The 71,937-nt window shown below is 41.2% G+C and overlaps 3 protein-coding genes across 4 annotated transcripts; all 3 read left to right on the forward strand.

Annotated features, from left to right (window-relative positions):
* Positions 1-24,845: 24,845 nt before the first annotated feature.
* On the forward strand, positions 24,846-33,394 carry stc1 (stanniocalcin 1). 2 transcript variants are annotated; one of them, XM_064347360.1, is made up of 4 exons: positions 24,846-25,165; positions 32,165-32,304; positions 32,794-33,005; positions 33,102-33,394. In XM_064347360.1, exons 1-4 carry the CDS (start codon positions 25,051-25,053, stop codon positions 33,385-33,387), a joined length of 753 nt encoding a protein of 250 aa, XP_064203430.1. In that variant the 5' UTR covers positions 24,846-25,050; the 3' UTR covers positions 33,388-33,394. The 2 variants fall into 2 exon arrangements, with proteins under 2 accessions (XP_064203430.1, XP_064203428.1); XM_064347358.1 differs by having other exon boundaries at positions 24,847-25,165; positions 32,162-32,304.
* Positions 33,395-50,415: 17,021 nt separating this feature from the next.
* nkx2.7 (NK2 transcription factor related 7) lies at positions 50,416-52,905 on the forward strand. Its single transcript, XM_064347361.1, has 2 exons — positions 50,416-50,959; positions 52,035-52,905. Exons 1-2 carry the CDS (start codon positions 50,650-50,652, stop codon positions 52,628-52,630), a joined length of 906 nt encoding a protein of 301 aa, XP_064203431.1. The 5' UTR covers positions 50,416-50,649; the 3' UTR covers positions 52,631-52,905.
* An 8,261-nt stretch (positions 52,906-61,166) lies between these two features.
* On the forward strand, positions 61,167-64,509 carry nkx3-1 (NK3 homeobox 1). Its single transcript, XM_064347404.1, has 3 exons — positions 61,167-61,273; positions 63,344-63,617; positions 63,941-64,509. Exons 2-3 carry the CDS (start codon positions 63,368-63,370, stop codon positions 64,375-64,377), a joined length of 687 nt encoding a protein of 228 aa, XP_064203474.1. The 5' UTR covers positions 61,167-61,273; positions 63,344-63,367; the 3' UTR covers positions 64,378-64,509.
* The last annotated feature ends 7,428 nt before the right edge of the window (positions 64,510-71,937 follow it).

Below are 71,937 nucleotides of genomic sequence, written 5' to 3' on the forward strand. Positions count from 1 at the left end.
ACTACGTTTACATTTCAGCTGGCTCACCAGCTTCATATGTGTGTCCATAAGAGGTATCTCACTGAGATACCTCACTGTAGACTAGAGTCTGAATTGAGCAGTCTACCCTCAGTCCTGCTTTGGAGCATAAAAAAGCTGGTCTCCATCACTCTGGAAACAAGCACAATACATTAAATGAGTGTCACAGGCACTCCTTAAAGCCTGAAGATTGTGTATACGAATCGTGTTAGCGCACTTAAATGTAATGCTTAGTTCTGTCAAACGCTTGACAACGGATGAGTTACATTCTGCATACCTGCGGACCCTACTCTGCATACTGATGCTGCTCTGGCTTGTGTCAGTGCGTTCGGTGGTCTTTTTTTTAAATGTATTTATTTATTTTTTTACAGCTGTTCCCAGATATTCAAGGCAGACGAACAGGACGTCATGCAGCTGTAACGTGACAGAACATATTGTTTAGAATTTTTGCAGATGTGAAGAAATAAATCTCGGGCAGAAGAAAAAGAATGCTTACGCAACAAATTGGCACGCCTCGTTCGTTTCGAGAAATTTGCCCGAGACGGTTTTCATGCTCTCTGCGCCCGTGCGCTACGGAGTTTTTACACAACACGACCGGAACCGAATTCTAAAATTTCCACAGCGAGCATGCCTTGTTTAAAAGAAAACAGGGACAGGGAAACAGAGCAAGAGAGAGAGACAGAGAGCGAGAGAGAGAGCGGAGAGAGGGAGAGCGAGAAAAGAGAGACAGTGTGAGAGAGAGAAGAGAGAAAGAGAGGAGAGAGAGACGGAGTGAAAGAGAGGAGAGGTAGAGAGAGATAGAGAGAGACAGAGAGAGAGAGAGAGATAGCGAGAGAGATGAGAGAGATAGAGAGAGAGAGAGAGATAGAGAGAGAGAGATCTTATCCGAGTGCTTAGGGTTCCCCATTCACTCCTGTCAACTCGGATGACTTTGTGGCGAAGGAAGGGAGGATGACATCCACAGACTCTGGGCGCTCTAATCCAGTGGAGGCTTTGTGGGCTTAAGCTAACGCACACCTGCTGCAGGACATTTCACGCCTCTCTGCCGGAGCCTGTGAGAGCAGCTTCGCGCGGGCCTCGGATTCGGTGGGCGCGATTGTTCCACTTCATCAGTGGAAATAGGACACACAGCCCTCACCTGAGGCGCCACAAACAGCTGTGCGCTTGCCGCTTATTTCCCTCCCCACGAGGCACGCCGGGTCTCCCTAAACCATTAAATCATTTTATGATAATCGCCACAAAAAAGGAGGTTTATTTCTGAGCGCCCCCCCCTCCCAGAAATCAGCCACTTTCTCTGAATTCAAAGTGTGGCATCTCTGGAGGGTGAAATGCGATTCTCCTGATTAACAGCAAAGGTAACCCCACCTTGGTGACCAACGCTCATGCCATTCATAAAGGGTGACATTGTTAACACAGACAAAATGAGGCCATTGATCTCTTTGACTCTTCTTACTGTACAGTACCAGAGACGTGAGAAAATGGTTGCTTCTGACTACATCAGAAGCCATACGAAAACCAGGCTTTCCTTAAACAACCGCAGTGACTGTAAAACGCAGCACTAGAGAAATCTTGTAAATTTAAAAGCGAAACATTCAAAAGGCTTTGAAGTGGCATGCTTCACAATAAAGTCATGGACGATCAAGAGGGAGGCGTCTGAATCTTATAAAAGGGAAAAAAGAAAATCAGAGGATACACTACAAGGCTGTTTGTTCATCTTTATCTGCTAAAAAAAAGGCATCCAAGTCATATCTGACAGTTCTTACAGTAGATGCTTGTTGTTTATTCCACGCTACATAGTTTTGGTCTTGCCAGATAGCGTTGTTCTATATTTAACAGCGCTAACCCACATACCCTCATACGGATGAATACAGGCAGCATTACTCTATATAAAATGACTGATGTTTATAGCATGCCTTTCACATACCATGCAAATCAGCACAAATGCTCAAATCTTAGAGGTTTTGCGGCAACTGTTCATTAAAGCGTGACCCGTCATCCGATCCCGCGAGCTAATCACCTCACGCGAGCATAAATAATTTTACCGCAATCAAAAATACAAAGGGTAGCGTAAACGCGCCGCCGAGCAGACCAGACGACCCGTGAGTCATTACGGCGCAGCGGCCTTTAAACGGGGATTTAACCTCTCACCTCGCACCTGGCTTTCCTAAGTGTTCCCAGGAGCTGTTACACGCAGAGGGAGGGGGGCAGCGAGGAGGCAGCGGTGGGCCAGCCATGCTCCCTTTGCGTGGGCACTCCTCCAGCTCCCAGCACGCACACCAGCACATCTTCCTACCCGGGAGGCATTCACATTGATGGATTGGGCTAGGCTTTCAGTGCACCATCATGCTTTCATTAGGCAAGTTTACTCTTTTTTTTTTTTTTTCACTCACACCAATGCCCAGTCAAGACCTTCGTCTGCGTTCGTTCACACTGAACCGCTCGTCTTGAGCGGGCTACACTTGGGGAACGGGGACAGTTAGGGCCGAGGGTGAGCTTGTGCTAATAAAATCTCCGCCTGGACACTGCTCCCCCCCACCACCAGCAACACTATTTCTGATTAGTAAGTCCGAATAATTCTGTTAAGAAGAGAAAGGATAAACATTTTAAAATCCGTGAAATTCTTAAAAGTAAGTAGGTGTAACATCAGAAAAATCTGCATTGAAAGCCTCAATTAAACAATGTTTGATGCTATTCACATCATACTCCACAGAACCCACAGAATCTGTTTTCATTTAAATTATTTAATGTATTTTATGTTAAGTGCTATGAAGGTGAAACAAGGAATGCCGATGACACTGCATGAGAACTCAGCAAGGAGTTGTGCTAAAACCTTGTATCTCAAAAAGTGCAGGAAATAAAATTCATTTAAATGGGCAGTACAATTTAGCCATGCTCACCACAGAGCTGGATGAGAACTCTCAATGCATGCAAAAAACCCACAGTGACAGAACATGGACATTCAACATTTCCGCAATGAAATATTTGGAGACTGACAGCCATGCAGCTATGGCAACAGTGGATCAACCTTGGCCTCCTGATGTTGACCCACTACCGGTCAGTGGAACAGAGCGAAGCAAGGAGAAGAAACAGAACAAAGCCCCTTTACACCAAGCTGATGTTTGCCCGTTATTCAATTGCCATTGGTACATTCACCGTTGCTAATCCAGCAATCCTAAAGCCAACACTGAACAAAGAGCCTGAGACGACATGACATCATAGGCCAAAATAAGAGGGCATTATTCACGTACTCAAGGTAGCTCAAGGTATATTGTGATACGTCACGGCTCAATAAGATTATGATCAAAACAACAGTGAAATGGATAGGAAACCACCAAAAGGCTCTTAATCTAAGATCAGCTCTGCTGATGTAACCTTGAGTTTAACATTAATTTCGTCAAGCAAAAAGAAAATCAGCTGCACAAATGAGCATGCCAAATAAATTTTTAGTCACTGGGAATAGGCTATATAACATCAAAGCACAATGAGGCTCTGACTGTGAGAAACACTGTGCACTGACGTCAACAGAACACTTTGCAAATAAAGGGAACTCATTTATTTCCATAAATAGGCTGCATGGATGATGGACAGGGAAACTTAAATGGCATGCCAGTCCTGGGCTGCTCCACGCCTGTGGGCTGCGTGGCACGTCACTGGATGCCTACTCTGAAGCTATCGAAAAAAAATGGCTGGTTCAAGAACGCCGACTGCAGCCAACACCGAGCCCAACGAGTTTGCCATTGGTGGGCCGCCCGTGGGCAACCATTGGCTTATTAAGCTGGGAACAGCCTGGAAATGAGTGGAAGCACATCTGTTGCTCTCCGCACATCTGCTTCGAACGGTTTGGCCAAATGTTAATCAGACACGTGAGAGTACTCCTCGCAGAACGAGCAGAGGAAGGAGCCTACGAATCGGCTTTAGCGGCCGATGAGGCTGGTTCACGTTTCCTTTAATGTTGCCCGGTGCTCTCTGAGGTCAGGAGCTCCTGTGGTGGCGCTGCCAGCGGAGTTTAACAAGATGCGGGATAGGGGACAGATAGAGCCTGAGTATCAGAGGAGGTGCTGGGAAACGGAATGAAAGGGTGTGTAATCTGCTTGCGTGCTGCTGAATATAAAAACTAGCCAAAACTGGGAAAAAATTTTTTTAAATGAAACTGGAGTCTTGATGCTTATGCGTCTCAAACTTATAGTTACTTGATGGGTTTTAAAACCTGAATAATATTAAAGATATTAAGCCCTTACCCGTTGGCACTGTGGGAAAAAATGCATGAAATGCTCATCTGTGTCATCTGTAGTCATGGCGACCGATACCACTCGCTAGCTCTGCTGACCATATCTGAAGCAAGCATAAGCAGCCAGTTCAAGCCTTTCATTTCATACAGTCAAATGATAAAGAGCTGGAAAATGATGGTAAAAGCTCACGGCCAAGGCAAACAGGGCAGGAAAAGTTGAATCACAAATGACCTGTGTGAAAATGCTATTAATATGCAATTGCAAGGAAAGGGAAGTTGGTTTGTAAGTTATGTGGCACGAGTTCAGTGATGAATGTTAAAAAACACAGTGGAAGGAAAGAGGAAACAGCTGAGACATGACAGCATAATTATCTGATATCCTGCCAAACAAAATTGCAAACCAATTCAGAAAGATTCTGTCTCATTTCACATTGTTTAAAACCAATGTTTGATTGTGGTAGTACCAGAATTCAAAGCCTCCTTCAGTCCTAACTATCCCATATTGTATGTGTTGGACTTTCAGGTGTGTGGCTTTTACTGGCAGCCATAAAATACATGAGGAATACTTGTATGTATGGTATTGGCCTTTCTCGTGTGAATATCTGCTCCGTGTCACCTGTTCGTAGCGCTGTCTGCATGATGGCTGGCAGCTCGTGAGGACGTTGGCTTCTCTTCCCTCGCTGAAATGGGTGTATGGCACAGAGAGCACGGAAAAATCTCACCGCAAACAAGGGCCGAGTTGTGTACAGCCCTGCCCGCGGAGCACCGTCTCGGTAAACATCCAAACATCTGGCTCGCGTTCCCGTCCCGAGGCCCGCTCCAGCTCCCCGACCCCGCTGACATTCCGTGAGCGATGCCGACAGCTTCGTGACGGACCGTTTGCCGTTGACAATTATGCAGAGATGTGCCTGGGGACGTTAATGGCTCCGTGAGACAGTCTGTCACTTTTAAACTCCTGCCACAGTCATATTCAGCAGCTGTGAAGAATACGAGCTTCGCAAGCTGAAAATCTGAGCGTTCAAAGGCCACCCTTTTTTATTTATTTTTTACAGCGGACTTCTTTCACTTTAGTTTTATTGTGAAACATTGTGGAGTAAAATAGTTTACCCACTTGATTTATATAATAAAAGCATGCACATTTCTTTGAAATATGACGATAAATTCACTAAGCCTGTATTAGGAGATCATACTAAATGAAAATAGAGATCAATATAAATCTTACAGGCGGCACGTAGGTGTTTAAAATGTACCAATCTGACCTCAGTGCATGTTGTAATGGTTCTGCGTCAGTTGTAAGGGGGCACAGAAACGTGCAGCTGTTGATTGCCTCCCAGTTTCTGAAAGGCTGTGGGACAGTGGAGGTCTCAGACTTTAAAGTGGGTTTTCTGTCCTTAGCATTGAAAAAGAATGCAGAATACACATGGTTGTGTTTTATTTGTTCTGCGAGCTATGCAACTCACATGGAAAATAAAATTATGTTCTTGACTTTGAGTTACATAAGAAAATGTCTTTTGAAATGAGAACAGGCACCCACATTTAGCAGTGTGTATCGCAGAGCAGAACATAAATACTGCATAAAAGTATTCAAGACTGCGACAAAGACAAGGGGATTAACTTGTAAGCATGCACGTATCTGCAAATGGAAGGTTGCACATTCTGCCTTGATTCCAGTTCATTGATAGGTTACATCCGTCTGATTACACCTGAGGCTTGGACCCTCAATGTACTACCAATGGAAAACATCTGATCAAACAGAAGTGTATAACATGAAGCAGAGCTGCATTGTTGTAGCCTCTTATGATTGCACCGACTGCAGCAATCAACTCGCTGATTCACTGTGGCTGGTGTAACTACACAGGAAGGAAGCTGCCGTTTTCATTAGAAACAAAACACAAGCCAAGAGACTGACACAGGACACACACAGGCGTTTGGAGAACAAGAGCTTCTTTGGATCATTACAAATACACGCATGATTTGCTTTCTTTTCATTCTGTCGACAGTGTTTCATTCAAATTGAAAAGCCATGAATTTTTATAAGATTAAATGATAAAGACCTGTCGTAACCGATTTAAATGACTATGCGCTCGGATGTGAACCATCCCAATTTTCCATGCCAGATGGCACAAACTGTGTTCTCATTTGTAAACCTCTACAGAGATGTGTTTAGAAAACATCAACTGGGTTTTAGGGTTCAGTGGAAACATAGCCAAGGAAGTCTATGAATACAGTGCATAATGTTTTAAGAGTGGAAAATACCATGAAGATACCATTCGTGCTGAAGATTCCAGCTAAGACCAGCTGGGATTCTACGATGGTTTAAACTGTGTTTTCGACACTTCTAGCTGGTCATAGCCAGTCTGTGGCTGGTCAAAGCTGGCCAGTAGCCGGTCAAAGCTGGTTATGCTGGTAGAGAAAGCTGGTGGCCAAACCAGTGGACTAGGTGACTAGAGGCTGCTAAACCAGATAGAAGTGTTGAAAAAAACAGCTTAGACTATCTTGACCAGTTTAAGCTGGTTCTTGCTGGAATTTTCAGCAGGGACAGCTTGAGTGTATTATGTGGAGAAGCTTTATTGATCACCGTTTTTTGAAAGTCCACCATGAAGTCAACCATGCTTCAAAAATATCAAGATTGTCTCCTATAAATACACTTCTGACTTCTGTCACTCCTCTCTAAGTAACACCCATCATCCAGGTCCCCTTTTCTACCCCACCAACACCAACAGCTTATCTGGAAAATGTATGGAAGGGCAAATGCTAACTAATGGTAGCTAATTTTCTGTTCACAAAGAGCTGGTTAACAGTCTTCTGAAGGGCAAAATACTAAAGAAGGTGACAATTGTTTGGCTGTAATTTCAATTATTGTAATATTTTTTCCTGACTTCTAAAAATTAGTGTGGACCTTATCATTGTTGTGTCTGATTTGATTATCATTGTGTGAACATTATCAAGAAACAAAACAGAAATCATCCTTCAGTAACTGTTACAAGGGACCGATTTTCTGCAAATATGTTCCTCAAGCATACATCTGGAGGGAACAACTGACATAATAATTGCATGTCTTGTATCACACTTTAATCCTGGTGTTATGCTACGTACATTTTTTTCTGTTACTCCTTATAATGCAAAATAGGGCAAAAACTCTTCCTGCCAGTTTTTAGGGAACAGTAACATCTGTCACTGCACCGGGTCCCATAAATGACTTTTAAAAGTAGTCAAATTGAAGATATTCTTTGCATTGTTTTACAGTATAAGAATCTTGGCTCCTCCTATTTCCATTCCTAAGAAGTAACAGGCGTACAGAAGATACCAGCAGAAATGAGGGGGGGGTGGGGGTATGCGCTCCACAGGCTCTTTAAAAAAATGTGCTTGATGAGGACAGGGGCTTTCTGCTTTTTTTTTGGGGGGGGGGGGGGGGGAGTGGAAGCTATTTTTAAACACCCTTGGGGCCTTTTTTTTTTTTTTACCTTTAAATTATAACTCCACTCCGTCCATATCAGATGAAATCAAGAACTCTATTAGCATGCAAATTGGAAAAAGGGGGCAATGTTTCTTTTGGATTAACCGGCTGGTTCTGTCTGTGACAGACTAATATCCCTTATCAACATGCTGCGTGAAACAGCCAGCGTGAGCACGGGCCCACGGGCGTCTCAGCCCGGCTTTGCCGCTTGTTTGAGCTCAGAACTCACCGAGACGTGAAGCGCTGTGGCTCCGATCCCGAAACACAGTAGATGCAGGTAATGCATGCGGTTGAGTTCTGACACAGCATTATTCATTAATCCGGGAAGAAGCTCTATAACTTCATGTGGGAGACGGGTCCAGGCTGACTCTGAGCTCTGCTTCTCTGATGAAGAGGGGTAATGAAGACCGCTGGGGGCTTTGCTCGGGTGCAGATCCATGCAGGAAAGCGGCCAGCTGCAGTGTTTCCTTATTTCTTGCAGGCGAGCTCTGTAGCTAACGGCACAGGGGCTGCTGAACACTGATGCTGGGCTATGGTGAAAGGATGCACGCAGAACCGTAAGGACCCAAGCTTAATAAACTCAATGTCTCAATGAAATATTCACTTCTTATTTAGTGAGAATTCCTAGAACCCTCATTTACCAAAGCGAATACTTTCAGAGGTTTATCCATGAACACTCTTTACATTGGAAGATAAAATGATATCAGCTTCAAATAGTAAGTTTCACAAAATCGGGCCATCAGAGCTGACTTAATCAAAACAGACTCACTCTGTGTGCCTCCGGCCAAATATGGTATTGCAGTATACAATATTTCAGAGAGCTCTCAGCTTCCAGATTTTTTCTTTTTTTTTTTAAACAAGAATTTGCCACCCAAAACACACCACGGGGGTTGTTTTCATGGCTTCCCACTTGTCTGGGCACAAGTCAGGCTGCTTGCTGCGCCTTTGGTTCCCAGCACGCCCCCCCCCCCCCCCGCCACAGTTGTGGGGAGTGACTGGGTTGTGGTGGCGCGGTGTTGGCTCTGGCAGGCTGACATTTCCACAGGGAAGCAGAGACACTGACAGCAGACTGGGAAGACTCTAAACTGTGCACATGACTGCACACTCAAAGGAAGAGGGATCACAAGCGTTGCTCCAAACTGCCTGTGTCGCCCAGTCTCTTCTTCTCCAGGAAGAGAAACTGACTAGTACTGTCACTGTCCCCCTCCCCCATAAGCCACCCCCCCCCCACCCCCCCCACGTGTATAAATATATAAATAAGTAAAATCCCAGAGCTTTGGGCTACCGAGCTCTTTAGAGACATTTAAAGTAGAGTAATTGAAAACACTTGTCTGTGTGAACGGATGTGGGCTCAGCTCCAACATGTATTCCTGAAATTCCTGGGCTGGAGACGGACCCAGATGGGCCAGAACTGAAACCAGATGGTCGAGGAAGCGGGGTAGGTACAGTACAGCCTGTTCACACTCTCTGTCCCAGTTCAAGCCATCGAGGGTGACGGGGACCCAATCTGAAAGGCACACAAACTGGGTCAGCGTCTGATCGTTCATTGAGTTTAAGTGTTCTATAACCTTCTCGCTATTACGCCCAAGACTTGGGTCAGGAGGTGAGTATTACAGCATGTGTTGATAGTCTAATTTTCCCTCGTGATAACACATTGCGATGTTGCAGTGTTGCTAAACACACTGAAAGTCAGTGGAATAAATTCAAGGAAATATTCCTAGAATTAAAAACATTGATATTACAAAGCTTCCAGACTTTTTGAACAAGCACGTATGACTCTTCCTGCTGGGTTCCTGTCATTGCAAAAAAAAAAAAAAACATAAAACAGTTGTGTCTTTAAATCTTGAAATGCCCTTCAAAGGCAGTGAGGGAGACACACAGGTGCAAAAAACAAAAGCTTAAATATATGAGCACGAGACCCACACACCATTTCATAAAAGACATAACTCCACTGAGACTCCATTCAACAAGGATTATCAAAAGCAGACATTGTTATAGTTCACGTTCAGGCTATAAAAGTGCAAGAACAAAACAATCCAGTTCTTTTCACCAGTTCAGACCGTGTCCAGTTAGCTGTGTCTTAGTTATCTGGTTAGAATCTTACAGTACTTTTTTTTTTTTTTATTATGAAATTTTACACCTCAACACAGAAGCCAGCAAAACATGCTTCATCGTGAAACTGGCCCATGAAAGCACAAGGCTATTCAGTGAAATGGTAGCTGCAAATGGCAAGTTTAAATAGGCACCTGGTGAGAATGAGAGACTCCTAATTAATACCACATAAGAACAAGAACACATTAACATGTGCACTGATAATATCCTACTGCATGCTCGGGGCCCCAGTGCTTAAGCATCCATTAAAACCAGAAAATGTTTTCATTAAGCAGATCATCCGCACCATTAAACATCAGAAATAAACATGATAAACATGCAGCATTCATTTAATTGTACAGTACACGCACTGCTAATTAGTTAAATAGCACTTCTAACTTTAAAGATTAGAGTAGGATTTAGGAGCCCCGATAAACAACCATGTAGCTTGTGTGTGCGTTGGCTGCGGACACAGTACAACAAACCTCAATATTCACATGACGGGATGGCACTCCAGCTAACCCCATGAATAACATCTCTTGAGAGGTCTCTAGAGCCTCTCTTCAGGAATTTGTTCTGGTTTAACAGTTTAATACACTTCAAATGCAAGGCACTGTCCATCTGCAGCGGGGCAGCTCACGCGATGAAGCAGAGCTTATTTTTGCCGTTTAGGCCCCTAATGTGGTTTAACACAAAAAACCCCAAGATGTTTCTAATAAGCTTTAGCTGTCGGAGTAAATGAAAGCAGCAGAGAGCCACGCAAGGATGCTCGAAATAGTGGGAAAAGAGAACATCCCGTGTGAAGCCTTCCAGCTCACAGACACAGACCAGCCCTGAGGGGAGGGGGGGCGGGGGGCGGGGAGGGCAACAGCTAAAACACCAGCAGCTAGTCGTGTAGACAACCATGCCGGACGCTGGCTATTCTTAGACCTCCCCCTCACCTCCCCCCCTTTTACTTTGGCACCTGGTCGAGGTCACGTGTTTGGACCTCAAAATGGGATAATCGATTCAGCGCTAACCCAATAATGGGATAATCTAAACAGGAAACACAATAGTATGTTAAATAAACCGCAGCACTTACGCTCAAATTTTTCTTAAAAACAGAAACGCTCCACATGTCACCATTCCCTAACAGGCTTTTTCCCCTCACTCAAAGGTTTGTGGTTACCTGTGTGTGGGCAGAGAACAGTGGGGAGGCAAGCTGAACACGTGAAAATGACATTAATCCAATTTCTGGCCAGAAACATTTATCAAAGAGGATCTTTCTTTTACCAAGAGCTTAGGCTAAATGGTTCAAACATTTCCTCAAATAGAGCCAACTACTCTTTATTCACCTTGACCACATGAACGCACTGTACTGAAGCAGATGTGGTTCCCAGTCAGGCTTACCCTGAATGGAAGAGTAAGGTCAGGTTATTTATTAAAAATCTGACTCCAAATGAAAATGCACTGTACGCCTTCACAGTAGACAGTAGGAGTGTGAGGGAGTATGTAAGCCTTGGAAGTACCAAAGACATCTTTGACATGTATTTCATGGTATATATTTTACAAAAGGGCTGATATGAAGAAAAATTCAGAATTAAAGACCATCACGTACCCATTTTAGAGCTAATTTCATAGCAGTGTACCATCCTTTCCACTGAAACTAGCAATACCACAATTTAATGGAAATTTGAGCTTGGCAGCAGCAGCTACCCATCCACAAGTTGTGACCAAAGAATGACTTTCACATAATCAAGTATTCCCACAAGATCCTTCCTTGAAAGCCATTTAACTCCCTGTAGAAAAAAGAAAAAAAAGCAATAAAAGCTTGGCAACCTCTCTTGGCAACTAAAGTTCAGACTTAACCTTAAAGTAATAGGTAGTTACAAAAATACCTTTAAAGGCAAAATCAAATTTCAGCTTCTAAATTATGATGGGAGCATACTCACTTCAGAAATGCTTTGCATACCACAGTTTACAAGCTGCCTAAAGAAAACATGTAAAATTCATTATATTGAATTTTTTTTTTTGAATAAGGAAAAAAGACTTGTAAAATGTAAACTGCCCAAACACCCATTAACACCTTTCAAAGCCAATGCACGGTATCCCAAATCACTGAATACAACTCGGTGGTTTTCTTGACTGACTTTGAAGACCGGCCCAGTTTTCGAAATTACCAGACCGTTTTCGGTCAGAGGAAAGTTCATGTGACCTTTCTGCGCAGCTGCACATTTGTGGTTGGCTCAAAATCACTGGGGAAAACCAGCACTCCGTTAGCCCCTCTTAGCCCCAGTTTAGGCTGCCTGTGCCCACCGCACTCTCTCTCTCTCTGGCACAGGCCAGGGGATGCAACATATTACAGTGCTCTCCAAGAAACGCATCCGGGGCTGTGGCTTTTTCCAATAGCCAATTCAAACCCTTCGAGCACAGTAAAAGCTGTCCCTTGGACAATAAGGGAATGCAGCCGGGCAATGCAATTCATGCATGGACTACTTGAATGGATGGCATGGGCAGCTGCACATGGAACTCCCCTTAAAACAATAAGGGGGCGGAGCCAGCCGGATGGAATGAAGGTATGATGGCTTTGGTACCACACAGTTCTGGTGCTGGGTTTGGCAACTGGGGAGACTTGCGGCACTCGCCCAACACATATGGTTTTCAGATCAAGGTGCAGCTCTAAGAGGCCCGATGGTTCAGATTCAGCCAATGGGCTTCCCAGAGGACAGAATCCCAAATTACGCAATGCTGAGGTTTTCCTTGAACTGATAAATGGAACACAATTTGTTTGGCATAGTTCTTGCTAAAGGCATGCTCAGTACATATGAACTGCAGACACAAACATAAATTTACCCATACTACAAAGACATACAAACAAGCTTTATAACGACATTTACGAGATGCAAAAGACTTGTGTGAAAGTGATAACAACCAGCATCTATTCCTAGAATTGCATTTGCCACGAGAAAGCTAACATCTTGCAGAAGACAATTAAAATTGAAATGTTTTATGCAAGAGGTCATCACTGCAGAATACTGTCCGCATGAGATGCGCGTTTGCAATGTAGCAAAAGACATAAGATGTACAGTACATTCCTGACCGTCACGGACACGGCTAACACTGCCTCATCATAGATAAGGGCATCTGCATTTACATTTCAATATGTAAATGTAAATGCAACACTGAACTGGAACACGGTGAAACAAAATTTCATATGCAAAGTGAAACAGTAAGATTATTAAGTGGGAGAGTTTGTAATGGCAAAAGAAAGATAATTTCCAATTAAGCTGTTTCACTCAAAACATGGCTAAGGAGGCTATTGAGTTGTGTCTCTGGCAGAAGCAACTGACCTTGAATCTGCAATTTGCAGCCCTCAGTCTGGTATCATGACCTCACTGGTGAGGCAGTGTTTCAGGCAGCAGGTATCCCAGTGTGCACTGCTGATCTCTAACTGCTCTGCTCAAAGGGTCCTGTAGTCTTTCTGCACAAGAAGTGCAGTCCACAAACTCGTTACGAGGTCCCCTTAAGAAGTCTGGACTCCATTGTGCTGTTTTTTCAAATAATGGGTGACTCACATCTGGAGTTTTATGACTGGTTAATAATTATAGGTAAAAAGAATACACAAAGTTTGAAGGCAATGATTGCAGATTGTTTGAAATTCATTTACAATTAGTTCACTATTAGTGCTGATGTAATATCACATCGACAAAGCATATTGTGCTGCATTCTCTCAAACTGGATGCCTGTGCTTCTTTGTAATAACATTCATTAATGGTGAATGACAGTTTACAATGATTTAATGATAGATAATTCAAGTAATAATCATCAATGAAGCATTTATAACAGCATTGTATTTTAAAGTGCAAATGATAACATTACACAGAAGGGCCATAGTGGTCTTGGTTTACAATGAGTAAGCACATACGAAATACCGGAAACTGAATACTTTTTATTATAGTTTAAAGGGCACAAATGCTGTCAATCAGATAGTTATTATGGCTTCCTGAAAAATAACAATATAAAATACACAAAGACTACAATATAAAAGGATCATAAAGATCATAAGGTAATAAAGGATGTGGGAGTATGGTAATTACTGCCTTCGCTTCAACAAAACTCTCTCCAAATAAAATTCTATCATTGCGAGTTTCCAGTGAAACTAAAAAAGGCAGGCAGAAATTCTTCAGAAAGTGCACAGTCACATAGTAATCAGCACACTACTGGCATAGGACCACTATCTATAAAGCATTTCCTCTAACAAGAGAAGGCTCTCATGAGTTTGGTGACTTCTGCTTACAAGATATGCTTGCATGGTAATACGTTTCTACTTAATTCTTGCTTCCAGGTTTCTAACAGACACTGCTGAATGGAGCCTGCAAGAATATGAAAGAACCATTCTGTGTCTTCAGGTCTCCATTTGCATTTCCAATTTTCACAAGCATTTCAATTGTTACCAGTCCCTTGCCTGCAAATTGTCACTCGAGGCACTTTCAAAGTAGCTCCTTCGTCCAGGTCACTGAGAGTTGAGAGATGGAAGCATTTTAAAGTAGTGGTTTCCGAGTAGTGACTGGACACAAATGTTATGTTTAATCCAAATAGCTCAAAAAAAAGTGCTAGGCTGTGCCACAGTGTTTTTTATGTTTGGTGAGGTGAAAAAAAATGAATGAAAATGTCAATTCAAAGACATATTACTTTTGTGCTATTAAAAGTTATTTTTTCATGCTGTAGCAGACCAAAAATGTGGTAGTGATGTTTTTTTTCAACATTGAATGAAGGTGCGAACGTCTGCGATATACATTATCATAAATATAAGCAATACTTCATTGCATACAAATTGAGGTGCATACTGTTACTCTCCCTTTATCATTAGTCATTATTTATGCTGGCTGTTTGAAAAGAAGAACTCATTAATTAATTTAATACTTCTACTGTATTCAAAGAATTGGAATAATGGCTTCAGCCTTTTCCCTCATAATACAATTTAATATAATTACAAAATGGCTGGCTTTTTTCAATGCTTTTAAAGGCAACTGTACAACATGGAGTAAAGTAACAAAGAGCACTCCTAGGAGTGAGTTTCACCACATCTGAAATCCTAATGTAGTCCCTGACAGACTAATATTGAAAGAAAGCAGGTATCTGCATACTGTGGAATATGTAGTTCTGTGAAAATGGATGCAAGTCAAATGTCTTTAGCTGCTGCCTTCAGCATCAAACATATTGCATAGCCTACTGGATACTGATCCCGCTAATTGACTCTCCTCACCCCTATTTATATATGTGAAAAAGACCCACATTTTCCTGTATCCGTAAAAAAGGTGCTTCTTGCATCTGTAACTTGGACTCTCTTCTCTGTCACCGCACCGCACATCTACTCGACATCAGACTCCTTTAAGAGATTTCAACATTTTTTTTAAAAGTGCCTGTACCTTTCGATTTCCAATTCCAGTCACTCTGTGAGTTAGACATCCATTACCACTCCCGGCTAATCTTTATTACCTTAGAAAGCATGAATGATAGCTTTTCAGCGGAAACCTTTCCTTTTATTTCTTCCTAGAAAGTTGTCTGCACTCTCTGACGCTTTGCATCAGGCAGTTTCAAACTGATCAGACTGATTTTCCTTTCACTCCTTGCCATGTTGAAAGGGATTTCCAGCTTCTGCCCTCTTTAAGAGAACTGTGGGTCGTGCTAATGATAGAACCGAGCTCAACCACCTTCATATAGCACATAGAAGTGCAAGAGTAGGGTTCAGGGTTCAGTTCCCTCAGTGAGAAGGCCTATTAGGCAGGGCAGTGCCACTAGGGCCTGGGAAACAACGGCAGTGGCTTGGTTTGGTTGTTCAGTCATATTCACCACTGCCAGGCTGAGTGGTGTTGCTGGGCCGACCTCAGCAGACGTCCCAATGCAATGTCGTTTTTGCGCTTAAGATGATGTGACCAATCATCAATATCTGCCACTTAACATGGCAACAGAACCGTCCAAACCTGTTTCACCCTTCATGAATGGTTTTTATAATGGAAAAGGCTGCTCTCCTGCTCTGCGGAGTGATTACTGCCTTTTCCCCTTTACTGATGCTGACAGAAATCTACTTGCGGCTGTGTCATGGTACAATATCATAGCGTTATCATTTTTTTTGTAAAAGATCTTCTTTGCAAAAGATCTTTCCGAAAACAAGTCTTCATATCTTACACTACATTATTGTTCAAGATAATCTTAAAGCGAAACCTGCGGTACAGTCTGGAGGGCGGCCAACTCTCAAGACATACAGAATACAAGTTCCACCACAGGGCCTGGGGTTCAACCCTCCACCATTGAGCCTTCTGTGCTGTGATCCCCCATTTATCTGTTACTCTTTCTGCTTTCTACCTGCCCAAATTTTTAAAAAATGAAAGGAGGTCGGACTGTATTTTTTAAAATAATCTTAATTAAATTGAAAAAACAGTTTCTTCAAATGATATTTTCCTCATCTGCATTTTATCTATGAGAAAAGCCTTGAATAAAAAACAAACGCATAAATTGCAAGTCGCATGAGATTAAAAGTCTAATCTCCTGCGACTTAATTAAAATGTTTCTACTAGGAAAATTACATTTTGCAGTGAAACCAGTCCAGAAATATAAATAACAGTGTTAACAAGAGTGAAGGGGAAATGCAGATGTAACAGACTTCAAGAAAGTAGCACAATCGGGAATAATTAAATGACTTCTCCTCACAACATAAAGCAACGCGGCCATGATTTGTGGCTGTATGGCTACGAGCCACGATCCATCTGATGCCAGGGGCACAAGATTTACAAACAGAGAAGAGGGATCGTTTATTAAAGCAATTTTGGAAAATTGTAAACACCTGTTGGCTTGATAACACAAGTTAGGCTCTTTACATTTCTACAAATGACCCATTGTTAGTTAATAATTATTTCTTAGTAATCCCCAGCATCCAGGTTGATGGTTTGTCTCAGCACTACAGACACTGTATGTATTGGCTAGGCTATTGTCTCAAAATTCAACTACTTGTAAACCCTAACACTTTGTGAATAGTGAATCCCGTACAATAATAAAGATTCACATAGCAAAAGGAACACTGTAGAGCTCTAACATGTGTCCTACCATTAGAATATATGAATGAATGAATGAATGAATGAATGAATGAATGAATGAATGAATGAATGAATGAATGAATGAATGAATGAATGAATGAATAGTGATTAGAATGTGGTTAGTATGCTCAATGTAAGTGATGTTGCATATATTCACTGGTCTGGTAATGTTGTTAGCCAGCTTTGGTAATACTTCCCATATAAAACAGGTGAATGTACTTACGTTTTACATTGCAGGTCATTCAGGACATTGTTGAAATAATGTGATGCAATCATAATACTGAAATCCTAAACCAAAATACAGAATGTTCTACACAGTAAAAACGTTCAGTGTTAAATCAGCTCGTAGAGTACATGTGTTCAGACTCTGGTCCCTATTGGAATCATATGTACTTGGTTAGATTTGAATGAACACTAGACATTTTACTGTGTATATACATCTATAAGGCCATCCTTCTCAACACAACTGAATTCCTGTAAATGTCACCTTTACTTTCGTGATGTGGTGGCCGCAGTTGAACTCAGAAAGATGGCTTTCAGGCTCTCCTCGCCTTACAGCTGGGCCCGTCTATATTGCTGAGTTTAAACACGTAATTCATGGCGCACTGACTGCAAGACGATTGTTGACTTCATGTTTTATGTCAGGTCCCCCTTGTAAAAAAAAAATAAAAAAAAGATTTCATTCTCGATGGGGCTTTCCTGGTAAAAAGAAAAGATAAATAAACAAATAAAACATCTAATCTCACAGGGCCGCTTGAATGAATAGATCCACTCCTCCCGGAAATGTCAGAGCTCAATGAAATAAACTGCACTGATTCACTCTGACTCACGTCTCCGTAGCATTTGCACATGACAAAAAGGGCACTGCTCCCTCATTGAGCGTCTGCTTTCATATCGAGAGCATCGGGGCAGCACAATCAATAGGCGGCCATTTGCAATCCCAGTCCTCCCTTCTTTACGATATTTCTGTGGCTTAATTGAGTTTTTTTCTCATTGTCTGACTTCACCTGCGGCCTCCGTGACATCAGAGCTGTTCTATACGAAGTCAAAGGGTCCGCTGGGGTAAAAAAAAAGAAAAGAAAAAAGAAAAGACAAAACAACACTGAGAATGACTCAAGCCCTGAAAGGGAGGATTAGCTTCACAACAATTCCAACGCTGATGGCTGTGAGCGCAAGCTGAGATTTATGGGGCGACAGCCAATCCAAACAGGCCCAACACTCAGCATCCTGTATGGAAGCATTTTACAAAACAACACAGGACAATAGGATGTTATTTTATGAATTCCTTTAAGGGCAGTTACACTTTCTGTATTACAGTATAGAGCCTTTACCGCAGAGCACAGAGGATGTAAGGGGCTGAAAGTTTTTCGCACCCTCCCTAGGAAGTGTGAGAGTTGCTCAGATACAGCTGCACTGTACTGCAGTGCCATTATCTCCCCTCTCCTCTCCTCTCCTCTCCCCGTATCCACGCTGAAAACGGCTTTCAATCATCTGCCTGTTAATAGCATTGGTGTGTGTTATCTGATGGGGGGCAGCCCGCCGCTGAGCGCCATGCTATCTCACTCCCAGCATCTAGCGGCTCCCCTCCAAGGTGCCCAGACCCATGGCTCCACAGCACAGTGCACACCCCGCTGATAGGGAGTCTTCCATTTAGGCGGCTGATCATCGGAAGGGTTTCTTTAGCACACACACACATGCATACACACACGCATACAGACACGCACACGCACATACACACACGCGCAAGCATACAGACACACGCACGCATACACACACACGCGCACACACACACGAAAACACACTTCATATTCCATTTGCAGTGTGATGCACATATTCCTCACTTCCTGCTCTTTATTTGCAGTTTTAAAGGGGCATCAGACTTTAAATCAGACCCTCTCTGCAATAATAGCCTGATCATCTCCGGGGGGGAGGGGGGGGGCATTCTTAACTTTCCAGTGTCACCAGCTCTATTAAAATGTTCAGACACGTTACCTTGCTGGGGCAACAGTCTTGCAGGTCGTTGAAACGCCGGCAACACCACGGAAGGGACAGGCGAGGACAAACGCAGGACTCCAGGGAAGGAGCAGAAAGGTCGCCCCGTAAGAGTGAGCCCTGTGCATTTGCACGCGCGACTTCGCCAGTGTCATGTCACTGTCTGTTAGAGGCATGCAGAGCGAGCCGGCAGCACGGGCACCCTGACTGAGGCTGGCCTCACAGTCCAGCGACATCCTCAACTAAAAATACGCACCTGCTCGGGGACAGACTCCAGCGCAAGCCTTCCTGCTCACACACTGGTGAACCCCTCATAATCAAACCCGAAATACACTGAAATATTTGGAAAACACTACAATTATTTACAACAGGAGAGTGGGCTGAACTAATAATGTAAATGCTGTCATTGGCATGTATGTATAAAGTTAATTTAACACCAAATCCTTACCAAGAATACACAGTACTAACTAATCAAATGTTTATTTTGCTTCTTTTTTTTTTTTTTTGTTTGGACTGGATGTTCCTTGTCAAGGAAAACAGCCCAGTGATTCCATCCCCCTGGTTAATGGAGATGAATTCATTGGCCCAAGAATTCAATTTCAGTAACGGAGCCGCCCAAAACTGAAACTGATGCATTAACATTGGCCAACATTCTTTATGGTCATAGATAGACTATAGGTCTACTTTAACTCAGCACGTTCCTGACATACATCTAGGTTTATCAATGCTCCTAAGTCAACAGCAGAGATTTACTGTTCCTGGTACTCTGATTCATTCTTGGCCAGAGCACCACAGGGTGATGGAAAGTAAAAAAGCAAAGATTCAGCAAAGAATGAGACAGAAATTTTATTGCAGTGTTTCTTGGGTTTTGGCTGGTCATGTTATCCCAGAGAGTGTGTTTTTCCAGGGAGTTGTGTTGAGAAATGTTGAGAATTTTGTATGCTTCCTATTGTAAGGTCCCTCTAAATTATGGAACGGCCTCCTTGGTGAAGCATGTCTGCAACTACTTGTGTCTCCCCCTCCATTCACCTCTCACCTGTTCTTTGTCTATGTGTATCCAACCCAGTCCCTCTAGTGGACATGGACAGACTTACAGTTTACTCGCATTGCTCAAACTTGAGACAATGGAAGGCCACCCAGCATTATAAGTGAAGTATGTATACCAAGACTGCGATCCAGTGGGTCATTTAAATATTTATGTGCACAGGGGCTGCCTCCTCTGCAAACCAAAAGCAGGGTCATTGTTATGGTCTGTCGCTGGTTACACTTGTATAAATATTGAATAGTACAAATAAAGTTGGAAATACCATAGCTTAGTCATAGAATAATGTTTAGTGTCTTTGTTGGATGTTTTCATGAGTGCATGCAGGTGTTTTTCTGTGTGTGTGTGTTTGTGTGGAGGCGTGTGTGTGTGTCTGTGTGTGTGTGCATGCGCATACATGCTTGTGTGTGTATACATGCATGCTTGTGTGTGTACATGCATGTGCTTGTTTGTGTTTATGTGGGTGTGTGTGTACACATACATGTGTGCATGTGCTTGTTTGTGTTTATGTGGGTGTTTGTATTTGTGTGGGTGTGTGCGTGTACACATGCGTGTGCTTGTGTGTGTTTGTGTGTCAGCGTGCAGGCACATACATGCATGTGTGTGGTCTTTTCCACACAGACCCAAACTCCTCAGATGGTAAAACTGTTCAGAAGGTAATTGTTCTCAATTACCTTCCTGACTTTTAGCTTCTCACAGCAAGTATTTGTTTAATGTTGTTTTGAACATTACATTAACTGCTAGACAGCAGCTGAGGCAAGTACCTGTACTAGACCATTAACCATCTGAGAAAGAACAATGGGTAAATGACCTCATGATGTAAGAGGCAGCCAGACTGCATGCACACTGATGCAAACTATGCAAAGCTTCCACGTGCTGCCGTACTAGTTGAGCAAATACTCGGTCATTGTAGCAGATTTGCCCTGTCTTTGAACCTTGTCCACTTCCCTCCCACAATGGAGCATACTGTACAGTACATGTGCGATAAAAATAAGAACAAAAAACAAGTTTTGGAAATATACGAAATAATCTACCCGCCAAGCAAAAGTATTCATAACTATCTAACCTGCCCTGTATTCAGACAACTGAAAGACTTCTGACGTGGGTTAGTAGTTCATGAGGACCTTAGACTGAAATATCACATACAGTCCACTGGCATGTTGTTACACTGTGAGACAGTCAACAACTGCTCTGGAACAGTTAACAGTAAAATGTTAGATTTTGTAAAATGGCACGTTTGACATATGTTAAGGTGTAAAATACAACAATTCTCTTACATTTTCAGTTATGCTGAGGGTCAAGGCAGTTTATCAGTTTCAAAAGTACACCTCAATAGTAATAACTTACTTTGCTGTGTATAGCACTTCAGTAATATGAGAAAACTAAAGAGGCTGAATCACCATAAGGTATCCTTATCTTGAGACAAGACAGTGGCTTTGTAATAGATGAACTTACTAAGTACTGATCAAAAGCACTTTTGGAAACATAAAACTCAGTGTAACAACATGAGCCAACAGCTACCTCAGCATCTCTTCCTGACAGAAGACCACCCCTGGCAGATCAACCAGTCGTCGCCACAGTCGTAACTGTAACTGGACTGCCATACTGGCCTTGCCCCAATGAAGGCTAGTTGCCAAGCAGAGCTTTGGAACCTTTCCAGCTCATAATGATGCTCTCGGATTAAACAAAAAAGAAAGCATTTGAAATGTTTTTTTCTTTGAAATAGGCTACTAAGAAGAAAAACAAGACTAGTCCAAAATATAATGCAGAGTAAATATGTATGGTTCGTTTCTTTAGCTTAAATGGGACGAGAAGCGCTTGTGTGCATGCGTGTGTATATGCGCACAGATGCATGTGTCTGTAGTCCCATGTGGAAGGGATGGGGAAGGGGACCGTATGCCCTGAAAGAATTTTCCAGTAAACAGTGGCTACATAAAAGACAAAAAAGCTATTAAATTGGTTAAGTGCTTCAATTTCTTAAGCAGAACAAGATGTTGTAGTGTTTCTTTTCACCCTCATCGAAGCTAGTTCTGTGTCCTTGGCTTTTCAGGGTTGTGCATGGTTTAAAAAAAAAAAAAAAAGGTTTAGCTCCTGCTAATTTGATTTCTTAGACATGAAAGCACAGTATCACCAGAGCTACTAAAACTGATGAGGGGGTATGTTAATAGATATTTTCGTTTGTTTGATTGTTTGTTCTGTTTTGTGTTCGCAACATTTCCTTGACCTGAGCCATCCAGGGCACTTGCACAAGCACAAACACATGCCTGCACGCACGCACGCATGCACACACATACGCACGCGCTCACACACACAGACATCCAGAATTGTGGTTTCTGTCCAATGTTCCATTGGACTGCATCCATGCAATTTGTCTTTTTTAGCAACAGAAATAAATAACTGGGCGAAATTTGCTCTGATTTTATGAGTTCTGAAAATTCTAGCCCTTCTTTCACTGTTCCATGACTGAACAATACTTCAGCAAGGTTAAGTGATTAATTGCTCAATGCACAGTGATAAGCTATGGGAAATCACTTCAAAGCAGAAGTGAAGTCAGATTTTGTAATAGGATGTTATGGTTACAATCACAAAGGTTGGGGTTCAATCCTGTCAGACTTGCACTGCACTCCCAATGGACAAAGAATTCAAGTAACTGCTTCTTTTCCATGATGAGCTAAGAACTTAGTAAATTTTAGAACAAACTGCACTACAACTGAGTACAACCCTAAAGCTTAGGTATGTTCAGATGGGGAGGGGGGGCGGGGTGCATTGTTGAAGCGGGTTAGGTCGTGAGTTTCACATTTAAAATACTATGGAAATGCATGGCAATTACCTATGTGAGACGCCAATAAATTCCAATCATGTCAATTCAGTAAATATTAAAAATAATAAAATAAAATACGATGTATTTTCAAAATATGTATTTTCGACACACTCCAGAGTTTACAACTCCTACATACTTAATGTTCGAATTGCAATAACAGTTTCAATACAGTTGTGTTTTCCTAGTGTTTCGGTGCATCAAAGGGAATTATACGAATTTTCCATCAAACGGGATGTTCATTCATGTCTCTATGAGACGGTTATTACTGCTTCCATTCTGTGTGAAAATTTTAGATCAGCCAGAGGCTACCGTAGCTTTATAAGGGAATATGAACGGTTTCAAGGAAAACACACAGCAGTCGTATGAATGGGACACAATACGTGTAAATGCGCAAAAGTGGTGCCGCCTATGTTGTAATATGCAGTAATACAGAGCCAGGCTAGATAGACATATGGCAAATAAACATATACATCCAACCAGAGCACGAATGTATATTACTTTAACGTGCCCAGAACTGCAGATTGAGTTTAAATGTGTTTGAATAGATAAACGGAATTGACACACTGCGTGTGAACATGACATAGAAACATATCTCTTCAATCCTCAGCAGTCCTGCACCACTGCACGTGCCAGCGTTTCTCGTTGTAGACTGGTTAGTTCCCATCGCCGTTTGATTCTGCCCTAAGAACTTTGAAACGGTTGAGAATTAAATCAACAGTGATGGCTTTCCAAACGCCGAACGATTTAAGTCAATAACTAAGTAGTTTATCTCGATGTAAACCACAGTTCGTCTAGCCTATTACAACAACAAAGGTCTCGTTAATAAGTAGCATACGGTTCCGCTAAATGCCAATGCGATAAAGCTCAAGCGATTTGAATAATTTCAGATGGTATTTTTCTAAGACATTTTAAGTACGAAAGAGCTCAGTGCATTTGACTATTGACACTGGCTTGTAAATCGCACACCGATTGTGAGCTACCTTGAAACCAAAGCCCTGTACGCAATTTAAACGGAAATTAAGAAAATACATAGCACTGCTGTCAACGTAGATAAGGACGACAAAACTATCGCATGACACTTCTGTTCTAGTTCTCAATAGGTTAAGTCTCCTGACAGTGCTTAGCCAACGATCAGGATCACGTTCGCAGCACGCGAACTGTTTAAAGAAACACCGGTATACAGCGAATTGGAGCTCAAAAGACGAGAGCGACAATATAGGCTCAAAAATAACGTAGAAGAATCTAAATTGAGAATTTGCTCGCAATAGTAGCCTTGACGTTTTTTTGTAGTTTCCTTGTCATTTAACCAGAACCAAACGTGGGCTGAATTATAGAATCTATTCTTGGACACGAAGAGCTATCTGTATTTTAACCGTTTACAAGTCGACACTGTAATGGTAATCAGAGCGCACGTCAAGCTGTAACATATTACAAATCAATGTAACTCTGATGACTAAGAAATACCATGAGAATCTAACCCTATTTATAATTACTTATGGCAGTAGCCCACTTTTCGTTCTTAAAACCTACGGTAACACAGAATCGGTTGAGACATGACATTCAGAAATGCATTTGGTATAATGTGTAGGTGTGCATACAATACGACAATTTCCTAATATCCTTCTATTTCATCGATTAACCCCACCCCCTGTCGCCAATAAATCAATAATGTTCATGTAGCTGAAAAAATGAATAGACAAAATACATATTTCTGTGTATAAACTATTAGTGAGGTTGTAGGCTAGGTTTCTTGAGATACCCATAAATCCCTCTCCTGTGCGAAGACATTACTTCAAAATACAATATAATACTGCTGATATACTTCCCCGAACATAGTTTATAAAAGATAGCAAAACTTCATACATGTAATTTTACACGCCTGTTTATTAAGGGAATGCTCGAAAGGACCAGTGAAGAGTTGCATTGTTAGACGCGTAAAGATCATGGCTAAAGATAGCCACAAAAAAGTTTCTGAAAGTCACTTTAATTTAGTGGAAAATATTCAATCAATTAAAAGCGGTCACCGGCACTGAGAATGGCTCTGAGATGCTGTGATTTGATTGGACTAACCCGCAGGCTCGTGATGTGTAGCACATTATCATTGATACAGAATGCCTATATAAACTGGAACCTGCGCTCCTTCCAACATGCACACGAAAAAATATATTACTATACAGTATCACAGAAAAGCCCAGAAGAAGCCTTCACAGTGCATAGCCTACCTATAAAATCAGACAATATTAGACTAAACAGATCACATTTTCACCCGGAGTAGAAATCGTACAGAGACTTTATTCCTTTTCTGCAGATTCTTAACATATATAAACAATGCTTCAGAAGACTGGACTTCTCACGCTGCTCGCGCTCATTGCGTCTGCCTACGAACTGGATCAGAACGAGTCCTTCTCTCCCAGGAGAACACGCGTCGCTGCGAACAGCCCTTGTAAGTAACAGACTTTATCGTACAGTATGCTTTCTTTTCCCTAACTGATGGAAGGTTAATGGTTGCATTCTAAAGTTTTACCGTGATTTCTACACTATGTGCACCAATGTACCCCTATAGGTTACGACAATCTACATGATTTTACATGTTTTAAGCTGTTAAAACATACGTTTTCAAAAGTGTGAAAGTTATTATAAGACACTCCACTGTAAAGCCAGTTGAGTCGCTGCAGGAAGCGCAAAACTCTTAAATGAGTCAGCAGTTGATATATTAGCTCCTTATTTGTCACTTAAATATGTCAAGCGTGTGATAAAGAGGTAAAGGTTGTAAATAGCTAAAGGGAATGTATATTTGGTATATATTTAATAGGCAATATATATTTGAAATAAATATTGGTTTAAACCAGGAGTTTAGCCTGCTGATATATTAATATCAACCGGATTCGGTCATTGGATGATGGCCAGTTTAAGCCTCTAGTGAGTTTTCCATGTGATGGTTTGATATTTCGTGGATTATGTGCCAATTTGTTACATTTTTGCAGGAAGATATTTGATCACCATTGGTATTTATAATTTACGCTTTACATTCGCCTATTTATTGCACTATAGTCAAAATCTACATGGAGTGGGAAAGGAATATATCTCTTTAGTTGCCATAGTAGCAAACATGCGTAATATAGAGCCTTAAATTAAAACAGAAAAACCGAAACAGCAGATGCATGCATGAATGCCCCCCTATGGACAGGGAAGATCGTCTCGATCCGTTTATAACACGCTACCAGAAATTTGGATTGCAAAAGCTCGTGGATTTTAATTATATTTTCATATTTTATGGGCCGTTTTCTAATGCAGTACGGAGCGAAATGTGTGCGCGTGTGTGTATGTGTGTGTGTAAAGCAGGGTGAGGTCCAGCACACTGCGGCTTGTCAGTGTCGCCACTCTGCTGCGCGTCTCAGATGAAAGCGCGCGCAAGGCCAAGCGTGGAAGCAGTCTGTTGCCAGCTCCCTCTGAGAGAAGTCTGAGCCAAGCGCCGTAAATCGAGTCAGAGTTTTTTTTTTAATGGAAGGATGGGAGGGCATATAAATAACGATGAAAATGTTCATCTGAACTATTCTGACTGGATCCTAGAACATCAGAATGCACGAGCAGGAAGCAGAGTGGGCTACACGGAATCAAATCTAGAGCTGGAATTATGTTATGTGCACAGGGGTTGTAAAATTCTTCTCTTAAATACTTGTGTGTTTGCACAGTGCAATTATGCAACCACAAGTATACTCGCTATTTATTTGTAACAGCATGTCTAAAATTATGACTTACCTTTTCAAAGACAAATGCATGTAGTATTACTAATCAACTCCATGATTCTCCATGATTAGTGTACAACCTTAAATGTCATATTTAATAATGAACAACACATATTAACACCAAAGATGTGTTTAACACCTGAATATATTGCGATTTTCTTTTACCAAGTCTAATTTATTGCACAGTAATTCAATAAAAATATGTAGAAAAAATAGTCACTTGCATCATTTTAAATGACACAGTCGTAGAATCAAAAGGCTTTTCCACTTCATACTTTTCCTGGGGGAGGTTGGGGGGAGGGGGGGGGGGGGGGTGGTTGGTTCAGTGCTTAGTTACAAAGAGACAGCATCTCTATGGGCCTCGGAACTAAAACAGTATTTTCTTGCTGATAAATCTGTAAAGGACAAGGGCTGCAGCATATATCCTTCCATCCTCTGCCAATACAGAATCACTTAAGTGAAGTTTGTGACATTGACTGCAAGAGTTCTACACTGCAACTGTTATGGGTGAACAAAGAAATACATGAACAATTGTTTTGCAGCTATTTGGAACCTTCATAACGATTCTGGAACAGTTCTGTGCTTGTTTATGGATGAGCAGTTCCCTGCATTAATTCTATAACATTGCAGCTATTACCATCATGAAAAATACTACATATCTACAACAATACTACAAAAATACTGAATTTAATTGAATACAAGCCATGAAATTGGACTATTAGCATGCCAAATTCATATTTAATAGGAGTAATGGCAGTTAATATGCAACAACACATACATTTTTGGCTTGCTTGTTAGACATGCAGGATTTCGAACACATTTTAGGTATTTCCAGAGGGCAGTGTGATGTGGACATGCTTTTGGACTTGCTGAACAGAGGATTATCAGCTCATACTGCACAGAGCAGTGCTGGTCAAGAGGAACGTACTGAATTACTTTAAGTAATAAAGAGTGCTGCAAGTTGCCTTACATAGTGTCTGCTAACAAATTGCACACTAAGAATTCATATTGTACAAATGAATTGGGGAAGTAAAATTATTTTTAGGCAGATATTACTGTTGCAGATTTATTTCCAAGATACATATGGTTGCATAAAATGTGACCGCACCGAGAACACAAGAAGTTGCATTGTCTATTGATTCCGCAGAGAGCTTATGTTTGTCCTGACCCCAAACCTGTCATGCTAGTCAGCACATATCAGAACATGACCAGTCATACTGGCAGTAAGTGAGCCAGGTTTTATTTAGGTTTCATTAAACATAATGTCTCCTTATATCGCTGGCCTGCTTTCAGGTGCTACACAATGGAAGTCTATGAAGCGAACAAACTTATCTTGTAAGGCCCTGCCAGAGATCGTCTGCCGGAATCCAAATGATTCTTGTGCTCTTGTGTAAAACAAGCCTTACCTGTGTGGTCTCCTTAAGCCACGGTGGCAATTACACAAGGTCAGGAGAGGGGGAGCCAGCGCAGAGGTTCTCTGGTTGCGTCATGGCCAATCTGTGCCGTTTGGCGAGGGCAGAAGCGTGGCAACCCTCACCAGGCCAGGAACCGCTCTGACACACTTTTCAGGCTTCTGCTACATTACACTGATTTAGTGCATATACCCGCCAGGGTTGCATTGCTTTCTCAAAAAGACATCAACTTTACACTAGAGCTGCTGCTGCATTACTCTGATAGACATGCACATTACACTAGGGCAGCTGTTGCATTACTCTCAGATGGACATCCACATTACACTAGAGCTGCTGCTGCATTACTCTGATAGACATGCACATTACACTAGGGCAGCTGTTGCATTACTCTCAGATGGACATCCACATTACACTAAGGCTGCTGTTGCATTACTCTGATAGACATGCACATTACACTAGAGCTGCTGCTGCATTACTCTGATAGACATGCACATTACACTAGGGCAGCTGTTGCATTACTCTCAGATGGACATCCACATTACACTAGGGCTGCTGTTGCATTACTCTGATAGACATGCACATTACACTAGGGCTGCTGTTGCATTACTCTGATAGACATGCACATTACACTAGGGCTGCTGTTGCATTACTCTCAGATAGACATCCACATTATACTAGAGCTGCTGTTGCATTACTCTCAAATAGACATGCACATTACACTAGGGCTACTGTTGCATTACTCTCAGATAGACATCCACATTATACTAGAGCTGCTGTTGCATTACTCTCAGATAGACATGCACATTACACTAGGGCTACTGTTGCATTACTCTGATAGACATCCACATTACACTAGGGCTGCTGTTGCATTACTCTGATAGACATCCACATTACACTAGGGCAGCTGTTGCATTACTCTGATAGACATCCACATTACACTAGGGCAGCTGTTGCATTATTCTGATAGAGATCCACATTACACTAGGGCTGCTGTTGCATTACTCTCAGATAGACATCCACATTATACTAGAGCTGCTGTTGCATTACTCTCAAATAGACATGCACATTACACTAGGGCTACTGTTGCATTACTCTCAGATAGACATCCACATTACACTAGGGCTACTGTTGCATTACTCTGATAGACATCCACATTACACTAGGGCAGCTGTTGCATTACTCTGATAGACATCCACATTACACTAGGGCTGCTGTTGCATTACTCTGATAGACATCCACATGACACTAGGGCTGCTGCTGTATTACTCTGATAGTCATCCACACTAGAGCTGCTGTAGCATTACTCTGATAGACATGCACATTACACTAGGGCAGCTGTTGCATTACTCTCAGATGGACATCCACATTACACTAGGGCTGCTGTTGCATTACTCTGATAGACATGCACATTACACTAGAGCTGCTGCTGCATTACTCTGATAGACATGCACATTACACTAGGGCAGCTGTTGCATTACTCTCAGATGGACATCCACATTACACTAGGGCTGTTGCTGCATTACTCTGATAGACATGCACATTACACTAGGGCTGCTGTTGCATTACTCTCAGGTGGACATCCACATTACACTAGGGCTGCTGTTGCATTACTCTGATAGACATGCACATTACACTAGAGCTGCTGCTGCATTACTCTGATAGACATGCACATTACACTAGGGCAGCTGTTGCATTACACTCAGATGGACATCCACATTACACTAGGGCTGCTGTTGCATTACTCTGATAGACATGCACATTACACTAGAGCTGCTGCTGCATTACTCTGATAGACATGCACATTACACTAGGGCTGCTGTTGCATTACTCTGATAGACATCCACATTACACTAAGGCTGCTGTTGCATTACTCTGATGGACATCCACAGTACACTAGGGCTGTTGTTTCATTACTCTCAGGTAGACATTTACCACATCTTGAAAGTAATGTGAATTATACTTTTAATTGTCAGTAATAATCAGATGATGACTACTGTCTTTTCACCTGCTCTCTTCATTCTCCAACGCTCTGAAAAAATCAGTTATTCTACAGATCATATCTGCAAAGCTGACAGTGGTTGTGTTAATGCAAGATTAAGTGTTTTTTTGACACAGAAAAAAAGAGCCAAAATGCTGGGGAAAAGTTAACAACCTTTTATAATCACAGATATACAGAGGTATTTTTTTTTTTATTGCAAAGGGTGGTGACCCAGACTTGAACCACAAAATAATTACTTGTGTTTCTTTGAGCCAATTGTCTTTCGGTGGCTGGTAATTGTGTTTCTTTACTGGTCATAATATTTACCCAGCTGTTGGTAGCATTACGAGTTTGAAAGAGAAAGAGCTTTATTTGAATGAAATGTCGAAAACAAGATGTTATGCTCTACACTATATGACTAAAAGTATCTGGACACCCCTTGGTCTGGGGCTGTTTTTTGCGGTTTGGGCCAGGCCCCTTTGTTCCAGTGCAGGCAAATCCTAATGCAATGACATTCTAGATGATACTGTGCTTCCAACTTTGTGGCAAACTTTGGGGAAGGCTGTTTCCTGTTTCAGCATAGCAATGCCCCCGGTCACGCAGCGAGGTCCATATAGAAATGGTTGTGTCGAGATCGGTGTGGAAGAACTTGATTGGCCTGCACAGAGCCCTGCCCTCAACCACATCCAACACCTTTGGGATCAATTGGAGAGCCAGGTCTAATCGCCCAATCAGTGCCCGACCTCACTAATGCATTTATGGCTGAATGGAAGCAAATCTCTGCAGCAAAGCTCCAACATCGAGTCTAAAGCCTTCCCAGAAAAGTGGAGGTTGTTATAGCAGCAAAGGGTGGACCAACTCCATATTAATGCCTATAATATTGGATGAGATGTTTGATGCCTGGTGTCCACATACTTTTGGCCATGTAGTGTCGCTAGCTTACTCAACTTGAGTCAAATAAAACAGTAATCAGAACACCAAAGCACTGTTTGTACCCCATTTCATTCTGCTAATCCCAATGTTTTACTCCGCTTCTGTTACAAGTGTCATCATAAAATAATGAACATCATACATTTATTGTGTTGTTATTGTGAGTTGGCATATTAGGCTATGGCAAAAATAGTTATTTTTCGCAGAATGTAAGTGCATTAGTGTGAAAGCAGATTTTGAAATGTCCTGCGTCCCAAAGATGCGGCATTCCATGGGCTAGCCCGACCACTGGCCGAAAACTTTGCCTACTTCATGGGTAGCCTTTCCTGGGCCATTGTGCCGATTACGATACAGTGCCACATCGGAGTAATGCCATCATTTTAGTTACAAATGATAGAAATCTACAGTGCACAACGCTTGTATTTATAATGTTTTTTCATGCCGACACTGGTCAGAATTTTGTGCAGACGGCACAAAATTTGATCAAGGCGACCGCCTCAGAAGTCTCTATGCAGGAAAAACCCAGAGCCCTTGAGAACATTTACTGGGCTGACCACAAGCTGAACTTCAGTGTGTTGTTTTAGTCTCTGCCCTCCTTTAGGACAACAGGAATGTTCATTGCTGGATTTGGGGTTTTTATAAAAAAAGACCTTTTTATGTACTGCCAGAAAAGTACATAGGCTATAGCATGTGCAGCATACATCAGCCTGAGTTCTGAATTACAGCAGTAACATTGCCTCCGTGGAAGTATCTGGAACTGCATGCTGTGTACAGTTGGACTACAGTGTTTTTGTGATTACAGATGATTGATTGATTGATTGATACAGCCTGTTGGTATGCTGTGCAGAGGCTCTGACCTGTTGTGTGGGTTGCTATCATCTTGTCACATGTAAAGGAAGCAGTCTGATCGCCTGCCAGAGCTGACAGTCAGTAAAGCCCTGAGCCGCACGGTACTCTCATACTCTGAAGATCAGTTTTGTCAGAGTATCCACAGGGCACGCGGTCCCAGCTTGATGAAATTATGTGACTTGATGTATTTTGTTGAGTAAATCACAACTCATTCAGTAAAATGGAAGCGCAGGAATACTCATAAATCGCTTTTCAAGTGGATAGTGATATCACCTAACATGGTGGCCCATCCTTTATACAGGGCCTGACGGAAAAATGATTTGACCGACCACTGTCAAAAAATAATTGTGGGTTTGGCAGCCTGACAAGAAAGCTCAAGCTGGCTGGATGCACTACACAGTTCATCGAAACACTTGAGGGCCAGTGTCGCGCTTGTGTCGGTTGTTGGTTCGCTGTCCTGCGGAATCCATGGTGTGTTAGGGCGTGACGCTTCTGTGACGACCTCCCCTCTTCCCTGTGTGCAGCAGACGTGGCACGCTGTCTCAACAGCGCCCTGCAGGTGGGCTGCGGTGCCTTCGCCTGTCTGGAGAACTCCACCTGCGACACGGACGGCATGCACGATATCTGCAAGGCCTTCCTCTACAGCGCTGCTAAATTCGACACTCAGGTACGGCCTCCCTCTCAGGCGCCCCAGCGAACGTTTCTGAGGTGAAAAGTTGGATAAAAGCAATTGAAGTGCCGCCTAGGCGTTCAGGTGTGAACCTGGCAGTATTTGGTTGAAAAGTCAAAGTCTTCTAGCTGACTCGGATGTAGGCAGGCTACATCTGGGTAAAATCTGAGCTATATTGGGGTTAACCTAGTCGTAGCTTATGCCAAAACATCTCAACCTAGGTTTCCACCTCTACCCATGTGAAAAAACAGTATGCTGAAGAATACCTGAATGATACGATTTTATACTTAAGAATACTTTAAGTATAACTAAATTTCATATCAAGTATGCTTAGCATGTGACTGTTTGTCACATGGGCAGATTCCAGCTTTTGCTGACTGGGCTGAGTGCCTCCTCTGACCCAAGCGTGTGTTAAGGTTGAGAATCGATGCTGGGGCAGGAGGAGCAGGGCTCTGACACTGGCTCTTTTTTGGGTGTCTGGCACAGGGCAAGGCCTTCGTCAAAGAGAGCCTGAAGTGCATAGCCAACGGCATCACCTCCAAGGTCTTCCTCACCATCCGCCGCTGCTCCACCTTCCAGAGGATGATCTCCGAGGTGCAGGAGGAGTGCTACAGCAAGCTGGACATCTGCACCGTGGCCCGATCCAACCCCGAGGCCATTGGGGAGGTGGCCCAGCTGCCCAGCCACTTCCCTAACAGGTGAGGACCCGTCTCCCCCCCACCCCCTGGCCCTTCCCCCCCCCTTGCCTGACCCCAGCCCGGCCCCACCCATGACCGCGTCCCGTGCTCCCGCAGGTTCTACGGCAAGCTGCTGCAGAGCCTGATGGAGTGCGACGAGGAGACGGTGGACCTGGTGAGGGCCAGCCTGGTGTCCAGACTGGGGCCGGAGATGGCCATGCTGTTCCAGCTGCTGCAGAGCAAGGCCTGCCCCCCGCCGTCCGCCGCCGTGCCTGTTGGGATAGAGGCGCGCGGGGGCTGGAGGTGGCCCGCCAGTTCCCACATGCTCAAGACCCAGCCCAACCTCCGCAACAGGGACTCCAGCCTCTACGCCAAGAAGCGCGCCACTGGTGACAGCTCATAATTACCACAGGGGAAAAAAAAAACAACAACACAGAAACTACGTCCACTGTAACTCCTGCAAAATAAGCAAACAAACCGAAACTAAACTAAAAATAAACACTCCCGTGAGTGTGTGAGGGCAGTTCACATATGTGCCCTGAAGTAAAAACTGCTTGTATGTCAGGTATATTTGACAGCTTCCTTATATGAATACATCTATTGAACACATGGACCCTAAAGGGCAGTTTACTCTGTGTTTAACTGACGTATTCGTAAGTGAACCTGTGTAAGCTACATTTAACCACAAATAAGGGAAAGACACGCCAATCTGAAGCAATGCTGTTTTTACTTAAAGGTATCATAATTGAAATAGATCACTTATATAATATACTTAATATTTTGTATGTATTTTCATTACAGCAAAGTAAAAAAAAAAAAAAATACTCTAGCGGATGAATGGGTGATGTAAGACAGATGACCTGTGCTGTAAAATAATGAGCGTAATATTTATTTATGAGCATTCTCTTAAGTACCTAATGACTTCAGTTGTTTGTCTCAGAATATGCAGGTTCCATTTGCCTCCATGTGTTACAGCTATAACAGAACCCCCGGATTATCACCCATACAGTTCTATGCCACAGGTAGGGGCTGTTTAAAACGTTAGGGGTGGGGGGGTGGGGCTTAATAAGCTGTACGCAGGACTTAACTACAGAAACACCAAAAACCGAAGACTGACCCCACTGCCATATGAAACAGCTGTGAAACATGGTATCTGGCATCCACAATGCAATGCCAGAGAACAGGTGATTATATAGAAGCGTAATATCCCTGGCTAAAAGTTCACTATAAAACCTACAGTGCAAAAAAAAAAAACAGGGTGGACTATGAAATGTGTTGTCAAATTCTGCCAAAAAAAGAAGAATCTATATTCACTTATATGTGCAATGTGTAGCTGTAGTATAACTAATGAGCAAAACATTTCCTGAAGCAGATGTAAGCCACCTCTATGGAATGATGCACAACACACTCCCTGACGAATATGACATAGAGAGGTGGCTCCGAATACACTGACTTGCAGTGTTGATTATAAGGAGAATGACATTACTATTTAAAAGCCTTGTGGTATATTATTAATATTTATTTTCCTACTATATTATTTAATTTTTTTATTTTATTAAGTTGCCGTGGTTATTCGTTTTCGTATGCTAGTTTTAGGTTATAGATATAGATTTTAAAGTATGGTTGGTGTTGAATCTTAAAGCGTTGCCATCCTCCCAGGTGTGTCTTCTGAGGTGACTGAATAGGTTTCATGTTATGACTCTGTGCTGGTCATGGGGGAACACGTTGGCTATTCTAGTCAGGTGACCTTCTTCGCTAGTGTTATATGGGACCATATCCAAAACAACTTATCAAGGGTTGCAACTTGCGTGTGTGGGTCAAGAGGACTAAAATGTGTGTAGGTTTATTACCTTAAAAATCCCAATTGTGTTCGTTGGGGACTTTGTGTACATTTTCCAACTCAGCTCAGTGCATACAGATAAAATGATAATGTGACTTACCCATCGTACTGTACAAGTGACTCTGACAATTCTTTCTGGAATAGTGAACTGCAAAGTGTTTGGTGGATTTATTTTATACACTATGCAATATACAGTGTTTGTGAAGAGCCTGCTCAATCATAAACGTTTGCCTTGGTGAATTTTAGGTAATCATTTCCAACAGGTTTTGCAAAGTTGACCTAAACAGAAGAAATATAACTGTGAGCGGTGAGCATTTGTTAATTTTTGCTTGACTAAGGTTAACATTCAACTAGGTTCATAGTGTACGAGGCAAGCATGACTTTAAAGACGACAACTTTCTGTTCTACGATACCAAATGGTGTGCAAAGTGTAAATAACACACAACACTATGCAATAATCTTTGAAAATGAGGCTCCACCGTAAAAAAAGAAATCCTTAAAAATAGTTTTGCTCTGTATCAGGTCTGTACCAGCTGATGCAAGTGCTAATACAGTAGCAGTTTCTTTGCTCCCATGTACACAGTGAAGAACACAGACAATGCAGTCTGTTTCTAAGGTTCCCAAAGTTATTTTACTTTTTCTTTGCGAAGACATAGGGATTTTTTTTTGTTGTTGTTGTACTTGTTTTCCTCTTTCTTCATCAGGTAAAATCCTTGCTTCAAATAGCCAAGAAATGTAAGCATTATAAAGAAAAGTGTATATAAAAGCAGAAATATAGAAAATAACTGCGTAGCACAAAGTTTATTCAAGTAAAGATATGCTTCAATTCAAAATGCACTTTGCATCTCGTATGACCACTATATAAGGGCATTTAAACTTTCAGCACTTGTTAATCTCAACCAGGAAGAGAAACAGCAGAAAACCTGTTTTATGTTATCACCGGATATCAGCATATCTCAATAGGTTGGGGCTCCTATATAGCTTATTTACTACACAGTAAAATGTCCAGTGCTAATTCAACTCTAACAGAGTACGTACGAGTCCAACATGGACCATATGTACTCTGTAAGAGTTGGTTTAACACTGAACATTTCACTGTGCATGGTTTGGGTTAATAGGTGTTTCTGAAATGCCTTGAAATGCCTAGAAAATACCTGAACTCAACAGTTGCTGCTAAACCAACGTGTTCACCGCACTGTGCGATGCTGTCAGACTCTGCTTTGACATCCAGCGCCACAGTGGGGACAATTTCTTCATTTCATTATTCAGCTCATTGTATTTTTATGCAGAAGCCAATACATCCATTCAAAAATGTTTTATCAGGGAAATATTTTGATTGAGGCTAAGGCGGGGAAAAATAGCAACCTAACAGGGCAGATCTTTGATGGGTGTAAATGACTCTGTTTCTGGGTAGTTTCTTGCATAACGCCCATTGCCACCTGCTGGTGAACTTATGTTACGATTTCCTTTGGTGTCTCAGTCTCACCTCACACTTTCTGCATATGAATCAAAGACCTGATAGACTTAGTAAACTTCTGAGAATGTATCTTAAATCAAATGTCTGTACTAGAGAGAGGGTGCCCAAACCTAGGTAGTTTATGACAAGCGGCCTCTTGGCTTTAATGGGAATAGAAAAGTGTCCTGATCTGAACTCAAGGGTATCTTGTCAGAGTCGGTGTGACTTATTGAAGCACTTGCTGCAACTAATAACAGATACCAGTGAGACCCTTAAAAAGTTGCCTTTCACAACAAATCAGCCCAACCTAGTTCAATTTTAAAGGTTGGAAATCGATCGGTTTCCTACGAAGCCCGGGGATTTCATTGCAGAGTGGACACCGTGCAGTAAGCATTTGGGCACTATTGTAGCGTCAGCATCTGCATTACAACTCAGTCCACGCCCAGGAGAATCAGTGGGGAAAAAACGCAATGGTACTCCATGGGTTTGGAACCAATTTATCCCTTGTGAGCGGTTATATTCTGAAGTCATATTAAGGATTGGGCTCCCTGCGTTGTGGATATCTATGGTACTCCTTTCTTTCCTATCAAGACTTGAAATGATTCCCCCCGCATTCAGTAGATGTTATGTTTTTCCAGATGATACACTTCTTTCTGATTTACACTACATGACTTTAATCAAAACCATTGTTTTATGTTTGCCAATCGGTGGTTGGCATCAAAATCAAATCAACTGGCCAATCAATCCTTAAGATTCTTTTTTTGTTGTTGAAGTACATATGTTAAGCATGATTGAACCTTGTGATTTATTTGCACTTTAATATATATATAAATATATATGATTTCTTCTTTGTGCCATTCATTTGCAGCTGTGTATTTAAAATGTTGAAATATACAAATACATAAACTGTGTGTCTTTTGTTCAGCTGATTAAAAGAATAAATTATGATCACATCTGGCATATGGCATCATATTCATTTTGTCTGCTTTCATCACTTCAGTTAGCCTCTCCCTAAACCCTCACACCATAGTCCATGGCTGTCTCAGTGCCTCACCACTGTGTATCACACATGACTTAATATGAAACGGAAGCTACCACACGTTTTGATATAGCTATGACTAAGAATATTGTTGCATTTTCGGGAATGTATGTCACAGTCATGTGCACATCGACTGTAATTTCTGCTGAAAACAAGTTCACTCCACCAGTTCTGACTGCAGCGATGACATCAAAATGCAAGAACTGCATTCTATGGTAGAATATGCATCTATGTGAACTAATACATGGTTGTATGCTACGTATGAAAGTACTGGAACCTGTTCAGAATCACTTGATGACACAGTAATGCTAATTCTACATCTAAATCTAGTCTTGCCAAAATATCTTCTCGCACTCGAGGTAAACCTACGTGGACGGAGCGGTCATGCTGGGTACCTGCCAATCAACTTAGCTTCTTTAGCTGCAGGCTCGGTGTGACGAATTTGCCAGGACACATTAAGCAGACAGCGGGAAAGAGAGAGCCCATCCCCATGGGAACTGAACTTTCTTAAACTTGAAGTGCAAACGAGCTGAAACTGCAAAGTGAGTCTTTCATTTCAGAGCCCCGGGAGGAAAAAGAAAGAGAGGGGGTAGAGAGAGAGAGAGAGAGAGAAAAAAGGAAGAAAAAAAACCCTAACACGACAGGCAGAGCTTCTGCTATCTCAGTCAGAGGGAGATATAATTTCATGCCAATTTGGAGGAGTCCTGTGGGGCTTTCTGATCCATGGCAGTCGGTATCAGGGATACAGTAGGTGATGCAGCTGCTCCATACAGATTTCAACATGTTCTCTGTTAAAGAGACACTCACACCAAAGTCTCAGCCCGAGCCCTTCACCACACATCCAAGACGGCAGTGAAAGCAGATCATGGATTAATGTACCTGGGGTGTCAACCGTTTCCTGGCTCACAAGTGGTGCTGTCACATTTCTGAAATTTCTGATATGCGTTTGATTAGCGCATAAATAATTTAGGCTTACTATATATTCATATATTCCTCTACAGCTAGAACAAGAAAGGAGGACACGTGTTTATGATCTGTGTTTCAAGGGACTTACCACCCACATAAAAATCAATGAGCTATCTGGCACGGGGCAAAATTAATTTGATTCCCTTGTACTTCTTTTTTTTTTTTTTACAGCAACTTTTGAAAAGTCAGCCTGTGCTGTCATAGTTACGGAGGTGCATGATTAAATACTGCCATCCAGCACAGGATGTGTCAGGCCAGGACAGGAAATAGAACAGGCTATTCATTGGGGAGATCCATAACACCAGATCACAGTCCTTTATAGAATGCATCCAGTCAGCTTCGAGCATGCTTGACTGCACAGTCCATCAGTACTACTGAACATAATACTGCCACAGCACTGCATACAACAGCATGTGACACATGGCAACAGACAATGTCAGTTCGATGTGGGAGATGGAAGATCATGATCGGTTATAGGACACAACAAAAAAAGGTTTGATAAGGATACTGGATCACTGACTACGTGAACTGGACACCATGGTATGGCCAAAATCACTATTTGCACATCATTCACGCCAAAAAGGGCTACAATAAATAAATAACGGTCACAAATACGCTTTTACTACGATATCCATCTGAAAAATTTCAAAATATTAACATGCAAGTCTAATGTCGATATCTAATGTGCATGACAGTACAGAAGTGTAGTACAATAATGGATTAAAATTTAAGTAAGCATAATTAAAAGGGCTGAGTGCCACGTGCATGTCTTTGAGTAGGCAGAACGAAATACATATCTATGCCTGGAGCATAACCAGAACCCAAAATTTATTCGATCACATTTGTAATAACGTGAAAGAATATTTTACATCAAGATCAAGGGCACATCTGACCAATATTCAACTAAACAAAACTTATTCCGCTATCAGAACAAAATGTTCTAGTCAAAGCTCGGGTCTTGCGCTGCAAGCGCCTGAAGATTAAATCCTCTTAAACGACAGCATCTAATAACTCCAGAAGCTCAATTTAGCTGGATGCCGCTCTTTGCTATAACTGTACACCATCAGCAGTGTGGGAAATCAATTCTGGTTTTACATTAGCAGCACACAATAAAATCCATATCATAATGAAACCACAGATTCAATCTAACTGAAATGGCCAAAATGCTAAATGTGTGGCTGTACTAAAAGAAAGTTAACACTTTCTTAAAGTTGTACCTAACAATACTTTTGGATCTGGCATAAGCGTGAAAATGATTTGATCGATCAGTTGTGTGGCCAAGAGGTTTTTTTAAGTAACACTGCTTCTGGAAGAAGAAAAAATACAATTACCAGCCATCTTGAGTTTCAGTGTATTCGTTGTTGTTTGCCTGGTTGAACTGTTTACAAAGGACAACAAACACTGGACAAAAAAAAAAAAGAAAAACGTTGGGTTCCAGTGCAATATTAAATTCAACAAAAATCTTAATGTGATGGAAAAATGTCAACTACAGCTCAATGCATCAGTGAAAACCACAGCTCCATAAAAATTCAATTCAATTTCTGCCAACAAAAAAATATCTAAAACGGGCTTCCACCCTTTGAAACTGAAGTTATGTCCTGACTGCTGATTGCGGTGTTTAAAGATCCAATAACATTTACTGCAACAAGTCAAGGGGCTCCCAAATGTCTTGGCAAAATTCCCAACCAGGCTCTTGCAGCCTGGTCCCCTAATTATCACCCATTCTAACTGGCTGAATAATCTCCCATTTCACCACCTCAAATGATGTATCACAAGAATTCTGGCATAAAATGGCTGCTGTACACCACCCAGGTGGGTGCTACACATTGGTGGTTGAGGCAGGTTTCCCCGATCACCGTAAACCATTTTAAGATTACACAATGAAATGGGGAATATAATGACAAACTGGACTAAGACCCAGAAAATTTCTCCTACTCATTACATTTTGAATATCAACATTATCCCGAGTCTACAAATTTGCACAGCAACGTTGAAAGGTGCCCTACATTATACAACTAAAAAGATAAATATGAACTCAGAGCCTACCAAAAGTATTGATAATAACTGAATACCTCAATTGTATTTGTCTTTTACCCAATATGAAGATATGTATTCTTAATTAATGACTTGTATTAATGAGTTGCGTGAGAAGCACTAGATAAACTGGCACACTAATATATTTTCACTAATGGCGAAGCACAGAATATAAGGCGTAACGTGCAATCATACATCAGTCCACAGGAGGGCAGTGTGTAGATGCACATGGAGATGGGAGAACTTCTGACTCTACACACGACCAAGTCATGTGGCAGTTCAGTGGCAAGTCACTCCATAACCTTCTCATTCTACTTCAGCTCAATTCATAATTTAAAGTTTCTCACAGAAATGTAATCTACTATAATCTGCTATAATAATAATAATAATAATAATAAATTCCCTTTCAGACACGTCTCTTATATTGATATCTTCTAATACCAGGGATGTCCAATCTTTCTCTGAAAATGATAAATCGATTCTGATCTTTGTTTTAGCCCAGCACTAAGACACCTGATTCAATGGGTTAATTAATCATGGTCTTCAAACAAGACCTTGAAAATTTGATAATTAGGCTTGTGAGTGCTGGGATAAAACAACAACAACAATAATAATAATAATAATAATAATAATAATGATAATAATAAAAACTTTCACGCATACCAGCCCTTTAAAAGTCTGGAACATTCAGTGACCAAAGTAAAGGGTGGAAGTTTGGCACATTTACATATTTCTCTCAATAATTTGTAGCTCTCTGTGAGATAGTGACCCCTGTACATATAATTCTTATGCTATTGGCTTCAGAGCTCTTAACAAAGATTGCAAAGTCACATTCAATTTTAATTTGCATAAACGTTCTGACCATGACTGAATAAATCCTATTGTTTTCTCATTCCTGCCACCGGAGGGGAGTGTTTGATCAGTCTTGCTTTGTGGCAGGGGTGTCAGACTAAATTGCCAGGGGGCTGCAGTGTCAGCAGTTTTTTGTGCTATATTTTCAATCAGTGGCCAGTTAAGGCCTTGAGAACAAGGCATGTGGATTCTTTAGCCAATCAATGACTTAAATTAATCACTGGTGCTAAGAACACCCAGAAAACTGCAGCTGCCCAGACAGTGTTGATATCAAGACTGAGGGAAACATTTGCTTTAACTCACATAGAAAGAGTAAAATAGCAGACACTACTGACAGCATAGATGGAAAAACAAGATTGTTAGAATATAGATTAGAATAGAGCAGTAGCAGAGTTTATTGTTTGCACAGTATGACAAAACATGGGAAAGGCATTGGTCCCTAGATGGGAGAGCCATGAAAATGTTTGTTGGGACATGTCTACTGTATCTCATGTTTCATTAAGGCTAATGTTCTGCACAACAACGGTATTAGAATAATACAGAATTCAACAGACAATCTGCAAATAAGCTTGAGGATAAATAGAAACGTTTTCTGTCTCGTAGAAGGCTGTGCGGTTTGCAGTGCTCTGTGGGAATTGGTGTTTATTGCCACTGAGGCGGAGATATCTTTCAAGCTGTATTAAAAGTTTGTGGAACTCTCCGCAAAGAATTTGTGTCCTAAACCATCAATCCATTTAAGCGCAAGGCCCATGTCTGTTCCAATAAAGACTATAAACACAGCATGAATGTCTGCTCCAGTATTAGTGTAAACAAGGAAAGGCCAGTGCTGGTATCAGGCTGAATTAATTCCCTTTCAACATCAGCATTCTTTTACACAGTATGTGCCCTTTTCAATGGCATGTGCCATAGCTTTGATCTGATAGCCATTCAAACTACTGGATATTTACTGAAACCGCACAGCTTAAGTACCTCCACATGGGACTTGAACCTTCAGCAATCTGGCTCTAAAATTCAGTCCCTTAACCATCATTTGGCACGGACACCCATGCAACCCCTTGCATCAGCAGGGGTGACAGCAGGAAACATTAGACCACGCAGCAGCCGAACTCCGCATTCCAAAACCGGGGATAAATAAAACAAGACAGACGGAGACATCTAGTGGTTGAAGATAGTGTGTTTTTGGACATGTGTTTCACACCTTAAAAGCTTTAAAGAATTATAAGAACAAAACACTTTGTGATTGTATCAAATTTCTCTCCACAGCCCCATACATGGCCTGCACTTGCTTCGAAAAACGTTACTGGGAATTAACCAGTATATTATAAATGTACATTAGCACAGAGAGTATATTGTTTATAGCATAAATGTGTTTATATATATTGTACAGGTTGCCATTCAACACTTCATCATCATTTCTTGAAAGACTTGTCACACGATAAGAGACGCTCACACATTTAGAGGCTAACGCAATTTGTCGAACGTTGTGCTTGTCAAACCCAACGTGGAAATGACACAAAACTGTAAATAATGAGGAAGCTACCTGAGGTCTAGTGTCACAGTAGGGTAGAGTTTTTATAAGAGGAAGAAGCACACGACACTGACAGCCCTGGACAGGGTGCTAGCCATGCCTCTTTCAAATTCAGGCCATTAAGACCAGCGATGAAGGTGACAGTGCAGACAAAGACAGGCTGTTTCCGTGACAAGGAGCAGACGCCTGACCCCTCCCCGCTCACTCAAGTACAAAATACCCTCTTCCGAGGGGCCACAGAAACAAATTAATTCTCTAAAACCGTGATATGTATTTACATTTAACCAGCTTGAAACCAGTTCATAGGAATTGTTTCCACAGATATATTCCTTCCTGGTCTTTCATTCGCTAGTTGTGTCTTAGCTATTATTTGTCACGGTGAAGTGGCCTCTGCTAATTAGTGAACAAATAAAAAAATGAAGGGGACTTGATGTGTGGTTTCCTGCTTTTTCTGGAACAAAGGCAGTCCTTTGTGGCCTATCAAGGGACATACACAAAGCATGTATGAAACCTGAGGCTTCAAATATAGAGGTATTCTTTTATTAAGCACATGCTCGTGCACACACACTGTGTGTGTGTGTGTGTGTGAGAGAGAGAGAGAGATTTTATCACTTCAAGGTTGTTTGGAGGGTATATGAAATATTAATTTTTTTAATATTTAGTTTTCTCTAACAAATTAGTTGCCAATTGCCAATTTAGTTTTCTTGGAAAATCTCTGTATAATGACTGGAGATATGCTGGTATAAATATGCATATAATGACTGGTAACCTGTACCACTTTTTGAATACCCTCTCAGAAACAGCAATGCATTTACAAAAGTGAAAGCAAACAAACAAGTAAGTTGAAGTATTACACCATGAATGCAGCATATATTGCATTCAAAAAACATTATGCTTGCATCGTATTGCTGCCTGCTAAATATATAAGATATTGAAAAAGGCTCAAGAAGTGTAATGTATGATAATCAGAGCTAAAGCTTTTTCACACTGTAAAAATGTTATCTGTGGAGAATTACAAGCTCAGTTTCTTGCCTCATCCTAAAAATAGCACAAAATAGCAGTAGAATTTCCCCATCACAGCTTTTGGGAATCAGTTATTCATTTCTCTCTCGATGGAAGACTGCCACCTATTGCCAGACTATTTCCAGTGGGAGGCCTGTTTTAGAATATAATAACTTCATTTTTCCCATGGGAGAACTTCAGAGTTTTTCATCCAAATGCACCATTCAGGCAAAAAATTTGCATCTTCTACTGCTAAGCACAGTATAACGGACATAAATGTGTGTGCCTGTGTGTGTATGCATATGTGTGTACATGTATCTGTGCAAATCTATTTGTGTCTGTGTGTGCGTCTGTGTGTGTATATACACACACACTCACGTGCCTGTGTGAGCGCATATGTATGCCTTTGTGTGTGTGTGTGTGTGTGTGATTGATTGACTCCCATAGTGACCCGCCTGACTCTGCTCCGTGCTCCCTGTCTAAAAAGCTTCCTGCGTAGGGCAGCCGTGGAAGAGGAGACAGGAGGCGGATGAGGACTCTTAACGCCGGGCCTGCCAACACCTGCAGCCTGTGTGTCACTGCAGCGTCTCCATGGCATCGCTCATCCATGGGCTCGTTCAGTCAAAGAGCTGAACCCAAAACCACCAGCCGTTTCCAGAGTTCCACTGTCCTGCTTCGTACCACTACTTTGCCACAAGCTGAAAAGTTGTGTGTGATTTGCCCTGGGTTAAATGTATTACATTTGTATCTCAGATAAGGTGTTCTGTAATACTGTATGTATCCGAGATTATGTCAAAGGCGTTTTTCTTTCTTTTTCTGTGGTCCGCAATAACAAATAATAACACTCTAATGCACGATTCTCAAAAGAAAATTAAACAGCGTCTGTACAAAAGCAGATTCCCCTCACACTCATAACACTCACCAAAGAACTACATTTTATTACTGTATGTTCAGGAATAATCAAGGAAATGGGCATTTAAGATAAATTTGACAACTGATACTGCAAGCAGAAGAGACACTCATATTTCCCCCAAAAACTTCACTCTGAGTGATAACACTGAAAGACCCTGTGTGAGCTCCAAACCAGTCAGCAAACAACCGGATTAGTGACTTCTCTGTCTGCACTGAGTGATGCAATGCCAGTGAATGGATTGGTGACACCTGAATGGAATGCATTGACAGTAGAGCTCAAACTTTCCCCAGGGAACACTCTGAGGGTCCTTGTATTCTCATTGTATTCCCTGGCATATGTGTGTGCGTGTGTGTGTATGTATGTATGTGCGAGTGTGTGCATGCAAGTGCATGCGTGAGTGTGTCTGAAGGGGTGGGGTAGGGGGCTAGCCTGTTTTTGTCATTACCTCTCTGTATTTATAAAACTATCTTCTAAAATCAATTTAAACAATGGAGTATACTTCAACGGTCCTACGGCTAGTAGACAAAAACAACACAAGTGGAATTTTATTAATGGATGAGTACATGCCCCTTGAATATAATTACGTTCTACAAGAGATCATTTCAAAATGGCATTCAATCTCTGGGGATCAAAGGATTCCTTCGCACTGCTCCACCATGCCATACCTCACCATTCAGTCCTCTCAAACCGCATAAGGCTGGGACAGGTACGAGCCCCGCCCACGGCACCCATCCCAGATGAAAACTTTTCTTGCCGAGTGCGTTTCACCAGTTCTGTATGAGATTACATTGGGCAGAAAGGCCTTCCATTTGAAGAGTTGCCCTTCCTCAACAGATGCCGATCTCAAATAACATTTTGATGAAGAGAGAGGGCTCCTGGCATTGCTCAGTAGAGCTGGAGCCCGGCTCCCCTTTCCACAGCTATCAGCCTCCCATTTTGCTATATGATTAATTATGGTATTCTGTGGCAAAATGTACTTAAACGGCTTCTTCTGTTACGATGAGGGAACAAATGGCGGGATTAAGAAAGGCGGCTCCCCTGTCAGAGCTCAACCTCTGGGTGGGTTTTGTGACGGCTCTGCCCTCCGAGCATTCCAGCGACGCGCACAGGAGGCACAATTAAGTCATTAAGTCATCAAACCGGACACTCCAAAATCCCTCAGGTTTCCTCCTGTCTGCTTCAGAGCCTTTCCAGCGCTCGCTTCTTTTGAAATATGTGATACAGGATTGCATCACAGCTGACAATAAAACAACTTCACACGTGATTCGGTTTATTATGATGTGGAGGTTGGTGTCATGGCAACTCCACTGGGTGTTAAACTATGGCAATGCATTAGGTTGTATGGCACCCACTTCACGCATAGCTCACGGTTCAGTAAATAAACAGAACTAATAAAAACTGTTATAATTGTTTGACAGTTTACATCAGGTTCTTGAATTTTCTAAAGTTTTGACACAGTAATAAGGTAAATATAAGCAGCGGCAAGAGCGGTTTTGAAAACAATATAAAAGTGATCATTACAACTGAAATGTAAACAGAGCTCTGCAACAAATATAGCCTATAGCATAGATAAATTCTTAGATACTACAAGGATCAGAAAGCTTTAACAGTATTAATGTGCTGTATGCAAAAAACAGAAAACCATATGTAACCAATGAAATACATTATTTGCTAAATGTTTAGCTTTTACAATTTGGTAAAATTCCGGGCAGCCCAATAAAAGATTTGCACAAAAAAACAAATTTCAAACACACATTAACATTTGTATCTTCCTCTGTGATAAATACCTATAATATGTACAGTAACTGAATTCAGGAAAACAGAACCATAAATGGAAAATTACAAGTGAAATGTGAAATTCCACATTTTCACACAAGACTGACTTCTTCAAATGTGAACAACAATTTTCACATGTGAAAACAAAACACGTGACTTGAAATAGCATAGGTAACTTTTTCCGCTCTCATTTTATACGTGGGATCATTTTTTTATAGTTCACATGTGTACTTTTCACACGTTGGGTTTTCACGTGGTTTTTGAATACGTGATTTTTTTCGAAAGAGCAGTGTTTTCCAATAAGAGCTATTGGACTGAAAAATGACCGTGGAATAAAAAGTTATTTGAATCTTACGCATTTTCAATTTAAGTCTTTGTTAAATACACCTTATACTGTACTGTGACATGAACCGCATTTCAAACAGACTTTCTGTTAGCCTACATATGAAATTAATGTATAATGTGTATCCTGTAGACTAAATGAATAAATTCAAACCGTAACTTGACAGGAGCCTGCAATCGTGCGCGAGATGCCGTCCATATAAACCTTTTGCTCATAAAAAGTAAATAAAAAATATAATAACCCTACTGACAAAGGGGAATTATTGAAAAAGAATGCATGAAACAAAATGCAGACTTACTCTCGTCAATATGATGCCATTATTTCTAACTTAGCAACATTTAAGTCTGTATGCGAAATAAAAGCGATGGCCTGAGAACAACAAATTATTTTAAAACAAAAAGTAGAAAAATTAAACGGCTTAATAGGAAGCTATTTACATTGACTATGCCGAATTATTAAAACACTGAAATACAGATTGTAGTCTTCCTTTAAAAATTAAATTTCCAAAAACCATTTGGTTTCTCTTTAACGCAATGTTAAATGTTTCAACTGTAAATTACTAAGTAATCGCCAAAAAAGCATTGCTTATTTTTTACTTTTTGGATTTTCATATTTTCATACGAATACATAAATTAATATGGAGGAATAATCTAAATGTACCAGCGATGCAATGCTGTAAGCCTTTTATGAAAAACTGAATCAAGCTACATATTTTCGTAAGATTGTCTCCTTAATATGTACAATACACGCTTGTTTAAGACAGTAGGCCTATATGCTATTATACAGAGAAAGCGAGTTGATTAAATGCATGCTCTTAACTTTTTCTTTAGTCAAATTCGTTCAAGAAATCCCAAAAAACCATAACCCCTGATGTTCTTATCAAGAGCAAGTTACAATTAAAGCACAAAGAAAAGGCCTAAATTCGTAAATCGTTACACCACTAAAAGCATAAAATAATGAGTATATTGCAACAACGCCTGATATGTTTCATATCTAAGCTATTATTAGACCTAGTGTCATTTCAGTGTTGTTCCCTCATGCATATAACAGCTAAATGTTCTCTTTGCTTTTTAATGCCTAAGTGTGAACATTATTCCTTCGTTAATATAGACGCCCATGAATCATAATAACTGCATACCGTAAACTGCTCTTCCTCAATAAATAAATAAATTGTGACGAAAGCCAAGCTTGTCTGTGTTCCTCTAAAAAAAACACCTGTTCATATTAGACGGCTGTGGGCTCAGCATTGGCCTGAGGACTTGGAACTACTAACAGACTTGCCAGTGGCTAGTAGCACCGCACTCTCGCATCCATTCCTGGTGCTGCATAATCCAGTTGAGACAGAGCTCATTAGGAGAGATAAAGACCTCCTTCCCCGGCTCTTCCTGCTCGTCTCGGCCTCAGCCAAGCATTGCAGCCTGGCGCCTCAGCCTCTTGACTTCCACAACATCAGGTGTAATGTTACTGTTTGTTGTGGCCTGCGTGCACTAATAGGCCATTGGACGTCAACAACAGCGCAAAATTGGCAACATACACCTTGTATTGGTAGCTCACCTATCCCCGGCGAGCTGTATACTAAATTAACACACAGACTCCATAAACAAGCAAGAAGTGGTGATAGTTTTCAGAGACGTTACACGTTTTCATCTACACCTCCAAGGGATGTTTGTCTTTTGCTAAAAGCTTTGCACACTCATATAAGACTAATTATGGACCTCCCCACTCTAAAAAAAAAAAAAGAATATAAATTTAATGAAATAAATTCTCTTGGTATTTTAAAATGGTATACATACTGCAGTACAACCGAAAACGGCACGTGAAAAAATCTTTGTGGATGTCTGGGTCGTAACTTCAGGTCATATTAACATTTTCGCATTCGAGACCTTTAGGCTTCAAATGAAATATCCAGCTGACCAAAAAGTCATATGATGCGTAGTTATAAAAATAAATAATTTATGAAATGGCATCGCTGGTACAATATATCATGTACATGTATATATTTTTAATCTGACAATTCACACCAGTTCTGAGATAGGCCTACATGTTTCTGTGGGTAGAAAAAAAGTCAGTTTTACAGCCTTGATGTTATAAGTACATATATATCCTTTTCCAATTTTATCACATTGCAAATTAGTGCAAATTAGGCCTAGTGATTAATTAAGTCTAGAATAAAGAATAGGCTAATATTATTATTATTATTATTATTATTATTATTATTATTAATAATAAAGAGCTATCACAGGTTGTCCACATAACAGGTCAGTTACATCGAAGACAGAATTGTAGTCGAATAACACTATATGAACAAAACAAATATTTCAACTTTTTTTTAGTTGAGTGGTCTTCTACTTGCCCACTATAATCGAGACGTTTAAACATATAGAAGAGATCTTAGAAAAAAATTATTTGAACTGGAATTACAGCAAACTACAGCACAAAAATGCGTGCGTATGTATTGGGAGGGGTGGGTGCATGTATGTAATCTACTGTTAAAAAACAATTCCAACAAATAAAATGGTCAGTGCGCAATTCGGCAATGTCACTGTGCGTCATTTATTCGTTGCGATGGGTGAAGTGGTACCAAAACGATATTCACAAAAATTAAACGAAATAAAATAAAATAAAATTCACAAAATAAATAAATAAATGTTATCCATTTTTGAGAATGCTTAAACATACTAAACTGGTTAGAATATAGACAAAATAAATTACGCACGAACCGAACAAGGGTGAAAATGCAACTAATAATCTGTTTAGATTAGGCTAAATTACACCACTTGATAAATGTATAAAAAGAAATCCAGGCAGTAAACCGTTGTTAAAAGTGGCGGCTGGTAAGATTAATTCACGGGTGCCAACATAGGAATCTTGTGGTTCGGTCTACCCTGCGAGCCGTCCACTCCGTTCTATCCAGAGACATTCTACGTCCTTGGTTCTTATATTATTAATTTCTCTCCTTTCGTTTGGCTCTGTTAGAAACAGTCTCACTCTGCTATCTTGGTCCCCTGTCAGATATAAGGGCCATCGATAAGCAAAACAAACACTGATCAAACAAGCTCTAAAGAAACCCTGTATAAGCTAACAGTGTTTGAGGGGGCCCATCGGAAATTGTCATGTGAAACCGTTTGGAAAATGTCCAGAACTCCAAAGAGGGATAAAACAGTCAATTAGTGAGGGAATGCAATGGTAAATGGACTGCATTTATGGCCTAGATCCAACCTAATATTCGACAGATAAGGATTTTTTTGTCATTTATACTACAGAAAAATGCAATACATTTAAAACTTGTAATTGAGTACTCCATATCTCTACGTCAGTTTGTCCGTGTTATTAAAAAGGGCCCACTCTATTAGTGAAAGTCCGCCTTCACATTTTCCACTGGGGAAAACTCTCTTATTGTTCAACGCCTGGGGTTATAGGTTGAGTAAATTAAGCGGGAAATCTGCGTACATTTATTCAGAGGAGTAAGTAGCCTACGACAATCAAGGCATTTGTACCTTATAATTCTTCAAGGCAGACAAATGGGAATTTGATCATTCAAAAGCTCATTCTCTGCCTCCAAGTCTAAATTGAGTGATGGGTGTGGTTAACAGACATATGAGGAGAGGAGTGTGCACAACACCACGTGATCAACTCTTGGCTAATGGGTGTTCGAGGAAGTGCTCATTGAGCGCTGAAAGGTAGATCCTTGATATCATTAAAAGCCATTAGACAAGTTAACCTCCTCTGTGGACGTCTCAGGATTTCTCCTGCAGCTTTCACCCGTCAGATGAACAATTCCTTCAGCCGATTACTTGGCAAGCGAATGAACTTTTTGATGATTCATTAATACGTCACTGTCATTATATTTGACAACACTTTACTGTACTTTGGATTTTATTTTTATTTCGCTGAATTTCTCCACTGGTTATCCGTAATGCTTCCTAGCCCTGTAACGTCCACACCCTTCTCGGTTAAGGACATTCTGAAGTTGGAGCAGCAGCAGTCTCATCATGTTTTCCACCAACACGCAATTTTCTTCCAAGATCAAGATGCAGGACCCATACAGCCACCACAGTGTCTGCATTCGGCGCTCGGAAGCTTCGACATGCTGTACAGCCCGGAGAAGCAGTGTTGCGCAGAAGGAGGGCAGATAAAATGCCACATAAACACTGAGGACTTTGACATTCTGAGAGGTTCCTGTGGGTCTCCTACAGAGGAAGAGACGGATCCAAGCGAAGACGCAGGTAAGCGCCACACATGACTGACTATAAAAGAGAAAGTTGGCAGTGGGTCGTCACTATAATTATATGAATCTCCCGCTGAAGTTGTGAATGATCAAATATAGGCCTACTTAGGCATAAACTACTGACCGTCTAAAGAGAAGCACGTTTTTCATCATTGCCTACACGGTCTTTTACGAATCAATCCACCATAGATAATTGCTGAATTCGACAGGGTAAACTTATTTTAACTTGTAACCATTTTGCTTTAAACACATGCAACAAGTTAAATTCGTCTTGCTACATGCCTGTGCAGTGATTATGGTCAACAAAATCGCGGACAACGTAGTTAAACTCATTTAACCAACAAGTCATGATAATTAAGTCAGGGTTATGCAAGTTTTAGCAACAGGCTACAGAAATAAATTGGTTACACGTTTATACACACCGAAAAGTAGGCCTAACGGAACCGTGACAGTATTGAAACATGTATATCTGTCTGTCATTATGAAAAGTAATTTAATATGTAAATTATAGACTAATTAAATTATAGTCGGCTATTCGTGCACATCAGTTTTGGGAATATGACCCATTGGAAAGCGGTCTTTGTACCAGTGGGAAAGCAATGTAGGGACTGTGCTCAGACTGAAAGAAAACTTCAGCCTAATTTAACTACTTCCCACACAGCACACTATTCAGTGTAAAATCAGCTGTATCCAGTGTTAAATCTGATAGAGTAGCCTGCATAATCTATCCTTATCGAACGCACGTAACTGATTTAACAGTCATAATTTTAATGAACTGACTCCAAAAAACGGCAAATCATAAGCATTCGTAAACTGACATTGTTCAAATGTTGGTGACCGTTTAGACATCACCGTGTTTTATTACATTAAAATATTGACCGGTGTTCAATTGTAATTTCTTTGACGCATAATGTGAGCATGCACAACGGCCAAAATATTCAATAGATAGACTAAGGCCTAATTAATCGTCAGTTTAGAATAAAGACACTGGCTTGAACTATCATTAACCACATTTAAAGAGATACTGTCTGGTGTGTGTGCTATGCCCTAAACTTGATATTCTCCTATTGCAGGCACCTGTGGTCATGAGGATACGCTAGGCTGTAGCGTCCAAAAGGAGGATGTCTGCTCTGAGAGAACTACACAGAGGCAGCGCAGGAAACCGCGGGTCCTTTTTTCACAGGCCCAAGTGTTCGAGCTGGAGCGGCGCTTCAAACAGCAGCGGTATCTCTCCGCGCCCGAGCGCGACCACCTCGCCAGCCTTCTGAAACTCACCTCCACCCAGGTGAAAATATGGTTTCAGAACCGGCGGTATAAGTGCAAGCGACAGAGACAGGACAAGTCCCTGGAACTGGCCGGACACCCGCCTCCACCGCGAAGGGTAGCGGTGCCTGTTTTGGTGCGTGATGGGAAACCCTGCCTGGCGGGACCCCAGGCTTATCCGGGTCCATACAATGTCACGGTTGGCAGTTACCCTTACAACACCTACTACAGCGGCTATGGTAATAACCCATACAATTGTAACTACACAAGCGTGCCCCCCGTGCCCAATGGCACGCAAACCACCAGCCACATAGTAAACATGAACCTCGCCGTGGGCAGCGCAGAGGGACCCTTGAGCCAACAGGGACATTTTCAGGCCACACTGCAGGGAATTAGAGCATGGTGAGAGCCAAAACAACCGGGTACTGTCAGGAAAAGGAATGGCATTAAAAGATTACACCTGAGACCCCAAGAACAAGAAACGCCATACGTCTTAACTGTGTTGAACGTGTTTTTGTTTGTTCCGAGCAGAATCACTGACTGTAAATTTAACAAAACTATATGTCACAAAAATGCACATGCATACTTTATATTGTTTGTAAAATATGTCCACTATTTTCATATAATTTGTGCTTTTATACTTTTGTATGTAGGAAGTGCTATAATAAATATCTAAACTGATTTATGGCTTTGTTTATTTTATTCAGAAGACCATGGTTTTGCATGGGAATGTGCGGTCAAGTGATTCGAGAGAAGAACACAGAAGATCAGATCTATCGCGGCCTACACTTTTATTATTAAATAAAATTAAATTAAAATTCACGACCTCCTCACTGCGAAAATCCATGTTAACATAATTTGGATACGATGAACAAACATCACTTTTATAGATATTTATAATCTATTGAAAAATATCCTGCGTTTGGTATGGAGAATGGTCCCTTGAATTCGAAACTTACATGGCTTGGCTAAATGTTAAATGCTGCAGTTCGCTAGATGTGCAATACACACTTACCAGACAGAATAAAAAAATCTGTGGGTGCCAAGTTCAACAGACCTCATGCTAGTATACAGTGGTAAAAAATAGAACACACATACAAAGTTGTACCAATGCAGATTTTATCTAGACTACTAATGGAAGAAAGCGTCTGTAAAATGTCATGTGTAACCCGCTTACTTCTCATTTGACTCATTATTATTATTATTATTTTATTATTATTATTATTATTATTATTATTATTATTATTATATTTTTGGTTATAAGCTTTTCTCTCTATGCACGATTCAGTTCATGAAAACAAATACAAATAGCGATATTTTAATAACAATGTTGCTTGTAGTCCTAATTGTAAAGAACAAATTATAAAGAACAAATAGTTGGTCCTGAATAGTATTTTCGTCAGTCTTTCCATTCAAATATAATTTATTCTCTCTAGAATTCAACCTTCTTTTTTCTCATTTGATGTTGCCAAAATCTTTCACCAGAAATTAATTAGGCTACTTCACAGTGCCATTCGATATTATTATTATTATTATTATTATTATTCGGTTTTTTTTTCTTGGCCGTCGTCTTTTGTTTGTTGCCTGATTTGTAAAATACACAAAATCACAATACAAATCACAGATACAGAATGTATATGCGTCACATTAAAAAGCAATAAATTCTATTTTACTCACTCAGTAGCTTTTGAAAAAAATCGTCTAGGCACGAGGAGGTAAAACTGACCAATACTACCGGTTCCTAAAACCTTGCCGCAATCTTAAGTCTATCAAATGGGGAGGTCATTACTGTGCCATGGACAAAACAAAAAAACAATAGCGAGGATCGCGATAAGGCCGAAGAACCTGCCCTGTCCTGGACCGCAGGTAAAGGTAAATAAACTCGCAGACAATCTGGCTCTACCATTCTTGCTGGCTTTCAATCAAACAAGGAAACAGTTTCCAATCCAATCAATCTGCGGTTGATCTCGAGGCCAGATACAAGCACTTTGCGTTTGGTTGTCCAAAGGTTCGGCCTATTTCTGTAGGGAGCTGTTCTTCATTTCTGCACACTTTATTCATGTAGAATTCCTACAATTGTATGTCAATCTAATAAAGCGAATCAAAAATGACATTGCGCGCAAGACAGAAAATTAATCAGAAAGCCAACTTTGAAAACAGTTAATATACCATTTCACCGTGCCAAAATGTTATATACAGTTTTTCACATAATGTAAACAGCCGATTCATTGAATATCAATTAACCAACACACCACTTATAAAAATAAGCTATGTAGTGTGTTCAGCATTTCAGATTTAAAGTATCTATTGCCGACTATATTAGCAGCTGTGCCGGATATTTATTTAAAGTTAACTTCTGTTAGCATTAAGACACCATTTAACTGTCGCTCTCGCGTGCTGATAGATAATAAATGCCACAAGCAGGAAACATGTCAAGAGGTGCCGGATTAGCAGTGATTGTCAACTAATGTGGATAACGCAAACGACTGTTAATCATTTTTATCTGCGCATTATCTCGTCAATGTAAACTTTAATACAAAACCATCTTGATTCAATTCTGAACCAAACGATAAAGATGCTATATGCAGGGCAAGATAATTTCCTGAAAGGTAAATAGTGAAAGCTATTATAATAACCACATCATTAATTTAAAAAGGGAATTTGTTGGTTGGTGTATTGCAGCCTGAAAATATTGACTGTTTATTACATCAGCATACTTAATGTCTTATTTTAATGCAAGGTATTGATCTTTAATAATAGGGGTAATATAATGATTTTTTATTGGTCATTTCACACACACATAATCACACACACACACACACACACACACAGCTTGCCCTGGAGAAACTGAGATAATGTATTTCTGAGTGCTGCTATCTGCACCTCATTAACCTGTAATTAGCCCATTAAAGCACCAACACATTTCAGTGGACCTCGTCTGGGCAATCCGGAGGACCGCAGCGTCTGCAAAAACTACTGCACATCACTGGCTGAACATTTTGTGCAACCAAAAAAAAACGAAAAACATTAACATGTTCTTCCAAAAACTTTCTCAGACACCCCTTTTCACATCCTGACTCTGCAACCTTTAAAACTAAGGTTAAAAAAAAAAAAAAAAAAAGAAGCTAACCCTAATGGTTTGACGGAGCCGGTGTGAGTTTGGTAAGATGGAGCCCGTGGGGGCAGAGATAAAGGTGAGGGGGAAGCACACCAGAGGCTGCAGATAAGGGGGCTGGTGTGGCTCTGAGCAGCATTAGTGGCAGACAGAGTGGAGACCAGGGCCACTTGAGGGGATCAGATAAGCCGCCCGTGTGTCAGCAGCTCGGGCCTGTGCGCAGCACCGCCGCGCGGAGGCTGCCGCGGAGGGAGAGATGGGATCAGGCGGGCCCGGCTGCAGGGTGGGACGGAGCCGCGTGAGGAGTGAGCGATTCAGTCCCCGGGGGGGGGGGGGGGGACAGACCGCCACCGGCCACCCAAAAAAAACAGGCCTTACCGAATCCGGGCCTACCACCGCAGCACCAGACCCCAAGGGTTTCTCCATCGCAATCAGAGCTATCAAATTTGTCCCACTTGGTGCATGTAAGGAACTGGGAGCTCATCCCAGGAAGGAAGAAAACATGGAATGGTGGCAATTATTCTCAACAGCCGTTTAAATGTCTGAGAGCTGATGACTCTTACCATATCACAAACCCATTTCAATGTCCTGCTTATTGTCGCCATTGGCTGAGTTGTATTGTAAAACAAGTTCATTTAGAACCACGGATTTTACGGCATGTGTAGGCCAAAGCTTAAAACAGGAATGTTGATTCATCCATCGCACAGAAGAACTGATTCCTTCCACAACCTTAAAAGCACAATTATTTAACCCATTGATCCAGTTAAACCTAGAAGATCTTACATTCCACAGAAAGCCACAGCATTTCAGAGACTACAGTGTTGACCTAGTGCTTATTGGAATTCTAATTTGACAACAATCGAGTTAGCATACAAAATAAAAAAATAAAAACTGCCGGGATAATTACACTTAATGTTAAAAAACTATGATACTACTTACTAAGAAATGATCACAATATTATTATTATTCTGCTCTTCTTACTGTTGAATACAAGCACAAGAAGCTACTGCCATGGAAATGGACCAATATTGATGATAATAATGACGTGTGTGTGTATATACACACTATATATATAACAAATATTCCACATAAATATGTAATGTCTGCAGAATTTGCAAAGGATAATATACAGTACTATAGAGTGCAAGGCATAAGCCTATGAAAAGCACATATTCCCATTGAACCAGCACTTCAAAAAAAAGCCAGTTTACAGAGATCCATCACTTATGCCACAACAAGAACCCTAAGATGAGAAAGATGAATCAAGTATATCGCACAGCAGAGATGATACCGGTTAAAAATGTGCCAAATGTTCCCTAAAGCTACTGACCTGCAGAGCCCCTCAGTGCTGTGTTACCATGCTCTCTTTGTACAGAGCACAACCGAGGGGAGACTGCACACAAAGGAATGTTCTGTCACGAGACATGGCACCTGCGGGAATATAATCAATATTGACGTCTGTCATATCGGAGATTACGGGGCATTCACCTCAAGCACCTGAGCTTTTTCATCTGAGAATGAAGGCAAAGGGAGTTGGTTATCCCTAAAATTTGTAAGGTAATAACCTTAAAGCCATAATTCGGCCAGAGGCTGAGTTTCAGAAACTCATCATCGTCCAGATGTGCAGATCTGTACAAATCCCTTGTTTGTGTAAATACAAGATAGAAACCCTTGATTGTGTGCATACAACATAGTTTTCAGGTAATATATAGAGACATGTTTCTGATGACTGATCATTAACATAATAAACAAATACTTACCAGGCCCACAAAACAATGTGTTTCACTAGAGTAGCAGTGCCTGATCTTATCCAAAAAAGAGTGATGTGGGTGCAGGTTTTTATTTTAGCCTGGCACTATGACAGCTTTTTCAACTAATTAACTAATCATGGTCCTCAATCAAGACCTTGATAAGTATCTGGTGTTAGTGCTGGGCTAAAACAAAAACCTGCAGACACACTGGCCCGTTCCAGATAAGACTGGGCACCCCTGCACTAGAGATATAGCAGTGCATTTCATACTGTAGCCCAAACGGAAAAGTATCCAGATTTTGCAAAGGGCCTGCTCTGTATTCAGCAGGACCAGAGATAGCGACTGGAATTGGCATTACGGCTGTGATTTCTCACCGCTGTCCATTAAAACCCCTCCACACTCTGCAGGCTCACTCGAGAGAGGCCGTCTCAGTGCTCGTCACGTATAGACGGACATTTCGTCCAAATTAAAACGGGGGGCCCACGGGCATCTCCCACCTCCCTCGCATACGCGCATCTGTCCGCACTTAGGAAGCATCACTCAGCTGTCCACCATCTGTAAACAAGCCCCTGTCCTCCGGCCAGAACGGGCTGTAGCCTAGCGCCATACTGGTAAGACAGCATTTTTCCATAATTTACACGCTGAACATTTGTTTGTGTGCTGCTGGTCTTTACTAATGTAGTTTAGTTTTTTTTTTTTTTCTTTGGAACCCCCCCCCCCCCACTGTGGGGGATGGGGGTGTTCATGAAGTTTGTAACTTACAAACGAGGTGAAACTTATGTTGCAAAAGAGAGAGGGGAAATTTGGCTTCATTAAATCATACACTCTCATCCAACAACTCTGCTGTTTACGCACAAGATTCAAGACACTGGTGCAGTGAAGGACATTAACGAAACAAGCAGAAGATTCCGGTGACTAAGAATAATACTGTGGACAGTGGCTAGAATTAAATCAAGCCAATAACTCAGCAGCTTAAATTATAAATGTGTCCTGTGTAATATCAGTGCTGCTACTTTTCAGATGATTTAATGGTCTAAGAATACAGGCAGGAAGAAGACACTTAAAGAAGCCAAAGTCCACTTTACGGAAATAGAGACTGGAAGATTATTTCCATTAAAAGCAAGCGTCTTACTACACTGCACTACAATGTGCAAAACTAAGATGAAATCTCGCAAACAGACAAGATGTCAAACAGCTAGTGTCAAACAGTGGTTTGTTTTACATGAACGGTAAGCAGTTCAGTCAAGGTTTTTCAGTAGGAAACCATGCAAGAATCTAAGGAAGCTCAAACTGACAGAAGACCTTGTGCTGCCAGTTTCAAGTTGTTTATTTTAGCACTGAAATATTTTGCAAAGCCATCTTTGTGTCTATTACAATGAAAGCAAATAATAATCCTATTGAGCTGACAGGTCCCCTACAGAACCAAGTCACCTCCCTTAGGCTTTTGACTGTTTAATTTACACAACATTATAAAGACAAAAGCATTGAGCTCTGCGCACAGCGAGTGTATATACCATTCAGGATTACGCCAATAGGAGAGATTGTGCTTGTACTGCCATTCATTCTGTCTCACCTATGCACATTACAGACCTACAGACTAGTGTCATGAAAAAGCACTTGCCCCCTTCCTGATTTCCTCTATGATTGCCTATTTGTCACACTGAATTGTTTTGATCTTTAGACGAAAAGGGACAAAAATTTTAGACAAAGGGAACCTGAGTAGACACATAAGACATTTTTTTAATGATTTCATTTATTTAATGAAGAAGTTAGCAAACACTCCGTGACGATGAGCAGACAATGTGACAATGGCCAGGAAGCATCTATCGGCCCATTGTGCTGATTGTGACAGTAAAATGCTGCCGGACTGACAGCTGGGCTCTATATGTTTTTTTTTTGTTTGTTTTTTTTTTTGTAAAAGTAAATAAATGTCTTTTATTCAAATGTATGTCCCTGTGCCCAGTTTCAGCCAATCAGTTTTCCTGTCCGTTATTCCAGCTGAAAAAGCTGTCAGTGGCCTGAATCATATGAAATAAAAATAAAGACCACAATGGCTTTGCTATTTATAGCACATTGCGCTCAAAGATCAATCAAGACAAATAGCCCCTGGAAGCCTTTTGCTGGAGTTTTAAATTATCTGGGAAACCAGAGTGATATTAAGTCATCTTGTTTCCTGTCAAGAGGCATTTTACCATATTCACATCTCCATTTCTGGAGCTATTTCAGTGATCAGTATAATTCATGTTGTCAAACTCAAAGAGTCGATGAGTGTTATCCTAACGTTGAACTATGTCCAGCTGCCATTCAATCACAGCTCAGCACTGCCCTCTACTGTTGACACAATCACATTACAGTGTACGAGCAGTGGTAGTGGGCAGTGATCCAGTGCTGGTTTATTCAGAGAGCCAGAGCGAATGGATTCAAAAGAGCAATCAAACCACTTTAAGCGGCACAACAGGCACAGACAGCTCAGAGCTGCAGCAGCCCTGTGGGAGCCCATGTGGGATACTGAGCTGTCAACCCATTCAGAGTCCAGGCCAACATAAACTAACCAAAGTCAAGAGACCAGAGATGCCTGCCAAAGATGACAGTTATGAGGCCTGGCTTGTTCAAATTCACCTATCCAGCTTTGAATCTGCTTCACAAGCTCAAAGGTTGGCACACGAAAAGGAAACTTAGGATACAGTCTTTCTTTGGACATGATTATTATCTGACTCTACAATCACTCTTAAAAATGTCTTAAGACCCATTTGTATTCTCTCGCTTTTCCTAGTTCTTGACTCTTCAATGTGATGTTTTGTTTGTGATGTTTTGTGTTGAAATTCTGGCGTTTTACTGTGGAGCACCTTGTAACTCAGGTTGTGAATGGTGCTGTATAAATAAAAAATTACTTACTGAATTATTCTTGAGAATTGAGTAGGAATTCTTAAAGCCATGACATGTAGCTAACAATTGGCGAATAGATGGTATGAACGACATTTGAAGGATACACCAAGGGTAAACATGACTCTAGAAGTGTCATATCCTTTTTCTACAATAGTGCTTACAACTCCTGGGCAGAGTATACAATTGTGATTAAACAGCCAATGTGAACATATTAAACAAAAATATGAAAAACAAAATTTGTTCCTTGAGCAACTGCAAATCTACAATACAACTGAGCATGACAGATTAGTGTTATTAATGGAAATAAGCAGATTAAAGCATGAGCAATTAAAAAAGCAAGAGGCCTATCAATAACAGTTTGAAAGTAAATTAATCATCAATAATTTAAAGTCAGAGATGAGTTTTGAATACTCAGCCAATTCCCTTCAAAATGTTAATCAATGACGACATTCCCAGATGAAAATAACTGAAAATGGAGTCAGCTACCACTAGAGGGCAGCTCTGTCCCATTGGTAGCAGACAAATGCTGGGAGCAGAGTCAAACCCAAATTGAGATATTTCAAGACCATGTCTTTGTCAGATTGTACAGTTTGAGTGCTGAATTGATTATTTATTAATACACTCTGCTTTATTTGTTTCCCCAGTGCCTTTTCGTGCTGTCAATAATGCTGTGTATTGTAAATAATTGTCTGCTCCGTGTCTCGATAACAAGCAAGACAAAAATGTTATTACAGCTGAGAGATACCCTCCAGTGTGGCCCTAGCTTCTGTGCATATGATTGGATCCTCTACTCATAAATCATAAACCCTGATAACACTCTCCAGTCAGCCATGCTAGCTCAAGAGGATAGCGTCATCCCTTACATTAAAACAGGAAATTGAAGACTGAAGTGCAGGAAAATGTACATCATATTAGGCCCAGGTCTGCACATGGAAACAGAACCGAGCGAATATCACAATCTAGAAAGTTTATCACATATCCGTATTCCAGTTACTCGTGCTCAGATAAAACACAAACAATATGTTCCTGAGTGCAATAAGGACAGGAACGATAAACAAGGCCCACCACATTTCTCCAACTGGCACAAATAAAAACACCAGACTGAAGAGCATCCATTCAGCCTAAGATATATTTCTTCCTGGGGTAAAAGGTCACACTTTAACCAGCTGACATCTGGTGCCGGATTAGCCCAAGTTACTAGATATCCGGACAACTGCGTGCACCATGAGCACAAAAAAACAATGTCCTGCATCCCAGGGGGATACTTTCTGTGGAGGAGGAAAGCATCTTAAAGCAAGTGAGTAATGTGTTTCTCATTACAGTGACATAGTGCATCGCATCACCAGAACAAGTGGGTCTACAGTCAAGATAGGCATCGGCAAACACACAAAACCGGAAAAAGACTTGATTAAAGTCTTAAAGTCCCAAAGGATAAAGCCACTGCATGCAGGTATACAACATACAACACAAACACAGGGGAGAGCTAGTGTATTCAAGGTGAAACCTATCGCTTAAAACATCTCATGAGTTTACATGAAAAACAGCGTCTGTTTACCGATGAAGTAAACCTTAAAAAATTCTTGGAACCTGTAGTCTTTAGCAGGATTTACAGCATTTTCTCATAATCCGCTGATACGATCAACAGGACTACACTATTTAACATGGCATTCTACCACATACCCATATCAAATCAGTGATAACAATGACTGCAGCACAATGACTAAGATTCGACATGGATTTTAGCTGAAGAAAAATACTCAAAGCTTATATTTTTTAACTGACTTTAACAGCTAAAACTGATTATTTCCAAAAATTTCAAAATCAAATCTACCAGTTAGAAAAAAAACAACAACAAAAAAAAAAATCAAATAAATATGCAATCTTCCAAATAAGTTCACATCTTTCAATAGTGGTAAGGACTGAGAAAGGTCAGCTTTCCGGGGCCGAAGGTACAGACAGGAAGTGGTAAGGGACGCTGACAGAGGTAAAGGGGACAAAGGGCCCGTTTGTCATCCCCAGCACCCTTGTTGTTGTAAACGGAGACTCGATTCTCTGAGGGCCCGGCGACGCTGCTCGCTTTCACTTTTCCCAGGCGGGGGGGGGGGGGGGGGGGGGAGGGGGTCAGGCCGCCGCGCAGGGGAGCCCAGCAAACGAACCGCGCGCGCTCTGCAGCAATGTGTGAGGAGCCAGGTGAGGAGCCCGTCCCCCAAATGTGCTCAATGCGTTAGCCCCCCCCGAGGGCCACCCACTCTGCGCAGCCGCCCTGCTCCCTCCCCAGGACCCGGGGTCAGGCTTCCCTGACACTCAGGGCCACGGGCACATGTAATACCGCTATCCTGTTGCACAATAAATCTGTAGTAGCAAGACAAGGGGTGCGGGAGTAGGGATCCATGTTAACAGAACCAAACAGGAATTATAACCCAAAAAATTTGATCTCTGATCGAAATGCTTCCATCTTTTGCCCACCACTGAAGCTCTGAATACATTTAGTGCAATCAGAATCTACAGCCTCTTTTAATGGGCAAATGGGAAATATTCAGAGACATTTGGATTTACATTTCCATTTCCATTTCACAATAATCACAACTAATTATGCTATGCAACATAATTAACCCCCATGTTGAAATGCTAAGTTGTACCTTTCTCTTCTCCGGCCCTCATAAATTGACTATCATGGGAGGCACCCTAAGGGTAGAGACATGAGTCCAACTCAATGTCATATTTACATAAATGAATGAGAAAACTGACACCTCTCCACACAATCAAACCTTTCTGTCAGTCAGTGTGTCATGAAATAATGAGTCTTTCATATGGCTGCAAAACTATGATAACAATATAGATCAATAACTTGGTCATTATTTCCCCATGACCCCAAATTTGAATAAGAAAAATTAGAAAAGAAAATGCTTTATAAAAGCTAATACACTATAAAGACACATTTCTCGTATCATGATCGATGGGTTGTCTCAAATTTTGCTTGGTCAAATATTGCCAACATATTACAATTAAGCACATGCGAGACTAATTAGAACACACTTTAAACATATATTTTGTATTAAAACTATGTGCCTGCAACAGAGCGCGAGCTTAGGAAAGTATAGCTGTCAAGATCATTTTTAAACTACAGTCACGCAAATGTAGTGGAAGCAAATTCGGACTAAATACCTCAAAAACGGAAGTCAAACACTGTGTAAGCCTGTTTCTCTCATTAGCGTCCCTTTCGTGCACAGATGACGTCGGCAGTCGCACTTTACACACCACCAATGAGAGTTGATGATATCAGTGAGTAGCGTAATATATAAAATGAGAAGAGGAGAGGTCAACAGCGCTGCAACTGTCAGAGAACTTTGGATCTATTTATCCACAGGTCGGTGCATCTGTGGCCGCAGAAATGTCTGCATCTGCCAAACCATTAACGTCGTTTCTTATTCAAGACATACTGTCGATTAAAGAGGACAAACTCCCCTTGGCGCGCACAGCCCTCCGGGAACCAACACAACGGAGTAAATGTACCACAGGTAAAGGCACACAACCCACGGACAAATGGATCGACGAAAACCCGAATCATGCCGGTTCACTCGCAAATGATGCTGGCTCCAAGGACAAAGCGCCTACTACAGTTATTGGTACTGCTGAAACAGGTAAGATTTAACTCGCAGCATAAGATTTTGCTTTCATTAAGCTGTACACTTATGTGCGCCTTATGTGTTGTTTTAAAGCAAGATAAATGAAGTTGCGCTGATCGATTTTACAATAGGTCTAATGAATCCATAATGCATATAGTGATGCATATTTGATTCTTATTGTCCCTAATTAATATGACAGTGGGCTATATCCAGAGTGTTTAATAATTCAGTTTATGATTAAAGCAGTTATCCGTTTTTGCGTAAATGTTCACCATCAGTTCAAACATTATTTGCGAATGCTGAATAATTCCGATTTTGATTACATTTTCTTCCTCCAGATTCAAACGAGAGGTCTTGCACCAACTCTCCGGAATTAAAAAGAACTCTGTCCGTAGAGAACCTGGGCGGCGTAGGCAAGCAGAAGCGCTCTCGCGCCGCTTTTACGCACCTTCAAGTGCTAGAACTGGAGAAGAAATTCAACCACCAAAAGTACCTGTCCGCTCCAGAGAGAGCTCATCTAGCCAACAGTCTGAGGCTAACCGAAACACAAGTTAAAATCTGGTTTCAGAACAGAAGATACAAAACAAAGCGGAAGCAACTGGCATCAGAATATGGCAAGGACATGTTTCAACAGCCAGAGGGACTACCTTTCCACGGCACAGAGGAGGACTTGGTCAGAGCGTCACTTTTCGCAACGATGTATAAGGCTTACCAATACCGGCCATACTTTTACGACATCAATGGTATTGGTGTATGGAAATCAACATTATGGTGAAAAAACCACCAGGGACTGGACATTTTGAAAGCTTTCTTATGTAAAAGTTTTTAAAAATGCATGTATAAAATGTTTGATTATAACATAGACCTATATCTTTATATAATAAACTCCTTTGCTTTTTTATTTGTACATTATTGGTTTGTATCTATTTAAGCCATGTTTAGAAGTATCTATTTTATGTCTTATGAATAATCAAATTTTTAACGTTCCGCATATGAGACCCCATTTATAGCGGTAAAAACATTTGGTTTGACCGACTACCTTCTTGACACTTTAAAGATCGCACATATTTGATGAGAATGTTCTTACCTGAACATTCTCATGCTGATGTACTGTAACAATCACTACTGGTGAAACCAATGGAGTTCTGGAACACAGGCGTAGAATTTTTTTTTAAATTATAAAATAAAATAAAAACACTCCAAAAAACCTTCTCTTCAAATGGTTAAAAAGCACAAATTTTAAGTGTGCATATTCTGAAAGTACACACAGGTCTAGAACAAAGGAAGGAATAGATGAGTATTTTATGTTGGTAAGTGCACGTACGACTGAGGTGATGATGCATCATGCAAGTTTATAGTGGCTATGTTTATTATATTTATGGCTATAAAAGCACTACTTTGCGTATCACAGACTGCTCACTGTTTGCAAGCAGAAGGTTAAGGCAATGATTGAAACACAAGACTCTCCTTAAATATATTTTATTAATCCAACAATAATTAAAATGCAATTGGCAGGGACAATACCCATCTACCCATGCATTCTCTGCTATTGGAAATTATCACATCTTAAGTAATGCTTTATGATTAGCTTTCAGATATGTTGGCTAACAGGAGATATGAGTATGGAGGAAGGATGCAAATGTTGGAGCCTACATCTAAGGTTCCAGAATCTCTTTGTGCCTCTGCTCTACAGGTATCTATACGTGTAAATTATATACAGTATATCTTAAAGATGGAAAAAATACACACACAGAAGTCGAGTCACCTTAAGTTGACCCCTTGTACAGCCAGATAAAGCCAAGCTGGTCCCCCAGACAGCCAGAAGAAGGCAGGCTTGCTAAACTGACACTGCTGACCTCTCCAGAAAAAAGTGGACCATAATTAACTTCCATGATGGCTTTAAGTAGACAGCATTTTCAAACAATGCTTTGCCTCGTCATGGTTCTCTCACATACAAACTTGCTTGCTTAAGAAAAGTAACTCCCTTTGAGACTTCTGCATGTACCACAAGGTGCCAAAATAGACCACATTTCCTATATTTACACCCATAGCCATTATAATGAGATAGCGGTGAACACGCCTGAGAGGGTGATGTCACTGAGACGAAGTTATGCTGGTAGCTGGCCATTTAACTAGCTAAATGACTACAGTGAATGAGCAGATAGGTTGATATTCTTGAAACACAGAAAAATGTAATCAATGTTGCCATTCAATAGTGAAATATGTACTGTACTATGAAAGCAACCTATACACGAATTAATAGTACTGCCATTACAATCATATCATTATAAAATCTGCAGGAACTGCTATTGCAAAAGAAAAAATTAGAATCAATAAATTGTAATGTCGTTTCTTGTAGTGTAGCCATCATCTTTGTGACACAATAATGTGGAATCTTGCAAAGCACTATGTGGAAAACGCACAGTGCAGCTTGTAATGATTGGCTCAATAAGCTTCATAAAAATACATTCTGAACTGGTGAATGCTCATCCATCAATGACTTCATAGGCTTTATGAAGCAACTGATTCTCTAGGGAATAAGACTGCCCGTTTGCTTGAAATGAGGTAATTCTCTAATCACGTGATACGGACATGTACCACACCATTGCCTAGCAAATCATTGGTGCCATTTTAATGATGACGGACGTTGCTACGTGCGGCAACAAATGCTAGCAATATAAACAGGCTTTTGATTCCAGTGTCAAACAATGGCTGCAACTGTATTTCAGCTCTGATACTGCAAGCATAATGAATCAGGAGATAAAGATGGTCTCTACGATACAACTTAAAAACATGTGGGCTTTCTAAATATTGAAGTTCAAGTTACTTAAAAGATAATGATCAAAGTACCCCTATCCCCATACATTTAAACTGAGGTTTGATTCAGCATGAGATGGTTTTAATTGGCTGTACCTGAGGTGGTCTTGTGTTTCTGGATAAAGAGATTGCCTGACATGTGACATGGTTTACCTACCAGCATGACTGTCTAAAATGAAAATGAAGAGCCGTAAGAACTGGAGCCACTAGAACCTGCTGATATAACTCGCATCGACTAGACAAACTCCCACAGATAAACAGTACAGTAGTGACAAAGAACATAATCGCACAACACAGTGTATGAATGAGCTGAAAATCACAGCATTTGGCTAAATTTAATTAAAACCCAATTTCAAAAAGTGACTATATGTTTGCGTAATGGTGGTGCAGTAGCAGCCAGTTGCTTTTACTGAGTTTACATCTTCATAATGTAAAAAAAATATTTGCAGCAGAGCCCTGAAACTTCACGTCTTTTTCAACATTTTGGCTTCAAGACCTTTAGGCTCGGCCTTATTTTTTTTCCATCATTTAAAAAGAAAATTATGAAGTGACCACACCTTCGCAACAAGTTTCATTGATCTGAATATTTACATTTAAAATCTGAAATACAGCCTGTATTAACTAGCAATTTCAACAAATATGACATTTTTGTTCCTTTCTAACAAGACAATTACTTAGTATTTGAAAGCTTGAACTACATGTGTCAAGATTTACATACTCTGTCCTCAATTATCTGTTATTAGTAACCGGCCCTATGGGTTCCAAAGCATACAGGATTTGCATATAATTCCGAAATATTAATGATTCATACACCTATGAGAATATTAAATAGGTAACATAAAAACAGACACATGTAAGTTCCTATATCTAAATCACAATTTGTGTCCATTTAAAAAAATATAAAATTCAAAGTACACAATTCAAGTGAAGGGCCCAGGGGATCCTAACAGTCTGGCTCAAAGGACTGTGCTATGAGGAAATGGTCGTCATACTACATGTTTGATTGGGTGTGAATAGCATTTGCAAATACTTAATCCAAAAGTGTTTTTACTTCTATATATGCACACTTGGTAACTAGATGTTTATCAGAGTTCATTATAAAACTTTGCTTAGACATGCAAAGATACTAAAAATAAAACTGTCAGGCAAACAACTAATTTCCACAGAACTGCCCTGTGTGCGGCTTCCTAGGAAGGCAATATTTATAAACAACATAAAATACCGGCTGAAGTTTGAATCATCTGTACTACAGAAAAATGACTGCACCTCAGGTCGCTACAGATACATTATTGGTCTAACAAAATGAGCAGGCAAAAAACGTACTGACGTGTGTTGAGTTATGTGACAGCTTAAGCAGGTTTGAAATTAGCTTGTATTCTGCTGCTGAAGGTCTACATTCAACCGCTTCCACAGGTCACAGAAACAAGACAAAGTGGCACGCTGATCAGCCACTTTTGCTCTTTTTTCTAAGCACATGCAAACATGCCTTTGTGTCTCCACTGAGCTGAAATAAATACGCATTTGACTTCTGCAAACGCGCAAGGAACCATTGCAAAAGACCTCGTCATGAAAGAAATCGTTTTGTGGCCTCCATTAATCAACTTGACAGGGCTGATGTTTTCGTGGTTATAGTGGCGTGCCAGATTGTCACTTTGATTAATTCGATTTTGAGTAAAAGCTTTCCTGTCATCTGACCATAAAGGTAATGTCAGAGTTTCTGTACTGAATACAGTACAAGACAATGATGTTCAAAAATTAAGCGATCTTTGCTTTTTGTTCTTTCATGGACTCCATGGATTAATATGGATATTGCCTGGATATTTCTTTATTCTGCAATCAATATTTTAGGAGCCCCAATATTTTAGGAGCCCCAAGAAAGATTACAGTATTCCATTCCATTCATTTCAAATGAGCAGGAAAGGACATAATGGTTCTGTGTACCACTTTGTCTACTATAAATAGATTCAGTGAAACATATTTAACAACAGTGTACTGGTGTTTTTCAGTTCTTCTGGTTCGAAAAATGGATTTGTGGCCATGATGAACCACTTTCCATCTTACCAGCTGCCAAAATTACATGCGTGCAAATCTGGGCCTGGCAATCATGTGTCACGATTAAAAAGATCTTTCCTGCTGTTGGTATTCGTTTGAAAAGGTACATTGCAAAACAAACTAGCCCAACCCACACCTCTGCACATTTCTTTCACCGCTGTCATGCCACTTAATAATAGCAGTGTTTTTGTTGCCCTTGTTTTCCTTGCGAGATAAAAACTCCGGTTCTGATACGGAGGTGCTGTGAACGGGGCCCAGGAATCTGAATGGCACTCGTTGACCTTTGCGGAGGCTGCGGAATGCGTTCCGCTCGGTCGCCCCGGTATTCCGAAATTCTGCGGTAGCCTATCAATAAAGGGCTAATCCGTGACTTGTGTTGGGAACTCCCCTGCACTGGAAAGAGAAGAGATGGCTTACGTATGTGGCCCCCTCTCCCTACTCAATCACATAGGGCCTGGGTAGCAGTGAGGCAGTGATGAAATCTAATCATCTGGCATTGAAACGCTGCTTTGCCTGGCCCGGGGCTGCTGGCTGGGGAAAGGCAGACCTGCTCTGTGTCAAAGCTCTCAGGCCTGAAGTGGCTCCTGGGTGGTGCATCCATCTGAAGCAGAGGATCCCCCTCCTGTGATGCCTTCCAGGATCCAGAGTGAACAGTGCAGCAGGGAATCTAGCGGGGTGAGTGAACTTGCAATGGCTTTGCCCCATTGGAGGGAAGGCTTCAGACAGCCTCAACACACAAGTAGCTCCTCTGACCGACCACAGGCTGGGAGGCTACCTGCACCTTCGGTCTCCAGGCAGAACTGCTATGCAGCTGAGCTTGCAGGCTGCGTATGCTTCAGAGGATGACTGTGCTTGTCCACAATCAGCAGAGGATACTGCAGCGAGGAAAGGGGACAGTTGTTAGTGTTTCTCATTCACAGTGCATGCGGGAAAAAAAACATCGCCCTCTTTCCCTCGATTTGAGCAGAATCTTCTCCGTCGGTGGCGTGAGTCGCGGCTTATCTTCAGAGGCAGAACGGTGTCACACACACCTCAGTGATGAGTCAGTGATGAAACAGTGGTTTTTTTCCCCCCACTTACAATCCTCTCTGTCTCTCTCTCTCTCTCTCTCTCTCTCTCTCTCTCCCAGCAGATGAGAGGAGCAGACCCATGACCCGGGGCAATGGGCCGTGAAGCTGGATTACATCTCGAGTCCTCACCTGGAGCGTGGGCGGAGACTGCTCTCACGCGACACTCAGCACTCTGACTCACCCCCAACCCGCCTGCTTTCACAACCGCTCTGTGTGACTCGAGGAAATGAATGAAATCTTTTCTTCGTATTGTGCCATCCATAACGTTGTCACAAAACGCCTCTCAATACGTTCTTCAGACCAGAAAATTGTTCACCGGCCCCTTAAATGTCGATCATGACATTTTCTTACTTAAGCAACACCTTTTAAATAAGTAACAGGTGCCGTTACTCCACAAAACAAAATTGGAGCACAAGAGTGTGTACTACGAGAATAGAGGATCAATCGGATCAATGTTTTGGAGACTCACTGCTTTCACCTCTTCCGTCAGTTAACTGACTAACTGAAATAATCTCAAAGCTGAAGACCATTGATGTAAAGTGATCCACACACACACGCTATCATGGCTTTGCAAAGGGGAAATTAGTCAGCTAAGTGGCTTAAAATGGGTGCTTTGATGGAGAACCGCTTCCCACAAGTCTCTGGGTGTGCTAAAAGAGGAGCTTCTCTTTCTTGAAGTGACTTCTGCTCTCCTCTTTCTCTCACACAATCATTTTAGAATGGCTGACTTAACCAGATTCAATAAGATAGGGAAGAAAGCTTAAAAACATACACCAAGCATCTGCTCAACTGACAGCTGACCATATTTAATGTAATGTGGTGCAATTTAATGAAAATGAAAGGAGTTCTATTCAGTTAAAATAATTTCTGAGTAAATTAGCATTAATTTAAGAAATAATTGAAACATTTTAAATGAGCATGGCAGAAATCTTTCATACAAAACAAGATTATCAGAGCAAAATTTCACATTTACATAATGCTACGCAAATATGCTATAAAACATTTGACTGATAAACCCTGTTTTCTCTCACTCCTGTATCAACACTGTTTTTAACCTGCACACCCCCAGATCACGGATCATTCTGATAATTCAGAACATAATATTTTCTACATATTAACAGGGGTGCAAATGCAAGTAATGACTTTAGTTTCAGCTGTTTTCCAAAATAACCTCACGCAAATACAGTAGTCAGGAGCTAGCATATGCATTCTTTTTTGTTTGAGGAGGGATTGAGGACATTTGATTAACTAGAAAATAACTTGCAGTCCACAGGTCATCATTTAGCATAAGCAAAACAGTGCTGCCCAGTCTGAGGTCAGAGAGATGAGGATAGCATTCCTCTCTCAGATAAGCCTGTGAGAGCGTGTTTACAGTAGCTGGACTCTGGCGTTAATGGGAGGACGATGGGACTCAGAAAGCCTGTGGATTTATCGGGGGGGGGGGGGGGGGGGGTCAGCACTGCTGTACGGCTGACCTGTCTGAGACCGATAACTTTCTGACCCTGCGGAATTCCCAGGTGTGTAGCATGCGCACCGTGTAGGACACAACATCCCTCTTCATACCTGTCCGACACCACGGGGTCCTCTCGCACGCCTGGGATGTTAAACATCGCACATAAAATTCCTGTTTGGAAAATTTCTTTGGAAAAACAAGGGACCATAGCATATTTAAAATACACTGGAATGTGTGTGTACCACATATGATTTGATCCATTAAGGAAGGGCAAAAGACATGTTCCTGTATTTTCTGTCCCTTACCTAATTCCGTACACATTTCTTCTAGTCAATTTTAATTCAAGGAATAGTATGGACATTGTATTTTCGTTATAGCCGTGATCTGAATACCAATAATCCTGGTTGTCCTGGACAGAAAACATGCAAACAGCTGACATTGACAAAGCAGAGAAACCTTTCTTTTGCCATACAGAGAAGCAGGCCCAATAAGAAGTACGTCTACTGTGAAGCAGGACTACTGAGAAGCAGGTCTACAGAGAAGCAGGTCTACTGTGAAGCAAGCCTACTGAGATGGAGGTCTACTGTCAAGCAGGTCCACTGTCAAACAGGGCTATGCCATGCTCAGAGGGAAAGTGGGAAAATGATGGCAACCACAGAGAGCCCCTGTGTGCAGTGAGATGCACTGATTAGGCATGACACCGAAAACTATTTTGCTTTCACAGTGATTCAGAGGAAAGGGAGGGTTTCCCATTGTGTCCTTTGCAGCGCATGCCAGATTTATTGCATCACAGCACACCTGTCTGTCAACTTGGCACACAATGATACAGGCTTAGCGCCTGCTCTGTGAAGAACCTGCACTGCACTGAAGTTGAATAGCTGGACTTCCAATGTTTTTATCCTAATGAGTACTGGACATTGGACTACATGTCAATGCACCAATC

This window comes from Anguilla rostrata, chromosome 8, assembly GCF_018555375.3.
Source record: "Anguilla rostrata isolate EN2019 chromosome 8, ASM1855537v3, whole genome shotgun sequence".
Taxonomy (NCBI): Eukaryota; Metazoa; Chordata; class Actinopteri; order Anguilliformes; family Anguillidae; genus Anguilla; species Anguilla rostrata.

Coding starts and splice junctions, on each gene's coding strand:
- nkx2.7 (XM_064347361.1), top strand. CDS start 50,650: ATGCTTCCTAGCCCTGTAACGTCCACACCCTTCTCGGTTAAGGACATT. Junction 50,960..52,034: donor GGATCCAAGCGAAGACGCAG/GTAAGCGCCACA, acceptor CTCCTATTGCAG/GCACCTGTGGTCATGAGGAT.
- nkx3-1 (XM_064347404.1), top strand. CDS start 63,368: ATGTCTGCATCTGCCAAACCATTAACGTCGTTTCTTATTCAAGACATA. Junction 63,618..63,940: donor TATTGGTACTGCTGAAACAG/GTAAGATTTAAC, acceptor TTCTTCCTCCAG/ATTCAAACGAGAGGTCTTGC.
- stc1 (XM_064347358.1), top strand. CDS start 25,051: ATGCTTCAGAAGACTGGACTTCTCACGCTGCTCGCGCTCATTGCGTCT. Junction 25,166..32,161: donor CGTCGCTGCGAACAGCCCTT/GTAAGTAACAGA, acceptor CCCTGTGTGCAG/CAGACGTGGCACGCTGTCTC. Junction 33,006..33,101: donor CCCAGCCACTTCCCTAACAG/GTGAGGACCCGT, acceptor GTGCTCCCGCAG/GTTCTACGGCAAGCTGCTGC.